Below are 72,089 nucleotides of genomic sequence, written 5' to 3'. Positions count from 1 at the left end.
TTTTTAAAAGCAGTGGAGCTACTGATAGTTCTTACTGAAGGAGGGAGATTATTCCAAAGCTTGGAGACAGTGAAAGAATAACACATTTGACCGGCTGAGAGCTTAGGTTTATCAGTGTTTAATAGCATTTTGTTTTCTGACCTTAGGTGTTGATTAGGATGGTAGATGGTCAAGATGTCAGCGAGGGCTGAGCAGGTTGCTGGGAAGTAAATAAGTTTATGGGCAGTAGTTAGTTGTAGGTATGTGATGTAATGGAGGAATTCCAGCCAATTAAGTTGTTGTAGTTGGAACAGTGGTGAGAGGAGAATTTAGCATTTGTAGCAAATTTTGCAACTTTGTTGTAACATGAATTGAGTTTAGTTTTCAGAGAGGACTAAATATGGTCAGGATGGGGGCGACATATAGGAGAGTAGGAAGCAGGAATGAGGAGGCAAGAGCTTTTTCTGCATAGAAGCTGAGAAAGTAGTTGTGCCCATAGAGCACACCTAGCTTTTGATGGGCTTTTTTGATGTTGTTATGGATATGAAGGTCAAACGTTAAATTATTGTCAGTGATGACACCGAGCAGTTTGGAACTGGGAACAACTTTAATAACAGTATTGTTTTGGGAATGAACTGAAAATTCAGACTTGTCAACTGGGCTAGATTTTTTTGGGGTAAATATCAAGAGTTTAGTTTTATTGGGGTTAAGGGCAAGATGGTTCTGTGACATCCAGGATTCCGTTGAGGTGAATGCCTTTTGGGTAAGCTGCTGCAGTGTAGAGGCAGATTTAATGGTAGAATCATCTGCATATTGGATTACAGTATTGTGGGTAAGAATTGTATGAAAGTCATTGATGAATATACTAAATAAAAGGGGACCCAGTATGGAAACCTGGGGTACTCCTGTATTAGTGTTGGTGAAAGGAGAGGAGCAGCACTGCCATATGGTAGCTTGTTGCCTATAACTGAGATAGTTGGAAAACCACTGAAGGGTGGTGGGAGATGTGCCAAGGTTAGAGAGTTTAGTAAGCAGAAGGGAGTGGGAAACTGTATCGAATGCCTTTGATAGATTGAGAAAGAGTGCGGAGACTATGGATCCATCATCCCTGGCTCTATTAACTGTGTCCAGGGAGGAAATGAGAGCAATATTAGTGCTATGTCCTGGCCTAAAGCCATGTTGAGTGGAGGAAAGGAGGTGGTTTTCAGTCATGTGGCTATGGAGTTGAGTGTGAATGCACTTCTCTGGTATTTTTGAGATGGGAGAGAGAATGGCAATGGACCAGAAGTTAGGAATGTCAGAGTTATTGCAGCCTTTGTGAAGTGGGAGGACATATGCCTTTAACAGGTACACAGGATTCCTGAATGGACCAGTTAAAGATAATGCTGATGGGGTATGCAACAGAGGAGGCAGATAGTTGTAAGAATTCTGCAGGTAGGTCATCTGGGGCATTGGTGCATGGTTTTAGTTTGTGAAGGAGTTTTTGTATGGTGGAGGTAGCTATGGGGGACAGTGAGAATGTGGGTAATGTAGGTGATGTGGTATGTAGTGTAGTGGAGTTTGGTTGGTTAGTGTTGATGGGTGGGAAGGGGGTAGTAAGCTTAGCAATAGTGTCAAATAAGAATTAAAGAGATAGGCTAACTCACTGGGTGTTTTTCTGGATCAGGGCATGGATTATGGATGGTCCCAGGATGGAGTAAGGAGTTGATTGCTTCCCAAAATTTCTTGAGGTTATGATTATATTGATTTTGGAGGCTTTGAAAGTAATCTTTTTGGTTTTTGAGAACTAATCGTTAGGCCTGATTGTGAAGTTGTTTGTATTGGATGAGGGTAGCAGAATTTTTGTTTTTTAGCTAGGCTTTCCAGGCTTTATCCCTAGAGGACATAATTTGCTTTATTGACTTAGTGAGCCAGTTGGCATGTTTTGTCTTGACTCGTTTTAGCCAGAGAGGGGCAAGATTATTTAGGATAGTCAGAAATGTAGTACTGAAAAATTCTACAGCTTCATTAAGAGGGAAAGATTTTAGTGGATTCCAGTTAATAATTTTCAAAGTATCATTAAGAGTATTTGGGGAGAATTGGGACAAGTTCCAGGTGTATCAGTATTGGTGTTTATTAGGTAGAGTGGTGGGATTATGTATTATGAATGCTGGAGAGTGGTCGTTTATACTGTCTGCAAGAGTACCAGAGATGGATATGTTATCAGGGTCAGAAACAATGATCCAATCCAAGACTGAACCTTTCTTATTCTTAATGTCGGGTCTGGTGACATCAGAAATAAGCTGGGTATAGCTGTGGAGGCTGATGTCTAATGAGTGATTGTTACTGGAGATATCTAACCAATTAATATTCACATCACCTAGGATTAGTGTTTAATTTTTTTATGTTATTGGTAGTCAGAGCAAGGATGTCTTCAAGAATGGGAATATTGTTGCCTGGGGGAATGTATATGACTATAATGCATAGGTTTTTATAGTTATTCAGCTTGAAATAGGTGATAAGTAATTCTGTGGTAGAGAAGGAGGGAATGGGCTTAGAATATGGACTTACTGTGAAGGTACTTGGATATAATAAGGCGATGCCTGGTATTAGTTAAAGGCTTTAGCGTCCTCTGCTACCTGTGTTGCCCCACTTAGTGTTTTCTGATAGCAATTGTTTATTCTTTAACTCAGTTCCTTCAATTGCATAGCTGATCTGTGAACTCTTTGACTATTTCTCTCAGTGCACATTTGTTGTCATTAAGTGCTCTTAAGCTATTTTTTCTAATTGGCTTTCTGTGTTGTACTAACTGTGGGGGAGAGCTATGCATAACTTTGGTTCACTCTTCACCAAACCCCCATTCCCGATCACCCACATATCATCACATTTATACTTAACTAACCATTTCTGCAGTCTACATCTCCAATAATCAACAAATCTAATCAACAATAATCAAACAATCTAAACTAAATACATCACTATTGCTAGTTCATTCTTACCAAAAAAGTTTCTCTGTCTCCTTTTGCTTGTATATCACTCTGCTGGTCTTCCACCAATAAGATTATTCCTCTTATCTTCACAAAGCTAATCAAGCAGTCATAACCTATGTTGAGGCATTTAAATACCCAGTCCCATTTCAAACTTACCCTCACAGGAATCTTGACATCTTGTCTCCAGCTAACTTATACTCTTTTCTATCTAAACTTCAATCTTGCAACTGTCACAATTTCTTCTCTGTTAACCAAATAGTATTTAACATTATTATATTCTAGAATCTCTTAGCAATGCATTGCATTATACTAACTAGTTGATACACCACCACTAGCAGCTGTCCTTAATTTACCTAACATTCGGAGAAATTCCAGAATGATTACATTTCCTCTTAATTTATCTAATGTGATCACAGGTCTCGTTTTACATAAGCACTACCCTTTTATTCTTCTAGGCAGCAGTCTAGACAAAAAAAAGTTGTGCAAGTAAAAATTTGCACAAAATCTAGGTAGCATATAAGCTGTATATATTCTATTTTTGCCATGCCATCTTTCCTTATTGTACCGCTTATCTTTGACAAGGCCTAGGTGGTAGATAGGCTGATATCCTTATTCATTGCTTATTAGACCCATTTACTTTTATTGTCTACTTGTAAACAGGCTGCACTTTCTTTTCAACCCCAACTATTTCAGCCTCAATATGCCTACTTTTCCAGTGGTCTAGATCCCAGATAGACTATGTGACTTAACATACGCACACAGCCTAGGTGGCAGATAGGCTGTGTTCCTTCTCTCATCTGGTCATTTTAACTCATTGTTTAGGTGGCAGGCTGTGCATTCAGTTAATTTTAATTCATAGTTTAGGTGGCAGGCTGCCCTTTCAGTTCACTTTCTGACATGGTTATGTTAGTTATTAAAGTATACTATCTTCTTCTGTCTGGAGCTTCTACCTTTTAATGGAGTAGAATACTTTGAATTTACAACAGTGGCAAATTTAGGCTGGGGTGTTTCCTTTATTCACCCTTCCACTTTCTTTAGTTAGGATAAAAAAGACCCTTGCACTACTTAATGACTCCTACCACCCTCACTTTCATTTTACCAACTCTATCACACTCCAGCTACTCTGCTTTATAACCTATCATGTTCTTCATCCACTCTCTCTCTCTCTCTCTCTCTCTCTCTCTGTCATAGTCTTTACAATTATAGCTCTAACAATCTTGCAGACTCATAATGTCAATTTTTCTGCTATCAGCACCTTTATTAGCATGCCATCTTATTATTTTCCATCACTTTAGATTTCAGTCTCATCTTTAAAGATACTTTGCCTCTTTCTCATTGATATCAGAAACCCTCTTACCCTACTCAGGCCCACTAAGGGCAAATAAGAATACACAATCTACTGATAGATTTGAGTAACAAACTCACTTATATTACTTGGACACAATTTTGATTGCAATCCAGACTCCTCCAGAAGTCATCAATCCCCATCCTAAACATTAAGGATCTTCTTTCAAAACTCCACCGTCTCCTACTCAAACATATATGTTTGCGAGATATTCAGTTAAACCAAGAACCACCTAAACTCAGCTCTCAGTTACAGAACCCAATCACCAATCATATCAGAAACAAAAACCTTAAAATTGCTTGTCTTAACATGCGCAGTCTTAATAATAAATGGACCGATCTTGAACCATGGCTGTTAACTCATGTTCTTGCTATATAAGAAACCTGGCTGAAGGATGATTGCTGTTGCTCTCCATTTATACAAATAAACTGCTATATATAAATAAATGTGTATATATATATATATATATATATATATATATATATATGGGTCAACTTTGTTTCACTGAAAACACACTTCACTGAAACTCATTTAATTGAAAACTCATTTCACTGAAAATCAGTTACCTGAGCACAATTCACTGAAAGCTCACTTCACCTGACTGAAACTCATTTTGTTGAAAGGTGTATGCCCTGTTTACCATTGCAGTGCGATCATGGAGTTAGTATATATATATATATATATATATATATATATATATATATATATATATGTATGTATATATATATATATATATATATATATATATATATATATATATATATATATATATATATATATATATATATATATATATATATATATATATATATATATATAGTAAGGGGTACAGCCTCCCCCCCCAACATAGTTTGGGAATATATTATCTTCTGGAAAGAGTTATTCATTCAACTTGTAAGTATCCATGTCTATGGTTTCCAACATTTAAAATAGGTGGGGGGGGGGGCTACACCCGCCACACACTCCAATGTAGGGGGCTGTGTCCATCACTCACCCCCTTACTATATATACTAACTCCAGGATTGCAGTACAGTGGGGAAAGGGCATATACCATTCAACAAAATGAGTTTCAGTCAAATGAGTTTTCAGTGAAGTGAGCTTTCAGTGAATTGTGCTCAGGCAACTGATTTTCAGTGAAATGAGTTTTCAATGAAATGAGTTTCAATGAAGTGTGTTTTCAGTGAAATGAAGTAGACAAATATATATATATATATATATATATATATATATATATATATATATATATATATATATATATATATATATATATACATATATATATGTATAAAAAAACAGACCAGTTCCTATATCTGGTGGTGGCAGTGCTTCAATTATAATCAAAAGGAATACCTCAATTACCATTGTGGATTGCATTAATTCTCATACCTCAGACAGCAAGAGTCCCAGCCAGCTACTCATATTACATCAGGTGGGTATGTATGTGTGGGTCTACTTCAAATGAAGTTTCAGAACTTTGAACATCATATGACCGGCAACCATATGATCAAAGTTTTGAAACTTCAAACGTTTTGAATGGAGATCACTGTACAGCGCGGAATGGGAAATTTACCATTTTCCTCACTGTAGTGCAATCTCGGACATGGTATATTTAATTAGCAGGGGGTGTGGGGGTGCAGGGGGGTTTTCCCCCTGCAAAAATGTGAAAGAAAACTTTTTTTTTGTTTTTATTTTATTTGATGTTTAATGTTTCAAAACTTCAATCATATTGTTGCCGGCCCTATGACATTTGAAGTTCTGAAACTAAAATCATCTGAAATTCACCCGTATATGTATATATATATATATATATATATATATATATATATATATATATATATACATATACATATGGATTCACTTTATATCCTCAAATACTGAAATATCAGAATTCAGTATTTCAAGGCTATAAAGTCGAAACCTGAAAACGAAAACTCAGAAGTGCGAAATTCAAAATCTCGCACACCGGAGATTTTGAATTAGCACTTCTACTCCACACACACACACACACACACACACACACACACACACACACACACACACACACACACACACACACACACACACACACACACACACACACCTTCCTCCCCACACACAGGCACAAGCTCTCTACTACATAAAAGCAGGGGGGCAAGCCCCCCTGCACCCCCCATGTGGGGGGCTGTGCCCTCCACACCCCCCTACTTAAATATTCTAACTCTGAGGTCACACTACATACAAACACACACAGAACATCACCACACAAGCTACATTCTCCTTGTACACACACATCACAGCAACAAAATACACTAACACACACCATAGCCCCTACCTAAAACCCTTACCAAATAAACACTTACCTGAATCCACAACCACAGCGAAATATTGGAAGCACTAATTCAAAATCTCCGGTGTGCAAGGTATTGAATTTTGCGCTTCTGAGGTTTCGTTGTTTTCAGGATTCCACTTTATGGGCTCAAAATACTGAATTTCGATATTTCAGTATTTTGAGCTTCTAAAGTGAATCCATATATATATATATATATATATATATATATATATATATATATATATATATATTTATATATATATATATATATATATGTATATATATATGTATATATATATATATATATATATATGGGTCTACCTGATAACACCGACACGCGAAAACACCAACGAAGTCACAGACACCACAAAACCAAAAGTTCAAAAACACGAAACTTCACATATCTGACAAACCACAATCCTGACAATCAACAAACAAAACAAATCCCCTGTCCAAAAAGTACACACACAACACAAGCACACCAAAAACCTTACAAACCTACACTAAACCTTACATACACAACTATCTATGCACTAACCTTAACCCAAACAGTAACCCTAAAGTCCACCACTATTGCACACTCACCTAACCCGCACTCTAACCCTAACTCACTTAACCCACCCGTAACCCTACAGTCTGTCACTATCGCACACTCATCTGACCCGAGCCCTAACCCTAACTTCACACTTACATTAACATGTCGGTGTTTTCAGCATCGGGATTTTCAACTGTCAATCATCTCCGTTGTCAATCTTCCGGTGTCTATGTTCTCGTCGTTGGCGTTTTGCAGTTTCGACATTATCAGGTAGACATATATATATATATATATATATATATATATATATATATATATATATATATATGTTCATATGGATTGCCGTAGTTTTTATCCTCCCCAACCTTCTCTGTCTCTGTTTTGCATAAAATTATACAATATATTTTTACTAAAAGTGTATATAACAACACTGTTATTCTGGGTGATTATATCAATGCTATTGGGAAGGATTCTCTGCCTCTGAAGAAAACATTGCAGCAATTTAGCCTGGCCCAAATAATACACGCACCCTTGAACCTATACAAGAACTGGCTCTAGCTCCATGCCTGATCTAATAATAAACAAAATACAAAATTGGTGGCTTCATACTGAAATACTTCCAGTGCTCTGAGAGACCACTCATCCATTAAATCCATTTGACCATGCAGAACATTTAAAAAACCTTCTGCAGTAACTGAAGGAAGATCTTTCCCTAATAACAACCTATCAATTCTCAATACTCTACTCAATGCTAAAGAATGGACTTCCCTGTATGCTATGACTGATCCCACCCACCTCTGCTTTAGATTGTTTCAGTTTAGGATACATTGTACCTCCTTAGAAAAACAATATGCTAGCTGTTTTATAGTGCTATTCCTCAGTTGTGATACGTAGTAGCAGCTGTTACAGAACTATTAACCTGCACAGTACTGAAACCTCACTGTCTAACCAATAACCCCTTCTCTAAAATGCTTAATTTGCTTTTTATTTTACAGTCCTATAACACTGCACCATGAATACTGTTTCCCCCTTTCTGTGCTGGTGCTAGAAGCATATGTTCAGGCTACAATCCCACCCACGACATCAACAGAAACAGTGAAAAGAGCCTGCAGTGTATGTCCTATTCTAATCCCTCTCCTAGCTATTTAGTAAAGCTTCAGAAACCATAGTTTTTTATCTAACAGCAATGTGCACACTAGATCAGATGCTGTAACATCACTCCTCCCAAAGCCTGTAACAGTTATTTATCTTTACCAGTAGTGCTTAGTTTAACTTAACTTTCACTGAACTGCATCTAATAGGCACACACTCTATATCATTGTAAAGCACTACCCTGGGGCACGCTTGAGTAATTGAATGACTTGGTTTGCAGATTGTTTTTGTCTGCTTCCTGGACAGCCGCTCTTGTGGTTTCAACCTGCTCTATTCACCCTCACTATGCTCGGGCTCACTCTGCTCCCCTACTCTACCCCCAATTCCCACCCACTCCAGTGCACTTATATTTAAACTTAACAAATCACACCCCTTACATTAATTAACCAACCATTCAGAAACTATTACAACTACAACATTCACCCAATCAATACTTTACTATATCATACTATTACTAATCTGTACACAAATTAATCCTCTAACTGTCCTAAATCAAAACAATAGCAAAGATACAACATAACCAATAGCTACGCCTCCACCAATATGCTAGCCTTATACTCTACTCTCCTGATTTTAGTCACAATCACTGCCCACTACACTTCCTATCATACTTTCCTTAATAACCCAATCACCACCTATACTACCCCATTCCCACTCCCAAAACAAAATGTTCACAGTACCATCCTAATAGCACCAGCAATTTACACCACCACCATCAATTAAACTTCATATCTTATTTTCTCTCTTAAAACTTCTCCACGCTGTTCCATCAAACATGATTAATTAATTACAACATTCCTAAAACTTACCACACACATGGCATCACAACTTATACTTAGTGCAGACATACATCCCAACCCCGGACTCAGTACTAATAAATTTCACTCAGTCTCCCAACCCACAGCTCAACCACAAAGCTTCTTCAACATAAACAGAAAAGGAGCTGACCAACTAATACTTAATACCCAACATTAAAAGTATACTTAATAAATTACATGAATTACATGCAACCATAGCTCTTTACTCCCCAGACATTGCCATAATAATGGAAACCTGGCTAAAACCTCATTACCAATAAAGGGAATATACCACCAGGATATAATATGCTAAGGCTAGACAGGGAAACAAAAAAGGAGGCGGTATAGCTATTCCTTTCAAAAATCAACCCCAACTTAGTACACATTAATCTAAGTACCCCAGACTTTTATGCAGAAATACTGTTTTCAAAACATAAATAGTTCTATAAAACACCTAAATATAGTAGGAACCTACATTAGCCCAGGAACAACCTCAACACAGTTGAACAAATTATCCAGTGGACAGCACACACATTACCATAGGAAAAAAATCATATAAGGGGATTTCAATGCATATTGGAATACATGTGATTCTGTTAGACTAACCAACTGCATAAATCTTCATGGCTTTTCTCAGATAATTAAATCTTCTACCAGAATTGATAAATCATCTAAGAGGCAGTCTATCCTGAACAGGACACTAATAGACCTTCAAACTCTTTACACTGTGGGTGTCTCCCAGACAAGCTTAGTGACCACAATCCAACCTATCTACTCAGACAGTGCATAAACCCGTCTAAACTCAATACTTATCACCAGATTTGCAATAAAAGAAACTTCTGTCCTACCAACTTTATATCCATCCTAAAACACTGTAACTGGTCACCTCTCAAATTCCTATCCATAGAGGAAGCCATACAGTTCTTCAATACAACTTTGCTTAGGATACTGGATAATCATGTCCCTTCCAGGACTATAAGAATAAAAACTACTATGCCCCCAGGTTAAGCAAAGAAACAAGATCACTACTAAAAATAAGAGATGAAGGTTGAGATAAATGGAATGCCAATAACACCTCAATAAACAATCAGGCTTATCTGGAACTATGCAACAAAGCCAAAAAATAAATCAGACAAGACAAAATTAACCAATACACCACCAACCAAACGAAACACGTAAACCAACTAAATATTAAAATGACCTTCAAAAACAAAAAAAAAGATGATGATAGTTCAAACAAACACGTTTATATTGTTAGCGTTTTCATCTGCTACAATCAGTAAACCTCTTCAGACATCAACCATTCATTCACACAAGTTTAAATAGGATGTGTAACCATAACATCATTTCCTGAGATTCTTAAAGCTGCATTCCACATAAAATTCACTTGTCAATGCAAATGTTATGACTGCATCTAAAATATCAAATAAAAAATTTACTGTTAAGTGTGATTATAAAAATATATATACATGACCAAAGTCAATTTCAGGTGCACTCTCCAGTCCAGCTGGTGAATCTGGGTATCCTAAGCCAATGTTATAACTGCCTCATGTACCCAGACAACCCTCTCCTCCTACCACAAAACACTAACATATGCGAGAGATGCAATTATACAGCCAGACTGGAGGCTAAGCTGTCTCCACCCAAGACTGGAACAGACAGTCAAGAGGAGAAGGTTAACACTTGCACCACACCTCCAGCCACACATAGACCTACTAAACTAGTACTGGCAAAAAATACACATAAATACACAAAATCATACTTGGAGGCTCTAAATAAAATCCTGCAAATGCATCAGAGACCTCCAAAGCAGACACCCAAACAACCTGCACCTCCCGTCACAAACCAGACAACACATAAAACACAAAATCAGTGTGCCACACAATCACAACCCTTAAGGTGAAATAACATACCTAACGCACTAGTAATAGGTGACTCTATAGTCAGGCATACTGACGTCCCACTCACTAGGCTGGGCAAGCAGAAGGTTACTGTTAGCTGTCTGTTGGGAGCCAGAATCCGCCACATAACAGAAGCACTCAGGTCACTCCAGAACAAGTGCAAATATAACTCTGTCATTGCTCATGTTGGTGTGAATGACCTGAGATGTACCTCCCTGGATTGCATGAAAAGAGACATGGAAGAGCTCTCTGATCATGTAACCCAGGCTGGTATGACCCTGACCCTGAGAAGCATCCTGCCCTCACCAAGAATGATACCTCAGTATAAAAAAAATGATAAATTTCAACAAATGGCTAAGCTTCTGGTGTCATTCAAAGGAGATCCAGTGGCTGTCAGCCTGGGATGACATGATCGACAAGCCACGTTGCTTTGCAAGAGATGGCTTGCACCTGTCACCCCTAGGCTTTCGAATACTGGCCAAGGCTCTTGCTGCCCCCATAGTGCCTTTTTTAGGCAAGGCTCAAAAGTCAAACCCACCTCCGTAAACAGCACAATTAGCAAAAAACTGAGGGTTATGCTACTCAACGCCAGGAGTTTAAATCTCAAAATGCACATGCTGAAAGCACTCCTCAGTATGGAAAACATCGACATCTATGCAATAACTAAAACCTGGTTCAAGGCTCCAGAGAGCACCCCAGCACTACCAGGCTACAACTCATACCACACATTTTGGCCACAGAACATGGACTGAAACAGAAAAGGAGGGGGTGTATCCATATTCATCAAGGATACCTACACCTCCAGGTTAGTGATGCAGCATGATACCTCTGAGATCATCCATGTGCAACTAACATCGGGCAAATCTGCAATGCAAATTGTGGCCTGATACAGATCACCCTCCATGACCCAGGACCACTACTCCACCTTTCTGGAGACATTGGAAAACATGAAGGTCCTACCGAACACCCTGATATTGGGCAATTTCAATTACCCTACCATTAACTGGGAAAACTACTCGAGTACAAACTCGAAAAAAGCAAATCCCAAGAAGGAAAGACATCCCTGATCAGTATCAGTAAGAAACTCAGGACCCTCATAAAATCATCCAAGGCTAACTTTGAAAGTAAAATAGCCAAGGATTCAAAAAATAACAACAAAGCCTTCTTTAGCTATGTTAAGAATCTAAGTGGCAAATCGCAGATATGCACTGAACTAGTGCAAAATTGCACAAAATATACTGAACCTACTGATTTTGCCAACATCCTGGCATAGATTCAGTGCAAACTTCACCCCCCTCTCACCCCCAAAAGGGCCCACAACAATACCGGAAAAGTGTAGTGTCCCAGAAATCACAGATGCACAGGTGAAAACAGCCCTTTCAAAAGCCAAAAACACAGCATCAATGGGGCCAGATGGTGTCCCTGGCTGCGTCTCTCACGAACTACAGAACGAACTAACCCCCCACCTAAACATGCTGTTCAACCTCAGCCTCTCCACAGGCTACATGCCCATAGAATGGCACGCAGCAACAGTTATTCCACTCCACAAAGGTGGGGTCACAACTGACCCTGGTAACTATTGCCCCATAAGCCTGACTAGCCTGGTCTGCATGACTATGGAGCGCATCATCATGGAACTCATTAACAAAGACATTGAGAACCTCCAAACCCTTGACCTGATCCACTTTGGCTTTGTTAAGGGCAGATCATGCCTACTAAACCTGGTTGATTTCTTTGAGACAGTCACCAAGGCCATAGATGAGGGAAAGGTGGTTCACACAACCTACCTTGACCTTGCCAAGGCTTTCGACGCAATTCCCCACTCAGGCATTAGAAAAACTCACCAGCGTGAACACAAACCCCTGCATCACAAGATGGGTTGCCAACTGGCTTACAGACAGAACTCACACGGTAAGAATAGCAGGCTCCAGGTCTGACTCTAAACCAGTCACAAGTGGTGTCCCGCAAGGCTCGGTCCTGGGACCCCTACTGTTCAGCATATACTTCTCAGAAGTACAGGAAAACACAGGAGGACTATGGCTAACCAAGTCCATCGATGACTGCAAACTGGGAGTTATAATTGACTCTCCGGCTGACATGGACATCCTCCAAAAGGGCCTTACTGAGATGGACACCTGGTGTCAAAGTCATGGCCTCAAGCTAAATGCCAAAAAATGCATAGTCATCCCGTTTGGGAAAAATAAAACATCCACGAATTACCACATAGGTGGCAGCCCCCTTAATACAAAAGAGGTAATAAGAGATCTGGGGACCCAGGTAGATAGCAATCTCTCCTTTCACAATCATATTGCCGAAGTCATTAGGAAATCCTTCTATGTGGCCCATCTAATTACTAAAGGGTTCGCATCTAGAAATAAAGAGGTTATAGTGCCCCTCTACTCGTCACTCATCAGACCCATCATAGAGTACAATGCCCCCTTTGGGATGCACCTCACAAGACACTTCCAACAGCTGGAAATACCACAAAAGTACCTCACCAAGAGGATTACTGGCCTCAAACATATGTCCCATGCAGTCTGACTGAAAAAAAATCCAGCTGTACTCAGTGACATATCGCTTACTCAGAGGTGATCTCTGCCTGACTTCCAAAGCCATGTCCAACTCAGAATTGATGGACATGTTCCACCTAAAGAAATCCAAGTCATTGTGAGGCACGTGCTCTAGAGAGCTAAACCTCACCACAACAATAAATAGAACATGCTGACGGGATAGATTCCTGTCACAGAGACTCCCCATGCTTTGGAACAAAATTCCAAACTACATTAGGCAGAGCCCCTCACTAACACTCTTTAAGAGAAAACTTGACCAAGTGGATGGGTAACAGGAAATACACCCCTGGGATCACTTCGTTGGCTCTGCTTGACAGAGGATCAGCTAATTAATCAATGGGGTGGCGAAAGCCGACACACTCTGGCTAGGCTTATAAATGCCCTCGGGCAGATAGCCTAGTACCTACTTATGAACCTATGAACCTATATATAGACCCACACACAACACAATTATTATCTGTCTAATGATTTTAACTTTAATATGCACTTTAGGGAACTGTATTCATTTAGACCTGGGGAAGCTTGGGCATTTAATCTTAGTTGCCACAATAATTTTCTCTTCTCTAACCTTAATGGCCAAGCTCCCTCCAATGTCTTGTTGCACTTGATCAATAACCATATACTGAAATTCATGATCACAGGACTCTATGACATGTCTAGCCAGGGCATTGTTATGATTGGCTTTGGATATATTGTATTGATGTTCATAGCTACGTTGTTTTACACAACGTTCCATTTTTTCCTATATAGAAACGTGGTCATAATTGATATTTCCCATTGATGTTTTAAAAATCTGGCCACCTATTTTAAATTTTGTAGTAACTTCTATATATTTACAATACTGGCAGTGCTCACATTTTGTCATACCTCTATATGGTATGTAGGATTTCCTTATAGATTCTGGTAGGTTTTTTAAATTCAAGATACGTTTGAAAATAATTCTATGTGTGTCACCCAGTTTCTGATTAATTCCACTATCTTCATTTATTAAAGCCCAATTTTTAATCAAGATATTCCTAAGTGTCCTGGTATCATTTGAAAATGGGGTAATGAAGCTGAAATTATAGTTAGTATTGGACATATTATTCCCTAGTTGGGAGGGTGGCCTAATGGTTAAGGTGTTTGCCTTACAAAGACAAGGTGCAGGGTTTGAGTCTCACAAGGGATAAATGGCTAGGCTTAAAATGGCTCGCAAGGGCAGTTAGCTTAGTACTAACCTATGATCCTATAGTGACATCTTGTACTGACTCACTTGATGTTAGGCACCTAATAGTAACAGTGCCCTGGTTTAATATTGCTGCAAAGTGCCCCACTTCCCTTTTTCTGGTGACTTCCTTAATGACGTCATCCACCAACGTTGTTGAATATGCCCTCTTAATAAACATATGTCTTAAAAGTTCACATTCATCATAATAATCAACATCCAAAGTCACCATTCTAGCAGCTCTAACTATTTGTCCCTTTATCACAGACCTTTTTTGGTGATTGGGGTGGGAGATGCTATAATGTAAGAAGATTTTTGAATATGTTGGCTTTCTATACATTTTGGCAATATAGCTACCATTGATATTATCCTTGGCTAGTCTCACATCAAGATAAGGGATAGAGGACATGTTAAACGAAGATGTAAAGTGTAAAAAGTTTGTTAATGAAGTGATTTCATTGGCGAAATCATTTGCCATCCTCTCATCTCCTTTAATGATGACAAATATCTCATCCAAGTATTGTGTGTACCAATAGACTTTTGCTTTAAACATGTGGTTTGAAAAAGTAGTTTCTGCTCCCAGTGAGCCATAACATAGTTGGCAAAACTGCCTCCACATGGTGACCCCATTGTGACACCTGTTTTCTGAAGGTAGAAAGAATTGTCAAACAAAATAAAGTTGTTGGAAAGAATAATTTCCAACAAACATTCGATCAAATTAATTTCTTCAGAATCTATCCCTTTCTTAAATAAAAATTCTGTAGTCCAAGAAATACCTAATTCCTGCGGTATGACTGCATATAAATCACATACATCAACAGTAAGAAAATTATACATTTCAACAAATTCAAAATTTTTTTAATAGCTATCAAAAAGTTCCATGAATCAGAACATATTTGTGACTCCCTATTCAGATATTTCTTAAGCTTGGAGTCTACAAGCTTAGCACAGGCATAGGTCAATGACTCCCTACCATCCACAATGGGAACATCACTCAGCAGTCATTCCTAGGGGTTAATGCTCAACTTATTCGTAACCCCAATAAGACTAAACTTATGCTTTTTCCACCACACAAGAGCTAATGACCTTCCCTTATCCCTTACTATATCATCAACAAATAACACAACCAATTTCCAAGTATCCCATACCAAGCTTCTTGGGGTAGTCATAGTTAACAAGATGAAATTTGACATACACATAGCTCAGTCAATAAAGAAAGTACATAAAAATGGGATGACTTCCTTACAAATAGCACAAAAGCTATAATTAGTAGAATGCACCTAATCTCTACACTTCACCTATACTCACCAACATCAAGAAATTGGACTTAAGCAAACGTGACACCTGTTACAATGCAATCGCAAAGTTTGCTACAGATTCTGCATTTAGATTTCACTACTGCACAGCTCTTAAACAACTCTCCTGGTTAGAATTGCTCAACCTCCTAGCCTGCAACAAACTTATTATGGCCCTTCAACACAAATTTTTTGGTTCAAGATTTCTGCTACACCCTGCAATGTAACCGATGATCACTGTAAAATATGCTAAAATGTGATATTGTAATAGTTTTGTTTATTTCTCTGCATCTACAGAAAGTATGTGTCCTACTGTATAACAAAAATTCTACTATCAGTGTAAATTTCAGTCTATGTGCAGCTTTTCTCCCTGGGCCTCCGCTGAAAAAGGACACATTGTCCAGTCAGACTTTCCCAGTAGGCAAATGTAAAATAAATAAATAATAAATAAATAAAATGAAACCTTAAATCACACCTGTGGCATTCAGTGGATATGAAAAAGAAAATTAATGTTAGAGATTTAGCCTGAAAAACTGGAAAAGGAAGATGACAATACAGAGATGCACTAAACTTTTCTGAGTTCAAGGAAAGAAATTAGAATTGCAAGAAATATTGTATTGCAAAAGCTCTGTTCTTTAGACAGAAACAGAAGAAAAAGTGGTCTACACCTAATCTGTCCTGGAGAAAAATATTATTCTCTTTCGGCTTTTCCCGTTAGGGGTCGCCACAGCGGATCATCTCTTTCCATTTCTTCCTATCCTCTGCATCTTGCTCTGTCACACCAACCGCCTGCATGTCCTCTCTCACCACATCCATAAACCTTATCTTAGGCCTTCCTCTATTCCTCTTACCTGGCAGCTCCATCCTTAGCATCTTTTTCCCAATATACCCATCATCCCTCCTCAGCACATGTCCAAACCAACGTAATCTCGTCTCTCTTGCTTTGTCTCCAAACTGTCCGAACATTAACTATTAATTATTATTATTAATTAACTATTTATTATTTATTAATTATTTATTTATTATATTTATTCATTATATTTATTATTTATTTATTATTATTTATTAACTATTATTGATATTAACTAACTCTTCAGCTATCAAAAATGAACCAATAACTCTGAATCTCTCCACCTTTGCTAATGATTTTGCTCACTTTTGCAGTCTACTGTAACTAACATAACTAAATCCTTTCCTGCAATTTAACCCACCCCTACTCTCACTGCACCAATGGAGAACAAGAATCCTTATCCTGTGAACTCTACCCTCTATGCTCTCATGCAGCAAATGTTTACTTCTCTGAAATTTCCATCAAACAGACCTAGACCCTACTTCTCAATCCTAACAATTCAACACTTAACTCTAGCAGATTTCACCCTCCTAAGACTTCTAGTTGAAAAAAAATTGTTAAATCCCTTTCTCATATCTTTAACCTCTCTCTCCCCTCAGGCACTGTCTCACCAGTATTCAAGCATGGCATTGTAATCTCTCTATCTAAATCTCTTCTCCTTAAAGGCTAAAGGCTTCTGCTCTATGCCCTATTACCAAAATATTTGAAAATATTTTATACAAACAACTATTGAAGCACATTAACAACTATGGCTTGTTATGTGATATACAGCATGACCTTTGCAATGCCTTTAGTATGTTTACTACCCTGGTAATGACCACTGGTACCATTTATTGTAATCTCAATGAGGGACTTATTACCACAGGTATCTTTGTTGACACAACAGTGGCTTTGGAAACAGTCAACCATTCCATTCTTCTCAACAAACTCAAGAGACTCAACTTTGGAGATAACACTTTTTGTTGGTTTGCCAGCTATTTGAAAGACAGAACTGTCCAAGTCCATATTAATGTCTCATCATCTACTGGAACATGACCATCCTTTTCTTGCTTTTTTCATTAAGTATTCAGCTTATAATACTTACAGAATACAGATGGCTGAGACTAAGATCTGCAGATTCATTCTATTAGAAGACTCCCAGATGTACCACTGTAATTTGCTAAAAAAAAATTAAATTGGCTTTCAGTGCCTCATAGGACCATTTTTCTACTAAGTACTCTAATTGATAAGGTTCTAAAACATGGTTACTGCCCCTTTTAAGAGTATAACTACCTTTAAAAGATAACCCATAGTACTCAGAAGTACAGAGGACAATTTTTCTCTTGTACGGCCTCCAGCCTTCCCTCGACTGTCATCTCTTACTTGGTAACCACCTGCCTACTGGCATCAAAAATCTAGAGACCATTGAAAGCTACAAAGACAAACTTATAGATAATCTATTTACTGAGTCTACCTGCAGCTACCATGTCAATGGTAAGGTAATTTATAATCCCATATCATGAATGATATAATGCATTTAAGAATCTTTCTTTGCCTCTTAATGTAGCATATTATACAAATATATCTCACATGTATATTAGGTGTTTATGTATAATATGCATGTCTGCACTTTATTTTATGCATTTATTGGCTTACATTTTGTAGATATCGCTCTCTTTCTGTGTATATATCTACATTTATTTATATGTATATATAGAGACAGATATAGATACACAAACATAGATACACACACACACACATCTCTCTCGCTCTCACTATATATATATATATATATATATATATATATATATATATATATGTATATATATATTTATGGGTCCACTTTGTAATTTCAAAATACTGAAATCTCAAAATTCAGTATTTTGAAACCACAAAGCCGAAAACCCAACCACAACTCACAACTTTGAAAACACACAACAGAGAAATTCAAAATCCTGTAATTACGCTACACATACAGTACACACATAAACATACACACAAATCCCCCCCACAACCAAACAAACTCATCTAAACTACGTATAAGCAGGGGGGCATGCCCCCATGCACCCCCCCACAACCCCCCTACTTATATATTCTAACTCCGAGATTGCACAAACAGAAACACAACCGGAACTCACACACACACACACACACACACACACACACACACACACACACACACACACACACACACACACACACACACACACACATCTTACAGTCCCTCAAACACACACGTGACAGTCACAACACAGTTACACACACTAAACCCCTAACCAACATACTCACACACACAAACTTACCAAATTTAAACCCAAACATTCACACACCATACCGCTGGAAGCAGAAATTCAAAATATCCGTGGTTCAGTAGTTTGAATTTCGCTCTTCTGCCAGTTTCGAAAATGTGAGTCTGAGGCTTTGTAGGTTCGAAATACTGAATTTCGAGATTTCAATATTTCTAAATTACAAAGTGGACCCATATATATATATATATATATATATATATATATATATATATATATATATATATATCTGTGTGTGTGTGTGCGTGTGTGCGTATGTGTATATGTGTGCGTGTGTGCATGTGTATGTGTGTGTGTGTGTGTGTGTGTGTGTGTGTGTGTGTGTGTGTGTGTGTGTGTGTGTGTGTGTGTGCTTATATATTTCCCTCTGAATGCACCGTGAGTGGATCTTTTAATCTTACACTATTTGCACTGATTCTTACCATTAGGTTCTGGATTTTGCTATGTACTTCCTTCTGTTTATAATGTTGTTGATTAGAAAGGCTGTCATGTATTTTCTGCTCTTTGAGCTCAGGTCATGGCTGAAAAAGTCAATAGACCAAGCCATGTACTGGTGAACAAATAATAAATAAATAATTAAATGCATAAATTAGCAATTTGTTGGTTACCGATGATTTTATACATTTATTGGCTTACATTTTGTAGATATCTCTCTCTTTCTGTGTATATATCTACATTTATTTATCTGTATATATAGAGACAGATATAGATTCACAAACACAGATATACACGCACACATCTCTCTCTCTCACTATATATACATATATATATATATATATATATATATATATATATGGGTCCACTTTGTAATTTCAAAATACTGAAATCTCAAAATTCAGTATTTCGAAACCACAAAGCCGAAAACCCAACAGTACACACATAAACATACACACAAATCCCCCCACAACCAAACTCATCTAAACTACGTATAAACAGGGGGGCAAACCAATCAGTAAAGGACAATACAACACAAATATACATGCGTTTTCACATTTGTACTGGGATCACTTGTATGCAATATTTGGCATTAGACTCACAAAGGAGCAAGTCGGTTTTGTCACAAAGTCACATTTCTGTTTTTTTATAAGGAATGCATGTTGAAAACTGCAAGAGTGAAATAAAATAATCTATATTTTGAAATATTTAGAGCTATTCTGACATAAACTATACACTGTCCTGTTCTTGGATCTTTATTTAGTAGGACACTTTTAATGTTTTTAGTGTTTTTAGTGGACTTTATAGTGCATCATTTAAAGGACATAGTGCTCATCAAGCATTTATAAAACTGCTGACATTAATGACATTTCAGTTACTGCATGTGATAGTGTTTCTCAGATCCAGCTATTCACAGTAACTACAGCAACCACTACTGCCATGCAGAAATAAGAAAAGTTGTTTTCAGACCCAGCGGATTGATCCCCATATCAGAACTTCATGCATTGTTTGTAGATTGAACTCACTATTACAAGGTGACCAATACAGCCTGCAGTATCTGTCACTAAGCCAAATGAGGTATTGGCTGACAAGGAATTATCAATTCTAACTGTCACGCATGGGCAGCTTGTGATACTGGCTGCTAGTCTGCAGACCCCCAGCTAAAAGACAGAAAAAAAATATGCTAACTCAGAAATCAACTATTATTTTGAAATTAATTGATTAATTTAATTTAATTTGCTCTGAGTGTGAAAGTTGGGAGTAAAACCAATCAACCTGCCATATATGAACTAAGGATTGTTACACTCAGTAAAGTTTCACTGACAGGACCCATCCTGGGAGTGGATGATATTATGATAAAGACAAAGCTGGACATTTGAGGTATCCAGGAGACAAGATGGAAATTCAGTGCATCAAATCCACTTAGCTTGAGATACAGAGTCTTCTACTCAGGGGAGGACAGATTAGAAATGGTGTGGGAAATGTGAAGCGAAAGTGTCTTCCGAAGACAGTGTGGTATTTCATCAGAATTAGTGATAGACTTGTGGCAATCAGACTCCAATGCCAAGACAGGACAGTCCTCATAATTTCAGCCTATGCTCTACAGCAGGATTGTGATAGTGAGAGAAAGAGTAAATTCAGGCAGCAGTAGCAGGACCTCAAGACAAAGTAGGATAACATGAGTTGGTGTTGATAATGCTCATATCAGGACAGACAGAACAGGATATGAAGACAGCCTGGTTTCATATGGATAGGCCAAAAGGAATAAAGAAGGAGATGATGTTCTAGACTTCTGCTTAGCAAATGTGTCACATGACTTGATGACATGGTTCATCAAGAGAGGCAACAACAAGATCACATACAAAAATGACCAACATGGAACTCTATAGATAAACCCTCCTAGTAAGAATAGGGTTGTATCTGGCTCTTCTAGCACCTAGTACTGTTCCCTGATCTGGCACCCCTTAAACTACGTTGAAGGGCAAAAAAAAAAGGGACTATGATCTGGCTGGCTAGCTGGCAAAACTCAGGAACCAGCCAGGTCCCATGTCTACATCCTGCTCCCATGCTGCCTTACTGAAGAGAAAAAAACACATACAAAGGACTGAAGTGCTTCATTACTGCTGATGAGCACTGTCAAAGTTGGCATTGAATCGAGAAAGATGGCAATGCTCAGACCTCAAGTAAAAAAAGGGAAAAAGAGTTTTGATGATGATGATGATGATGATTTTGTTAACCAGACTGACAAAATGGGTTAAACCCATTTCCAGTAGAAGACTGGGAGGACTGCTTGGTTAAGTGATTTTCTCAGAATCACATAGTAGACAAATGGAGGCTGAGAGAATCAAACCCAGGACTTTAGAATAATATTGATTAGTACATCTTAGCTTTAATCCCCTGATAAACTGCGAAAGCTATACTTTTTTGGAGGAAAATATATCTAAAATGGCTTGACAGTATAGATATTATACATATTGTTGATTGATGAGAGAAAACTGATCTATTTTCAGTTCCACAACTGGAAATTCTTTATTTTTAAGTGAGGGGGAAATAGGTCGCATTTTGTTAGATTTGTATACAACAGAAAAGGGTATGATTAATTAGAATAGCCAAATCAGAGAATGAGTACAGAAGTGTGGTGGAGCCACTGTTCACCCAAAATGTATACAATTAATTTTGGACAAAAGTACATTAGAACTATGATATACCCATAAAGATGAATGTATTGAAAAATAATAACTTAAGGTCCTGATGGGAAAGAACTACTGCTGATAAAAGATTCATAGGGCAATATAATCTAAACTGAGATAGATTAATTATGTTTTTGTGACTGAAACTTACTGTACAATCAGTAGCCAGACAACTGTTTTCTTAAGCCTAAGAGAAATTATCAGTCTTTGGTGCATAGAGTTTGGAGATGTCCCTTAGTTTACAGTTCTATAGTTTCAAAAATTAAGTTTGGTTAGTTTTGTAGATAACCTTTTAACTAAATGGTGTATGTTTGTAATTTATTTTTGCACTTTAGTTAATACATTTTAGCAGAGACAGGCTAGAGGGCAACTCTTTTAGTATTCTAGAACAGAGAATATGAACAAAGATGACAACTCAAGACAATGACCCAAAGTGCAAGATCGTATACCAGCATTAGACTTCTGGCTGAAAACTGGGGATACCTAATGCCACTAACAATCAATTGGCATATCCAACATGTGAAGGGCTAGCTGCACAATGGCTGTAACTTTGCTAGGAACCATGTAGTTACAGAATGAGTCAGTGAGTGACATTATAGTGGTAATGCTATTACAGCTTAGGGAAAAATCTATGTTACTCATTATAGAGTAAGAAATGCTTGCTTGGCTGACCTAGATTTTGTTTGGAAAGAGGCATTTCAAAAATTAAAGATAAAGGAGGAGACAATATAATAAGAGATGTCCAGCCATTTCAGATAAGCATTACAGTGAACTCTACCCACATGCAAGTGATGACAACAGCTAGCAATGAAAGGCTGATGAGAAAGGTAATCTCAGAAATGAACCAATGTTTAGAGGCCTGGATAAAACTAAGATGAACATAGTCAACATGATCATACCTTTTGATAAATAAGATAAGAGAAGTTTACTTACAGAAAAGGATAATAACCAGTGAACGTAATATTCAAGTTCAAGCACCCTAGTTTGATTTGCTTGTATTTTCCATGGTAGATGGTGCTAGTTACAGATGAGGGCTATGAGAAAAAATTAGCCTTGAATTTTTCTATCAGGCTATCTGAGATTAGGCTCTTGTTAGAATTGAAGCTGTTTGGTATACTAAATTGAATTTTCTGAGAATTCTGAAAACAGACTTTTTTAAATATGTAGGACTGGGTACCTTAAAGTCCTTTACACAATTTTTGTCAAGATTCCTATCACTAATAGGTTCATAAGTTCATAGGTGTTTACTAGGCTAATGACCACTAGGACCTTTTCAAGCCTAGCCATGCATCCCAAATATCTGACAAGCTCTGATACCCTTCATAAGTGTAAGCAAGGGTTTGGGAGATGAACCATTTACAGGTTATCTGTGTCCGTTAGAGACATAGGTGCCAAACCAAGGATGAATTTCCAGTTACCCATCCAATTGTCCAAGTTGCACTTGAATTGGGTTAGGGAGGAACTCTGCTTCACATGGATGGGGAGCCTGTTCCATAGACATGGTAGTCTCTGGGATACATACCTATCTCTCCAGCAGGACCTATTTATATCACAGGCAAGGTTTAAGTCTTTAGAATGGGTAATTCTGGTGCTGTTTGTTTTGTGGATATGCAGGAGGTCTATCAGAGTGGGGTCTGACAATGCCCTGTATGCCGAGCATAGATCCTCCCTAAAAGCCTATAGAAGACAGAATACAGGGATAGGGCCTTGAGGGGGTCTGCATAGGGCATTTTACTTATGCCCTGTATGTAGTCCTATAAGTGCAAATCAAAAAGTACTTAAAGAAATCACAGAAACAAACCATTAAGCCCAAAAGTGCACTGCAAAGTTTGACAATACCACATAATCACTATATTTAAAGATTTATTTAGTCCTTCATTGGACTTCATCAGAATAAATTCATTAAGAAAATGAAGCTATTTAAATTATCAAAAAGTCATATGACTAAACAAATTTCCCTATGGTGATTGCAAACGTCATAAGGTCCTAAATAATGTAAGCATGTTGTATAGCAATCTCACACAATAAATATTAAAATAAAATGTATATATGTTTATACACAATCTTTCTAAACTAGATAGCTGCCATCCTCAGTTAAAATACTGTTGTATGACACCTTATCATTAAGCCCAAGTGGGGCACAAACATTGGATCTCACATGCCAACATAATTCGCATACCTCCACTTTTTCTTCCTAATAACCACCCCAAGGATTTTTGAGTGCTTTCTTAATTACTACAAAGGATTTTTTTAAACCAATAATAAATGTTTTGCTACATAACTCTTCAAACAACACCAGCTGATATTGTAACTACGCTTACTTATGCACTCATGTAAAGTCATAATTGTTTACCCAATGTAAAATACCTCACAAGTAGAACAAAGAGCAGCATATACTATTCGGCTGGTGTTGCAGTTACTAAAGTGCTTAGATTTAACAATGTCTCCATTAATTGTCACTTTGGTACCTTCCTTTGTGTATTTATACCAAGGACAGTTCCCCCACATTAAAAAGTACCCATCTTGAACATCTTTTATTCAAGTCAAGGTTAGTTGTAGTTTCCAACAAATCTTTTAAATTATTTCCCCCTAGTAATAACTAGACCGTTACCACCTTTGGCACTAGCACTTGAATCAATGGACAAGATTGCCAAGCTCCTTTTTAAAACCCCACAGATTTGTTTACAGTCTGTCGAGAAACTTAAAATCATAGATCATTCATGTTTGACCTCCTGGTCAGGATGGTTAACCATTAATGTATTGCCCTTCTCTAACAAGGACACATGAACCTTATTTTTATATTTAGCAGCAACCTCATTATAAATTTCACTTTTTTGTGTGGATAATTCCTTTAAAAAAGCATATTGTTAATTTTATTCATTTCTTGAATAAAAATGTCATCATTATTTACCATTCTCACTAACCTGACCATTTGGCCTTTGACCAGACTCTTTTTCTGGTTTAAAGGATGGTATCTGCTAAAGTTCAGGAACGAATTAGAGTAAGTGGGCTTACAATAAATGTTTGAATCAAAACCATTCTCAATTTTAATAATAGTGATGTCTAGATAATTAATTGTTTCAAAACCGTATTGAAAGGTAAGCCTTAAAAAAATCATTGGGGAGTTCAAAAACTCTATAAAGCAGACAAGGTACTAAAAGTTAACTCTGTAAAAGCCAACAATAAAAATTCCAACACTTTTTGAACCTTGCAGAAAATACATGATTTTCCAAATAATATAAAACAATACTGGAAAAGATTGGGGTGTAAGTAGCACCCATCCCATCCCTACCATTTTGCAAATAGTATTCCCCATTGAAAAAATAAAATCTTTAAATAAAATTAATTCTAAAACTAAAGGTAAAAGTTTAAGACCATTAATATTCAAAATTTTAAAATCAAGAAGTCCTTCTGAAAACCACCCAGTTCCTATTTTTATGGAATAACCATAAATAAATCAATATCTATCTTTACCATAATTAGATCCTTTGAAAATAAATCCAATGTATTTTTTTAAAAGTGCCATAAATCCCTAATTAAATTGAATAAGCATAATGTTTCATAAAACCTTTTAATTTTTATCAACATAAACACATAAACTGTGGGTTTTGGCACCCTCCTGCATCAACAATAGGTCACAGTGGGGAATCATCTATGCTCCTTAGAAATCCCAAAAATACTAGGCACTATAATTTTTTCCACCCTCAAAAAATCATACATCTCATGTGTAATATTATGCTGCATCAGTAGATCATATAATACACAATAAATAGAGCAGTAAGCCATATGAACATCATTCAAGGATGAAGCTTGACATGCATCTGTATTACTCGATAAAATGTCCATTTTGTAAAAGAACTCCACTACATTCATAATGACTAAGCCACCACCCTTGCCCAGTTTGACAAAACAATATTTTCTCTGTTTTTAACAACTCACTTAGAAGCACCCTCTCATCACAGCTTAAATTATAACATAATGCACATAAATTCCCTGAAAGGAGATGACAGATACCCAGTTTGCAGTCTTTCAAACAAATAAGTAAACAGATGTGCAGGAGGTTGAAATAAAATCTTCTGTTTAAAAGTAAACCCTTTACTGTTTGTTGTTCCAACCTGACTATATTACATATTTACATTATTTAGGCTGTTACGATGTTTCCAGTCATAACTGGGGCATTTTAGTCATATGCCTTTTTGATAATTTAAATAGATGTATTGTTTAATGAATTTGTTCTGATGGAGATGAAAGCAGTAAATAAATATTTAAAGATATTTTCACTGGCTTGGTTTGTGTGGTGTTGCCATACTCTGCAGTGAACATTTTAAGTTTATTAGTCATACCAATGTTTCTTGGTCAATAGTTTTATGTTTGAGCCAGATATTTGCCCTATACAACATATTTCCTTTGGGTCACACAAGAATCCCATGCACCATATTTGTTTTTCTTCTTCCAACTGCCTCTAAATTCTGCCTCTAAACTGTTTATGTTGTTTTACAGCAGAGGTCTCAAGAATGACATTATATTCAAAGACTGATCTACAGATTTAATAAACTCAATATAAGAATAGTATAAGTCCTACACTGAGCATACTGCAACTGTGTCTGCAGCTCCCCCTCAGCAGTGTGCTTTGCATATTAATGAAGGCCACTACTAAGAGAGAGAGAGAGAGAGAGAAAGAGAGAGACATGTAACACTGTTACAGAATTGGTGTAGGGGGTTTGTTACAGGGTCCACAGATGAGTAACACACCCCCTGTACTGTTAAAGTGCTGGATGGCACTTAAATAATAAAGTGAAACACGTTTAAATAACGTTTAAATAATTTTTTGCGTGTTTGTGCAGCACTGCACTTAGCAATAGACACATGCCAGACATTTAAAAATAGAAACTAGATGCCTTTAATTATTTAAAAAAGGTCAAGTTTAAACACAGCTAAGCAAGTTTGCACAGCACAGCGCAGTGCTCAGCAGTGTTTAAACATAACTAAGAGCTATATAGTAATGTATAGCTATAATCACCATATCCTCAGTAGCTGAATGGTTAGAGTCATGACCTTATGTGCAGTAGGGGCATGGTTCAAATACACAGGCACACCATTCAGCTTTTACATGAGATAGGAAAATGTTATAAAAATACATTTTTTAATTATGTATGCATTGACATTTGTTAACTGGGTTAGTCTAGCTGGACCAGAATCCCATTTTCATTGGAGACCCAAAGATAAAAGACAAAGTTGCACACAAGTGTCCAATAAATTAAAGTCACACTCCAAGGTGACATAATTAAAATGCATAAGGCTAGGAGATATAAAAGTAAAATAGAGACACATCATAATAATAAAGTATCATTACTGAACAATTACTTTCAATATATTTCTTTGTTATTTTTAAAAAATCTGGTTTGCCTGTAGCTAAGCTCTGCTAAGCATTGCTAAGCCAAGCCAAGCAATGCTTAAACAGGACCTATTTTAGCAGTACTTAGCAAAGCGCAGCTCTATTTAATTGGTTTGGACACTGCTAAGCATTTGCCAGTTTAAGCAGTGCTCAGCTAAACCAAGCAGGTTTGTGTGGTGCTAAGCTTTACTTAACATTTTTAAAAATAGTCCAATCACAGCAAAGGGAGTGAAAACAGCCTTATTTAAACTGAATAGGTGGGAATACAGCCAGAACCTGTTGGAGTTTTATCCATGCAGAAGCTATGGCAGGAATTGGAGAGGATGTGCATTTCCAGGTGCAGCAGTGGAGCATGTTGGAGTCCAGGGTCATGGTTGGGCTGCTCGTAAAAGACCATGACATCTGGCTGCTACAGGGCCAGTACCAGGGGTCTTAATACAAATCTGAGGCCTGGGACTGACAGGCACATGACCTCACCACTGCAACTGGCATCCCCCACACTGGTGAGCAGGTACATCACCACTATAATGACCTGAAGCATTGGAAGGAGGAACTTAGCCCGTGGATCCAAGATGCTCAAGATGACAATATCCCACAAGTCTGTAAGTATGGGAAGCATTGATTTATCAAAGTCTATATGAATATTTGATAGACAAGTGTGCATAATGGAGTGTTTCTCTACCCACAGCTGCAGAGGAAAGAACTCGCAACCTGGAGGCCCATGCAGGGCACCTGGCTAGGTTGTGCCGTGAGTGTGGTGAGTACAGATATATCCTGCAATATATACTAATATAATTAAGAAAGACTATAGTAGTTACTGCCAGTAGGTATATTCTGTTTTGAGTGTACTGCAATGACTGTGTTCATAGACCTGGGCTGATATAAGTAAGTAATGCCAGGTACAGTTCAATATACATGAAAGCATGAAATCTGATAATGTTAAGTAAAGCAATTTACTATTGCATTAATAATGTTAAGGAATAACACGTGTATACTGTATTAATAATGATGTTCTGGTAATAAAGTACAACCAGATTCATAATGTGAAGGGAATAAAGCATCTGCAATCATAAATTTCAGGAAATAAAGTACACCTGGAGTCAGAATTGTTAAGGAAATAAAGTTAGTAATGCATACAATGTGGAATAAAGGCTGTCTTTCAATGCCTGCATTATGTAAAGTGTTCAGCAATAAAAAGACTGTTAACTGTCTCATGTCACCCTCAATAAAGGTCTCTTGTTCCAAATGTGTGTATTTTGGCCTGTTGGTCAAGAAATTGTGTATTACAAGTGCTGTGAAGTAAACATGAGTATAATACCATGAAGTGACTGAAGTCTGGTCGATGAACTGTTTTGCTAAAGTGTAAATGCGAAGCTGTACTACAAGATATACTGCATTGTGATATTTGTTCTGAACTAAAATATCTGAACCTTGAATAGTAATGTGTAAGGTATTATAGTGTGTTTCCCTCAGGATTGCTTTGTGTTAACCTTTGCATTTTAGCTACATGCATTCCTGAACATAGTTATGCTGATGCAGGCAAGTATGAAACTGTAATAGCTGTAGATTGGAAATATACCATCTGCAACTGTATATGGGTCAGGTAGACAACCCAGAACTCCAATATAGTCTGTACAAATCACACATATTCCCATCTACTAGGGGTTAAATGTGTACACCTGCATTCCAAGTAGTAATACACAGTTCACCTACTATCCCTGTCATGCATGCATCTCATGCATGTGTGTTCAAGTGTCACTACAGTCTTGTGTGACTTTCTACCTATGTTACCAGCTCAGAACTTGTTACCAGATGAGCTCTAGGTATATATCAGTCATTCAACACAAAGCAGTGGTTCAGTAGCTCAGTTTGCTAAATGATATGTAGGTTATTACTTTTTCCACACACAGACTGGAGTTCGAATCCAGGGACAAGTACTAATATATATTTATAGAAGCAGACAAGTACTACTGAATATGTAGAGAAACAGTTATGTGTTGTAAACAGATGTTCTCCCCACAGGAATTACAGGTAAATAAATTGTCTGTCCTAGCTGTTCCAAAGCATTGCTCTGCAAGGTGATAAGACTACATTAAATTAAATGTCCGCAAGTACACCACTATTCCAATTTAATAAGACAAATAAAACAGTTTATTGTTGTTAAGGCTGTATGCCTGGTGCATATGTGAATGTCTGCTGATAATCTAACCCCATGCCTGCCAAGGATGGCAAGATACATGTAAACTCTCTGTACTATGCATGATACATGTATCTCATGTGTCACTCTGTCACAGATAGTAATCACTGTTGCCAAAACCCTTGGACACAGATTTAACATCCAGTCAAAGTATGTCAGTAGCACACTCACACAACATCAGTACACCTTGGTAGTCATATATTTCCCCCTGACATGTAATAATCCCCTCTAGTAGTGTACCTGTCCATACTGTCCCATGCAGATAGCTTGAGAAGTATGTAAGTGCTACAGAAGATATAGGGCACTTGCAGATATATCAGTGATGACAGACCTGTAGAATATAGAACAGTACTGTTGCAATAAATATAAGCCTATACTGTTGTTAATGGAGTACGTCTCTCTCCTCCCCATCCCTTATCTGAATCACAGATATTATTATTGCCATAATGTGGGTATGGTTTCCATTTCACATATGTAGTTCTCAAAACCTTATGTTGAGCCTTGTGTTTAATTATTGCTACATATTACAATGGTTGCATACTAACATACCTTGTTGAAATACCAATGTTGTTGGCCTTTTGCCATAGCTGTTACTGGCATGCTGTTACAACACTGACTGTTATCCCATTTATTGTTGTGTTTTGTATGCTATGCAACTTTATTATTCTGTGTTAATTGGAACACCCATCCATGCTGTTATAACTAACATTTAAAAGTTTTGTGCATGACTAACCTATACAATTTGACAAAATCCTCAACACCATAGCATGAGTGGGTAGGCCAGTACCTGTGGACCCACCTACTCCACCTCATCTGTCTGTGCCACTGGCTTCCAGCACATCTGGGACCCAACTTGGAGTTGCCCCCTCTGTTGGTCCTTTGCCACCCATGGGTGGAACCACCCCAGGGGAAAGAGCCTCTCCCAGAGGAAAGGGCCTGTCCCCCCAGGTGTGGGCATGGAGAAGGAGTGGTCACCCCACAATAGCTCTTTGGGATAGCGTGCAAGATTCTCCAGTGTGATATAGACAATCAACTGCTCCAGATTGAGTGCAGACTGGCACACCTGGAGAGCCAGGCCAGCCCTGGCACCAAGCCCCCAGCACAGCCACTTTTGGGGCTATGAAGGAGCAGTGGTGACTGCCCAAGGGTGGGGAGCTCAGTCCCACTGCTGCTATGGGGGCACTTGGTCCTCCAATTCTACAACACCCTCCCCGTCCAAGGTATTTACCCCCTCATGTGTCATACACTGCCCCTGTCTGCTGTCTTGTCTGTCTTGTCTGTTTGCAAATGCTGCCTGTCCTACCCAACATACCTTCCCACATGTACAGTACCTAAATCCTTTCCCCAACATCCCACTGCCTCCTTAAAAAAAGGGCAATTGTCCTGTAAAAAAATACCACCCCATACATAGCTCTCCATTTTTCCCACACCTACCCTGCCATTAATCAATTGTCACAGCAATTAATCAACAATGGTATGTTGCCCCCCCCCCCCCAATCTGGAATGTGAGGCTCCAAATTCCAAATTGCCCACAACATGCACAGCTGTTGCTGTGCAAGAAATGAAGAGCTATGGTCCTTTCCTACACCTGTCCTGCACATCCCTACCTGCCTTTCATATTGTTTTCCCCTGCTTGCTCCCATTTCACCACTTTCTTATCACCCATTTTTTCTTTTCTTTTTTTTGGAAATAGCACGGGTTTAAGCAGGACTAAGTGCCGCTTGGCATTGTGGCGCATCGTGCATACCCAAACAAACCCACTTAAAGCTGCTTTAATTACAGTCTGTCTGTCTGACACTGTTCTGCACATCAGCAAAACTATCACCCTGGCAAGTCTCGAACCCAGGACTCTGCTAATTATGACACAGTACATTAACCAATAAATCCAAATCAAGCCCATAGAAAAGGTGAAGCAATGAAGCTCTGAGAAGACAATAAACAAAAGTTTAATGCACAGACACCATAAACACTCACAATAATACATTTTTGTTTAGCATACACTTCATCAGATGTAGGCTTGAGTAGAACTACTTCATTTAAACCATGTTTCATTTAATTAAATGAAGTAGTTCTTCTCAAGCTTACATCTGATGAAGTGCATGCTAAATGAAAATGTATTATTGTGAGCGTTTATGGTGTCTGTGCATTAAACTTTTGTTTATTGTCCACTCAGAGCTTCATCTTTTCTGTGGGCTTGATTGGTGAACTTTTACCCATTTCATGGTTATTTTTTACTTATAGCACATTAGCCCACTAGGCCACTCAGCTTTGAAGATTGTCAGGTGTTTCCATAAACTTATTCTGTTTATCAGTGATGCACAGCAGAAAAATATTCAGCCTATGCCAAGTTTCAAACCCAGGACCCTGTCAACTACAGCACAGTGCATTAGCCTGCTAAGCCACTTAGTGCTGAAAACTAGTAGCAGCTTTCATAAACTTATCCTGTTAATCAGTGAGGCATAGCAGAAATTTAGCCCCTGTCAAGTTTCAAACCCAGTATCATGCTAACTATAGCACAGAGTATTCGCTCACTAGGCCACGCAGCTATGAGGAGTAACAACTGTTTCTGTAAACATAGCCTTAATGCCAGTGACACACTGTTTGTACATATAATGGGACAAATGACAATGTACTTGAAACTGTGATACAGACACCAAACCAGTACACAGATAAATAAATGTTGATGGATGTACATGAGGCCTAGGATATCAGATAGAGATGACAACTGCAGACTGTTGCAGAATGTCCATGGCTGTGCCACCTACATTTGGCACACTTGTCACACAACCTATGCTCTGTGCTGATGTACTGGCAATTCAGCACACATTGAGATTATGAAACATGACAGATAGTTCAGTGTCACACGTCATACACATCCGATCACACATGTTCATGCCAATCCTGTGTAGCAGACTGTATGCTTGCACATATGTCTTGCAAATACACCTGCCATAGTATTGATTCCTAGCATGCTTAACATTTGTCCACCCACACTCCTGGCTTCCATTTCAGTCAGTTGCCTGTCAAGTAAATGGTTGTCAGAACAATTAAATGACTGAACCATGCAATTTTAAGCAGAGCTTTTTTCTGCTACTGCAGTCACTGCCACCCATATTAGCACCTCAAAGGCCTGTAGGTTGGGACATACTTCACAAATATGTATATGTGTCCTAAATGTCACCAACCACTCTCTGGATGGCACTATTACATAACATATGTACCAGAGGCACATGCCTCACCTGGACTGTTATGGGTACCCTCACCCTGGCTATGCTGTGACAACAGAGCTGACACTGCTCCCTAACTCACATATACAGCTTGCTGTACCACAATGTGTTTGCAATCCCCAGTATGGCTCATGGGCAGAATACAGCATCTGCAGCCTGCAACATATGCATCAGTATGTTCAGCTACCTGCTACAGACCTACCATACCCCTAAACACCTAGAACAGGGAATCCACGCAGTACCCATACATAAAGGGTTGGGGGGGATGGTCAAGTGACAGGGACATGTGTCAAAGTCTTCCCCTACAAACATACACAGCTGATAGACCAGCAGCTACTGCAGTAGCATGCATAATCTGATGCAAATGACGTATGACACTCACATCTGTCTCCTTAGTGACCTCAACACATATTGTTAAACAGTAAACTGTAACATAATCATACAGTCTGTTCACAATGACCAAACATAGCATGCAAAACTGTGGACATAGCACATGAATCCAAACTGTGGACAGCATTTCAACCTACCCATTGTGATGCTGTAGTCCCCACACCTTGATAATGTCCTTCTCACAGGCCAGGAAAACGGTCAAGGCCTACATGAGGGCCTCAAATACAGCACTGCATTGCCATGACTTTGGCTAATTAAAATGCTACCCAGCTGTTCTGAAGGTAGTTAGCAAGTCTGAGCCACAGATTGGTGCACAGGCAATTAGCTGTTCATGAGCACTACCTACAAAAGGAAAGCTGCTGCCTATGGTACACAGGTCTGTGACTGTGCTATCCTAGCATTCTACCACATGATTTCTGCACATAAAGGAGTACAGCACTATATCAAGTATGTAATAGTATTCCCCAAGTAGACACAGTTGGGGGATGCAGGCATGGGAAATAGGGATTATCATAATAGAGGTCTGTGGTAAACATCTTGGAATTACATGTCACTGTTAGCTGTCCATTAGCTAGAGGCTTCCCTTTTGGCTCTGTCTGCTGTGACATAGATCACAGCTCTGGCCCTGAGTCCCTCCAGAAATGGTCAGCTCATGTATGAATGCAATTGAATTGTGTATTAGACAATAGTGACAATCAGTAGTGGTGAATACAGCTGCCATATCACATGATGTACTGTACTCCTCTCACACTGTGAATGTCACACAGGCATAGTTCAAACATTGTCCAGGTGTCTCTGACTGCTCCTGATGTACTCTGGGTAGATCACTGTGTACACAACACCTGTATATCATTGCCTGAGAGCTATAGCTAGCTTACCTATTGACCGACTGCAGCAGGACAGCAGGTTATAGCCAGTAGTAGTGGGGGGACACAGGCTCTCCCTCAGCTACTGAGTGTACATATTGAGCATGCAACATGAGGGAAAGAATGTAGTACCAAATATTAAAGTACCATAACTGTTTTCAGAGGTGCCTGGGCTGTGACAGCCAGATTCACCACAGTCTGGAAATAACCATTACATATTATCCAACTGATTTCCAGACATCCACATTTGTCTGTCAGAGGGTCCACATATATCAGGCACATGTACACATTCTGCAAACATCTGTGTACTGTGGATGTTGAACACCCACAAGGAGGATACCCTACAACATGTTTGCAGTGCTGTCTGTAATTGTGTCACACAGATGTTGCTGGACTGTCCCCATACACCTGTAGTAGCACTTACCTATTTGTCAGATGGTGGATGTATGACATGTGCTGGTATGTCATCATAGGGGGCACACTACAGTAGATGTCAGTGATGGGAGTGGACACTTAACAACACAGTCCATCACAGCACACAGGGCCATAACTGGTATACCTAGGATCATACAAGATTACTAGGCTATTGGCCCTGAGGCCCTTACAAGCCTAGCCATTAGTTTATCCCCAACAGAATCATCAATCAACACCTGTTGCCCCTGTCATTGGGGGACACAGGTGGGACCCCTAGGATAGATTTGTGGTATCCCATCTACTCATTATGGTTACACTTGATGAGGGTCTGCATGGTACTCTGTTTGACATGTCTGGGAAGTGCATTCCTGAGACAGGGCAGCCTCTGGGAGACAAACATGTCTGTCCGTCAGGTTTTGCTGATGTTGCCTATTATATTCAGGCCTGTTGTGCTGCTAATGCATGGGGAAGTACACTCACATGTATGGAGTAGCTGTTGAAGGGCAGGATCCAACATTGGATTGTAGGCATGCCACAGCACACTTCTGGGCAACCTGTCTGATACCGATTGGGAAAAAACTGATTAGAGGCTGTCTGCATGGGACATGTGTTGGAGGGCATGGATTATCTTTGTCAGTATTAACATGGCATTTCCAGTTGTTGTAGATGTCTGCATAGGAACATATCAAATGGGCCATTGTACTAAAGTATTGTTGTACTGGCTGAGGACTATGCAGAGGTAATGTCCCTGTGCCTTTGACTTTCACCACATACAAGGCCTTTCTGACCACTGCCACTACATGATGGTTGAATGCGACATGGTTATCAAACTGAGTACCAAGGTGTGCCAACACAAGTTGTGTGTTTATGGGGTTGCCAGTGATGTGGGAAACAGTGGGGCCATGTCATTGCCTTATAGTATGATGGTACTGTTTTTTGCATTTAGCTTGAGGCCAGGACCTTGGCACCAGTCTGTACCCGATGTAAGATGCTGTTGCAGTGTGTTAACATCATTTGGTGGGTCAATGATAGACAGCATACAACTTACAGTCACCACAGCTTTAGTCAGTACCTCCATATGTGGGTGGTGGCGGTTAGCATTCATGCATAGATGCATGTAGGTTATATACGGGCACCGGCTACCCACAGGGCCTTGACATGTATACATATTGCACACACATAGGCAGCACAGAGTAGTATTGCCACCTTAACGAATGCCCGATGTCTGACACTTCTTGTAGTATTGTGGCAATTGTCAGGACAAACCAATACCCATGGCAAGTGCAAATGGCAGGACTTCTCTTGGTCTGCCAATATTATGCTATGTCTTAGAACTTGAGGTGTATTTGATGTAAAATGACTGGTTTATGCAATTATTACACACATGCAGGAAATGTTTGTTGTTCTACACTCTTGGGACCTATGTATTGTTTTAGTTGTTTTCTCAGGACACACCTGGACAGAATGGACTACCACCTGCATGGTGGGACAGGTGTTGGGCCTAAAACAGTCACACTGCTGCAAGGGGATACACACACATACACACACACACACACACACACACACACACACACACACACACACACACACACACATGAACTTCCCTTGTTGAGGGTAGAACACTTAACTGTCTAGCTGTACATATTATAGAGCTACATACATATCACATGCACCACTTAGCTTAGATGTTTTTGTAGTGTTGGACAGTGCTATTCAGGTGGTTGACATCTGCAGGTGCTGTAAAGGTTGCCACTGGGGGTGTTAACAGATTTACACAAGCCCTTAAAATGGTATAACCTTTGCACACATACACAGGGAAGACAGCCACACTGCTGCAAGGGGAGATGTATATATACACACACACACACACACGCGCACACACACACACACACACACACACACACACACACACACACACACACACACACACACACACACACACACTCACACAGTTGACAGTTTTGAGAGTAGGACCCCTACTTATCTAGTTGTATATATTATAGTGCTACATATTTATTGCATGCACCACGGAACTTACGTACCAGGAGAGTGTCTAACTGTGCATCTAAGGTGGATGACACCAGCAGGCCCTGCAAAGTTATCCAATGGGGGGATTAACAGGCCCTCAAAATAGTATAACCATCGCACATACACACAAGGCAGCCACTCTGCTACAAGAGGATATTCTTCACACACACACACACACACACACACACACACACACACACACACGCTCTTGCAAATTCTGAGATTAGAACCCCTACCTATCTAGTAGTATGCACTATAATACTATGTACTTATCGCATGGGCCATAGAGCTTATATACCTGGAGATTGTCTAAATGTGCATCAAAGGTGGATGGCACCTGCAGGCCCTGTAAAGTAATCCAATTAACAGGCATTCAAATGTATTGGCATTGTACACACATAGGCAAGACATACACACATGCACCAAGTTGCCATTGCTGAGATTAAAACTATTACCTATCTAGCTGTATACACTACAGTGCTACGTACTTATGGCATGTGCCACAGAGCTTATGTGTCTTGAAAGTGTGTAACTGTGCATCTAAGGTGGATGACATCAGCAGGCCCTGTAAAGTAAGCCACTGGGGGGGTTCACAGGTAGGCACAGGCTTTAAAATGAATTGGCATTGAACACACATAGGCAAGAAATAAACACAGCAGCAACAGGATATACTTATGCATGCACTCACTGAGTTGCCATTGCTGGGATTAGAACCACTACCCATCTAGCTGTACACACTACAATGTGATGTAGATATCACATGCACCACAGAGATTATGCATTTAGATAGTGACTACCACTGCTGTTGGGATGGATGACATCAGTAGCTGCTGACAGGGAGGCCACTGCTGTGGAGGACAGTAGTCACAGGGCCATAACATGAGGGACCATTCCACAGACATAGGCCTGTTGGGCATGCATATTCTGCTGTATGTGGAATACATTCAAAAACACACAAGATAGCTGATGTTAGATGAGAACCCCTACCTACCTACTATAACACACTAGAGCTCACCACACTATTTGTGTGCACCACTGGTTACACTTAGTGTACAAATGGCTGCAGCACATGTCTTTCTGGGTCTTTCATTCTCTCTCTCTCTATATATATATATATATATGTGTGTGTGTGTGTGTGTGTGTGTGTATGTATATTACATATATGTGTATACATATGTATATATATATATATATATATATATATATATATATATATATATATATATCTGTCTCTCTCTCTCTCTCTATATATATATATATATATATATATATATATATATATATATATATAAAACTCAACAGAACCAGCTACATCTTATATGTACCACATACAGATAGATAAGGGTAATAATTAATAAGGGTTTTTCACTTGATAAAGCTCAGGATTGCCTGAGCGAAAGCGCTTGTGTGATTTTATCTGTGACTTTTGGAATACTTCAGAAATAAAAATACAGCCTTGTGGACTTTAGCAGAGTTCCGGTTCCTTTCTTCAAGGTCGTGGATTATTCTTTGCTTGTCTAAGGGTAATAATGTCTGATGGGGATAGGGAGAGACAGTTAAGGTATACCTAGCTGTTTGTATGCACAGAGATATATGGGCATCACAGTTCTATAGTCATATGTGGGTTCAGACATGGGCTAAAATTAGCTAAGTGTAGGAGCATGCCCAGTATGACCATCAAGACTTACAATGTGACTCCAGACTAGACCTACCTGTATTCCAGTCCAGGATTTTGTGTGCTACAGCCAATTGTCTGCTGAACCTGATGAAACAGTCCAGCACTTCCCTGATATAATGCCTGAGGGATTTTCTGGCTTTGTGCTGTCCATACTATTTGACCCATGTTTAGGATGCGTACAGAGTGTATTGGACTGAACAGAGTTTTACATAATATGTCTGGTTCATTTTACATAGCACTGTGATTTCTTGGTATGTGAGTGGAAGATCATTATAGCTTGATGTGAAGAACCACTGACAAACATTTGGTTATCTACTCTATGCACTGCAGTAAACCCATGCTACTGCAAGAACTGTTCTATTCTGCACTTTCTACATTTGACTGGGCAGGAATTCCTCTTTCACCTTATATGTGGGCCTTTGTCCGGCTCTGGTCCAGTTCTTGGCTTTGTCCACAGTTGCTGTTCTATGTAGTTGTAGGTATGCTGTGACTGGGATAAGAGATGTAACACCACACACAGGGTTATGGACTTCACACCTCTAACTGTCCCTGTTTTGCATGTTGTCCAGCATTGTGCACCATACATCTGCTCTGATCCTCAGACAGTTTGTGTTGTACTGTTATTATAAGGCTACATGTTGCCCATACCTCTCAAAGTCTTACAGCCATAAATCTGGACACAGGCCCAAACATGGGGATCTTTGCTCCTACAAACATATACATTTGGTAGAATGGTTTTGCATTAGCATGCATTTGCTGATGGGCATGAAGTCTGCATCTGAACAACCTGCCATTATTTTCTCACAGCAACCTTTATTGATTTGCTAATAGTTTGTCAGACAACTGCAATGTTATGACAAACAGAACAGATATTTGAGGCATAATTTATTTATTCATTTATTTATTTATGTATTACATTTGTTTACCGGGATAGACCACTGGGCCAGAGTGAGCCCATTTTCAGTGGAGGTCTGGGGAGAAAAGCTCCACATAGCTTAGACAGTATATTCATAAAAGACTACACATTACATACTATGTACAGTCACCATAAAAATCATAGAGTAGTTTTGGTCAAACTGTGCATATTTACATGACATGTTTGCATTGGAAAATAGGTTATCTAAGTTAAATGGAATATACATGAAATGACACACATCAAATAGTATATACAATCTTAATGGAATGAGAGTGTGGGAAAGAGAGAACAGATTATTTACATACACAGTATCTATTTATAATTAAACCTTCTATTAATACAGATAATTGGGTTACATGAGTAGAGTGCCAGTTGAATGTTAATTAACAGATGTAGGTATATAGGCATTAGCAAGACAGAGAAGTGCTTAGGCAGTCTGCAGAGGTATAGAGGAGAGTGGAAGTGAGGAGATGGAGTAAGGTAAGGGGGTTATAGTGGAAGGAGATCAGTTGTTGGAGAGTGTAGGTTTGGGACAAGTACAAAGCCAATGAGAAGAGAGGTGTTGCTTGTGGGATTTCCTAAAGAGAGCAGGATTGCTGGTGGCTCTGATTGAAGGTGGGAGGGAATTCCAGAGTTTGAAGACAGTAAAAGAATTGAGCATTTGACCAGCAGAGAGATTTGGCTTTTTGACTTTGAGGAGCATTTTGATGTCTGATCTAAGAAGTCTGTTTGGATGACACACAGGTAGTAATGAAAAAAGAGAAGGGCAGACTGAAGGTTTATATATAAACTTATGTGCTGTAGTAAGTTGTAGATATGTGAGATGGCATGGAACTTTGAGCCAGTTTAATTGATGAAGTGATGCACAGTGGTGGGCTGCAAATTTAGCATTTGTAGCAAATTTAGTAACGTTACTGTAGCATTGGTCTAGTTTAGTGCTCAATGTGGACTGAATTATTGGTAAGGATTGGGGCACCATATAAGAGAGAAGGTAACAGGACAGATGAGGCTAGAGCCTTTTTTTGCAGTGAGATTAAGGAAGTAGTTGTGTCTATAGAGCGTACCAGGTTTTTGGTGTGTCTTTTTAATGTTGCTGTGGATATGAAAGTCAAATGTTAAGTTTTCATCTATAATAACAATAAGCAGTTTAGTACTAGGAACAACTTCAATGATAGTATTATTTTGGAAGTGGACTGAGAGTTCATTCTTGTTGAGAGGGGTGTTTTTAAGGGTAAATATTAGGCGTTTAGTTTAATTAGGGTTTAGAGCAAGATGTTTATTGGACATCAAAGTTTCGGTTGATGTAAAGGCTTTTTAGTTCCGATGTGAACTTGGCAGTGCAGATGTTTGTAGAATTATCTGCATATTGGATAATAGTGCTTTAAGTAAGAGTGGAATTAAAGTTGTCACTGAAAATGCTAAATAGGAGGGGGCCCAGTATGGATCCTTGGGGTAAACTTGTGGTAGTGCTTAGGAATGATGAGATGTGGACATTCTGCAAAACCCTGTACATTTGTGGGGTATGGATGGTGCCCATTGACATGTTGTAAGTACTGACACATTTACATGACAGCCTTTATATCTTGGTGCTACAGTGACTTTATATAACCTGTTGTTCTACTAGCCACCATCTAGGTTACTCAGAGCTGTGTACTGTTCATATCTGTGGCCCCCTGTTCCTTCATTGTCTGCAGCTTTGTCCAGCTTTCTTGCAGTAACAAATACTGACATATGGATATTCTGTAGCACTCCTACAATAGGTATGAATCACATGCAAAAGAGTAGGCACAGCCAGTCTCAAACCATGTACCCTATCAACCACAGTAATGTACTCATCCCACTAAGCCACAACAGCCACCAGACAGTGCAGTTTACTTCCTAACGCTAATCAAACGCAGACATACATAGCACATTAACCTTTGCATATTGGGGAACAAGTACATGTCAGCAGGTTGATTGGGACAGCCCAGGGATCATGTGGTCTGCTGGTATTACCTTGCAAACATACTGTTACTGCAGTTGTATAGGAACATGGGTGTGTTGGCGATTGGGGACTCTAGCACTGCCACTCAAGCATCACTCCTGTAACTCCAGTGTTTGCAATTCCCTCGCATAGTGCAGTGGGTTTTGCTGGCTTGGGGCCTACTGCATATTATGGGACAGGCTATTATTGGGCAGAGGGTTCCTGTTGTCCCACATAGCTGTCAGTTGTCTGCGGCTATCCTGGTAGCCCACTCCATTCATTTGCATACATACGGCAGGTCCATACATATGCCACCACAGTCTACTACCCCATTCATTAGTTGTAAAGACGAGTGACTTACCATGTTCCTGCAGCAGTTGAGAGAACAGTGCTTCAGGGCTGACACTGTGGTATGCACACAGTACACAGCCTTGACATGGTAAGGTACAGATTGTGTGTTGTGGCTGGCATCCTTTTTACTTTGTGTGTTTTTTTCTCTGAAGAAGTTGCCACATTACAAGCAATGAAAAGCACTTCAATAAATTGTTTTATTTCACATTTTTTGGATTCCTGATACTTCCTGTGGTGGGTCTTGGTGCTGCTGACTTGGGTTTTGTGTTTCAGTACTTTGTGTGTGAGTCAGAGTGAGGTGTCAGTCCCTAGGTCCCTAGGTTGTCAGTGCATGTGCTATGCATTGTCCCTTTGCCAAGGCCAAGGCACACTTGGTACATCTATATCTGCCTACAGGGATAGACTCAGGGGGTTCTTCCTCCCAGTTCCCCTGTAGCTGTGGGGACCTTGGCACTGCTGGAGGGCTGTGTGTCCCTTCCCTGTGATGTTCCTGCTGCAGCTGTTTCTGCAAGATCATATTGTGTAGCATGGCACATACTGTGAACATGTGTGCACATGTGGCTGGAGAGTATTGTAAGGCTCCAGGAGATATATCGAGGTAGCGGAACCGTGATTTGAGCAGCCCAAACACACTTTCTATAATGTTCCTAGTTTGTGCATGTGCCTCATTATAGCATTCTTCAGTAGTTGTGCATTTCTGATGGGTGTCATCATCCATGGTTCCCACATGTAGCCAGCATCCCCCTGGCAAATGTCTGGTACAGCTGTGAGTAATGCCAGATGTGGGCATCATGGTAGCTGCCAGGGCTTCCAGCACACACATTCATGATAATGCCATGGGCATTGCACACAACCTGGCAGTTGATGGAGTGATACCCCTTGAGGTTAACGTAGACCCTAACCTCTTCAACGGTGGTGGTTTGATGTGCACATGTGTGCAGTCTATGGCACCCAGTACCTCAGGGTAGTGTGCTACATGGTGGAAGAGATGAATATTGCTGACCCTCTTCTCATAGGTGCATGGTAAATAAATGTGCTCACTTGCATGTGCTTGCATGGAATCCAGGAACTGGTGGAGTACCCTGGATGCAGATGCCTGTGAGATCCCCATTATACCTCAAATTGGTCTTTGAAAAGTACCCGTAATATTCTAAGGGCTACACATACCTTTGTTTCCACTGGGATGGGTTCCTCTCTGTTGGCTCTGGGGCTGAGTTGAGGGTGGCAGAGCTTGATGAGTTCTTGCAATATGTCCCTGTCCACCCTGTAGCGCTCTGCAATCTCCAGCTCATGTAGACCCTGGAAGGTCACTCTGGGCCTGAACACTCTTCTCCTTCTCAGTCTGGCCTATTAGTTTCATAGGTTCATAGGTAGGTACTAGGCTATCTGCCCGAAGGCATTTATAAGCCTAGCCAGAATGTGTTGGCTTTCACCACCTCCTTAAATTAGTTCCCTGTGCCTCTGCCCAGCAGAGCCACTGAAGTGATCCCCGGGGTAAACTTTCTGTTTCCCATCCACTCGTCAAGGTTTCTCTCGAAGAGTGTTAGCGAGGAGCTCTGCCTAATGTAGATTGGAATCTTGTTCCAAAGCATGGGAAGTCTCCTTGATAGGAATCTATCCCTTCATCACTTCCTATTTATTGTTGTGGTGAGGTTTAGATCCCTGGAGCATGTGGCTCGAGGGGATATGGTTTTCTTTAGGTGGAGCATGTCCATCAATTCTGAGTTGGACATGGAATTGTATGTCAATCAGAGATCACCTCTGAGTAGGCGGTATGCAACCAAGTACAGCTGGAGTTTCTTCAGTTGAGCTGCATAGAGCATCTGTTTGAGGCCAGTGATCCTCTTGGAGAGGTACTTCTGCGGTCTTTCAAGCTGTTGCAGGTGTCTTGTAAGGTATATCCCAAATAGGGCGTTGTACTCTATGATGGGTCTGAAGAGTGATGAGTAGAGGGGCACAATGACCTCTTTTGATCTGGATGCAAACTCTTTTGTGATTAGGTGGGCCACATAGAAGTATTTTCTAACCACTTTGGCAATGTGATTATCAAAGGAGAGATTACTATCTACTTGGGTCCCCAGATCCCTTATTACATCTTCCATATTTAGGGGACTACCACCTATGTGGTAGTTTGTGGGTACTTTGTTTTTTCCAAAGGGGATGACTATGCACTTTTTGGCATTTAGCATGAGGCCATGATTCTGACACCAGGTATCCATCTCAGTGAGACCCTTTTGGAGGATGTCTGTGTCAGCTGGAGAGTCAATTATAGCCCCTAGTTTGCAGTTGTCTGTAAACTTGGTCAGTCATAGTCCTCCTGTGCTTGCCTGTACCTCTGAGAAGTATATGCCAGACAGGAGGGGTCCTAGGACTGAGCCCTGGGGAACGCCACTTGTAATTGGTTAAGAGTCGGACCTAGCTCCTGCAACTCTCACCATGTGAGTTCTGTTCATGATAGAACAAAAATGAACTGAGTAGCGTAGTCGTTTAATCATAAGAACAAAGCTTTCAGGTTAAACACCCTTTATCAGTATTAACTCAATACACCTACTAAAAACCATTTATATATACCTTAATTAAGTCACAGCCAATAAAATTCATCACATATTATTAAAGAAACACCACATTTTTTTAAATACATATTAAAATATTGCATAAATCCTGCTATATAATGAATAAATACATGAAAAATTTATGTAAACAGCTTTGTCTTTGTTTTAAAACAGGTTTCAGTGATACCATTTGATTTAAGCCAGGTAATTTATCTGCAGATAGAAGGAGTATCCATTTATATTCACTCAATTCTAGTTTAATATTTATTTTCTATAGACTACTCTTCAAATAATATTAACTTTTTGGATGTGACATTGTATTTTGATGGTATTGATATACATACTACCGTGTACAAAAAAACTATACATGTTAATAAATATCTACATAAAAAATTATGCATGCTCCCCACGTTTTTAGGGGAATAATAAAGTCCTAGATGAAACGCTTAAGTTGATTGAATACTGACATCGACCTTTTTCGACAACAAGCAGATGATTACCAAACTATTAATAGAGAGGGGTTATGATACCAGTATGATTACATCTTACTATAATGAAATAGCTGGACTATGAGATGGTGATGCTAGTTCATACTTCAGGGACAGAAGAAATATTACTGATGTAACATCCGCTGCCCCTGATACTCGCACACAACTTCGATATGTAACAACATATAATAGAACTATCTTAGAAATACAGAAGATTATTTCTGACAATTGGCCTATACAACAGGCTTTACCAGATTTAAGGAGATTTATTGATTCTACACCTAGGTTTGCATATAGAAATAGTACCAACTTGAAACAACAACTATGTTATAAAGATATAAAGGGGAACATGAATTTGACTAAGATAAAAAAAATATATATATGGTACTTTTCCGTGCTATAATTGTTGTTGCTGCACTTATATTGATAAAGATGTGAACCATTTTGACACATCAAGTAAAAGATTTGAATTCAGATGTGCTGCAACCTGTAATGGTATTAATATTGTATACTTGGCTACGTGTAAAAAATGAAAATGTTTCTATGTAGATAAATCAACCAGAAGACTTGAAGATAGAATAATTGAACATAACTCTGATATTAGATGGAAGATTCTGACAAATGCCTTAGCAAAGCATATAAATTAGACTAATTTAGAGCATGGTTTCATGTTTAAAGTAATTGGAAATGTAACTAAAAATAACAGATGGGGCAATATAAATATTAAACTAGAACTGAGTGAATATAAATGGATACTCCTTCTATCTGCAGATAAATTACCTGGCTTAAATCAAATGGTATCACTGAAACCTGTTTTAAAACAAAGACAAAACTGTTTACATTAATTTTTCATGTATTTATTCATTATATATCAGGATTTATGCAATATTTTAATATGTATTTCTAAAAAAATGTGGTGTTTCTTTAATAATATGTGATGAATGTTATTGGCTGTGACTTAAGGTGTATATAAATTCTTTTTAGTAGGTGTATTGAGTTAATACTGATGAAGGTTGTTTAACCTAAAAGCTGTGTTCTTATGATTAAACTACTACGCTACTCAGTTTATTTTTGTTCTATTGCTCTTTTTGTTTGAGCTGTGTTTTACTTAAATCTGTGATTGTCTTGTTTGGTTCTGTCCGTGAGCCAGTTGGCAACCCATCTTGTGATGTAGGGGTTTATGTTCAGGCTGGTGAGCTTGTCTATAATACCAGAATGAGGAATGGTGTTGAAGGCCTTTGCGAGGTCTAGGTAGGCTGTGTGTACCACCTTTCCCTCATCTATAGTCTTGGTAACTGTGTCAAAGAAGTCCAACAGGTTCAGGAGGCATGATCTGCCCTTAACAAAGCCGAACTAGGTAGGGTCCAGTGTTTTGAGGTTTCCAGTGTCTCTGTTAATGAGTTCCATGATGATGCGCTCCATAGCCTTGAAGACCAAGCTAGTCAGGCTTATAAGGCAATAGTTCCCGGGGTCTCTTGTGGCTCCACCTTTGTAGAGCAGAATAACCATTGCTGTGCACCACTCTATGGGTATGTAGCCTGTGGAGAGGCTGACTTTGAACAGTGTGTTTAAGTGAGGGGTTAGGTCATCTGAGCTCGTGTTGAACACAGCCTGGGACACTGTCTGGTCCCATCGATGCTGTGTTTTTGGCTTTGGAGGGGGCTGTTTTAACCTGCGTGTCTGTGATTTCAGGGGCTCTACATTCTTCTGGTATAGTTATGGGCCCTTTTGGGGGTGAGAGGGGGTGAAGTTTGCACTGAACATGTCTGCCAGGATGTTGGCGATATTGGTCAGTTCGGCGTATTTTGTGCCATTCTGCACTAACATTGTCAGCATCATCATCTTCACTGACCTCAGCCTCAAGCACATACAGATGTAGCAGAGCAGCAGCAGCCCCTAGCATTTTGTCAGTTAAAATTCCCAAGTGTGTACTCCAATGGTGCAGGGTATGTAGGAAAATCAGATTATAGGGTGTATGCATACTTTATAGTGGTGGGGTGCAGTTGCAGCCTGTGTGAGTGGCTCATTATGCTGCATTCCACATGATAGGTATATCATTGGAGCTTGAATGGGCCAGTGTCTGTTGAACAGGGCTTATCAGTCATTTCTACCTGATTGGCTTTCCTAGGCTGTTTTTGCTTTTTTAATTTTTTTCCCTATTTCTTTCACTGCTATGCAAAGCGGTGCACCACGCAAACCCACAGCGCTAGTATAAATAATACTCAGCAGTTTTCATACTCCCTCAAACATGGGCATGCTCAGATTTTCTTAAACTAGCTAAAACATGTTCAGCAGCATCAGACACATACCCCTGCTTAGATGTGCTTAGCTGAGGGCAAACAGGTGCCTCTGAGCTCCAATCCGCTTTAACATACTGTGGCACAACCCCTTTTGATGTCAGCAACCTGTTCTACCACTACCTGCATGGTTCTAGCCCTACCATGTGTTGTATCTGCAGACACCATAACTTTTTTTCTATTCAGTAACCCCAGCTCATTTACATACATCTAATTGAATATACCTTGGATACTTCAGTACTCCAGGGCCTGCCTCCATAGCAACCACTGACACCTGCCATTGTAATACTCTGCATGCTGGGCATTATAATACAATATATTTGCAAATGTCTACTTTACACTTTTTTACACTTTTAACATTTTTTTTTTCATAACGGCATGTTTGCGCGGCATGCAATAGTTCTGGCCATTTGCATGCCTACCATATCCACCCTTTTCTTAGGCTTCTACAGCTCCTGTTTAAAATTTACACTCAGGTAAGCGGTTTCTATCCACGTACATTCCTTACACCAACACAGCACCTACAAGGCTGCCTATCTGCTTGATGAATCGCAAATCAACCTCAGTTGCATGGTTTTCATCAGCTTATGAGGTGATTTGCATTCTGCAGACACCTCCATGTCCGCACACTCATGCACGCCCCTCCACCCTGTTTCCTGGATTGCTTAGTGGCCATGTTCCATGTTTGGGCCATAACACTGTGCCTACATGGAGAATCGCTCCATGTAGGCTTTACTGAATTCCAGCCTGAGTCTTCCAAATGATTTGTAAAGTGGAATAACAGCTTCTTTTTTTCTATTAGTGATATAATTCCTCTGCATCTAAATATCCCAGCAGTCCTCTGTGATGCTTTGTCTCTGTGCATACCTAAAGTGAAGTTTTCTGATGTGACTCACTTAGGTACATTTCAGTCTTTGTTTTTGATGTTTTAATTCTGACTGTGTACTCTTTCTTAGTTTAAGAATTTCCAAGATGCTTTATTTACTTATTTATTCATTTTTTTCATGTACATTGCATTTACTTTACTTCGCAGTAAAACATTTCCTCCAGTCTTATCTTGTTCCTTTTCTTATATTCAATATCTTCCTATATATTTTCCCTGATTTCCCTTAGGAAGAGTTGCTGTAAGAGTAAATCATAACAGTACTAACTGGTACACTTCTCATTTCTGTAGAATCGTCTTCTACTTTTTTGATAAGCCCAAACATTCCCAGAGGTAGTTGTCTCTAAATGCCCTATATAACTGAATAAAGTCTCCTCTTAAATATCTATATGAGACACTTTACAAGTTCAGATATTTTAGTCTTTTATAATAACTTACATTTTCACATCCATGGATGTTCTTGGTATATTTCCATTATACTTTTTTCAGCTAACTCATGCATTTTATTTCTTATAAGTTTCCATATTGTTATTTTGTACTCACATTTGGGTCTGCTGTAACTAACAAACAATAATTTCATCATTTTTGATTTCCTAAGTTTTATAAATCTTTTTATAAAACCTATAGTTATATAACTATCATTAACCTACTGATTGATATAATTAGAAAAACTGAAAGCTGGATTTACCCATATACCCAGGTCCTTAAATAAATCTACAGTTTCAATAACCATGAGTTGTATTATTCACCTTTCAATTTGTCTCCCAAATTTCATTTGCTTATTTTTTGATCTATTTATCAGTATATTATTCTCCTGTGCACAAATTGTCAGTTTAGCCAAGTTCCGTAACACATGTAATCAGTTTACCCATAAGTCATCTGCATATAGACTGTAGAACATCTCAAATGAAAAACATAGGTCAGAAAGATACAATATAAGCAAGTATGGGCCTAGGATAGAGCCCTGTAGAATACCCTCACTATGGACCCTTTTCCTAACTCAAAGTAAAAGTTCATGAAATTAAGATTGTTACAATCTTGGTTGTTAGCCAAAAGTGCTCTTCGCAGTACCCACAATGTGCCCAGAACTGATGTTTTCTGCAATTCATATGGAATTGCATGTAAAGGTAGCATATCTACATAAGACTGCAAATTCTTTTTTATGAGACCCATTGCTCCTACTGCTATTAAAACTGTCTGGGTATCCTTCTTCCAATTTGCCTATGTTTCTGCCTGCAAATCCTGGTATTTTATGACTTTGTGCCTCTTTGTATGTAGGCCACTATAATCATTGGGTGTAGCAATTTCAATGATAAATGCTACTTTTGTTTTCTTTCATTTACTAGTATAGCTGGTTTTCTCGCATCTATTTTTTGAACTGTTGATAATGTGTGATCCCATGTGATGTAAACTTCATCATTCTCTATAATGCTTTTTGGCTCATTTTTCCAATGCTTCTCAGTAATTTCAGTATTGTAATGTTTGCTTCTTCTTCTTCTTTTGTCCCTAGCTGGCAGCCAGTGGAGGTGGTCAACCCTGTAGTTGATACATTGCTGTGAGTGCTGCTGGATTCCACACTTCCTTTATGAGCCCTTTCCAAGCTGTTCAGTCCATGGCAATGTTTCTGGCTTCATATAGGTCAAGTCACTGGCTTCCCAGGCCCTCTTCAACCTGTTTAGTCCATGTCTTCTTTGGCACAGATTTATGAACTCTCTAGTTCACAGGGTGCTCTCTCTCCATAAGAGGCTGTATGGCAAGAGGCAGGTTTCCATCCTGCTCGCATGTCCAAACCAGTGCAGCCTCCTGTTCTGGATCAGTTCACTGATTGTTGACTGCTGATCATATCTGGTCCAGATGCTGTCATTTCTAATGCTGTTACAAAGTGAGATTCCCATGGTTTGGCACAGGCATTACATTTGGAAAACCTTATGCTTGTTCAGGTCTGGCTTGAGGAAGATCCACATTAGCAATCTATAAAGGAGAACTGGCAAGATCAGTGCCCTGTAAAGGTGAATCTTCATGGTGATAGTGGTCCTCTTCCATAGACACCATGTGAATGAGGCAAATGCTGATGTGGCTTGTCCAATCCTGCTATGGACCTTAGCGGTTGAGTCTACCTTTTTCTCCTGGACCGAACCCAGGTACTTGAATTGTTGCTTTTGCTTTATCTGAACTCCCTCAAGGTGGATGATGGCTTGGGACCTGTCAGTTGCCATCACTGTGCTCTTGCCCACATTTATCCATAGACCATACAGTTGGATGACGTGGGTGATGTCATAGAGGATATCTGTGGTCTCAGCATCATTGTATGCAAAAATGGCACTGTCATTGGTGAACATCAAGTCAGTCACAGCATGGCTTCATCTTACTGGACTCCACAATTGCCATCAAATCCCAAGTGCAACAATCTTGCCACATTATTATGCCTTTCAGTATACAAGCCCTCTGCCATTAGTGTATTACACCCAGCAACAAGATGTGCAACTGTTTCCAGTTCTGTTTTTACAGAATCTGCATTTGTTTCCTTCTACCACACGTTCAAAGGGTTTTGCAAATGAACGTGTACGTAGTCCACTATACTGGGCTACTAATATTAACTTTTCATCTTTTGGTTTAAATTCATCTCTCTCCATAACCATTTCTGCATCAGAACCTGATCAACACAAGGTTGTTCCAGGAGCTTTCTGTATCTGAATTATATTTATGCCTCTCCACATTTCTTGCCTTCTCATCTAATCCTTTATTTTTTGGCACATTCAGTTGCTGCCTGATTTCTGTCTATTTGTGGTTTGGTTTCCATTCCCACTTGACACAGATATGCTTATGCTAAACTAAGCAGTGAAATCATCTTAGATTTATCAAATCATGTTTCAAAACTTTCACTATACTTGATGAGGTTAGCAGATATGTATACAGTCCTACGACTGCAGAGCTATATATGTAATCATTTTCGAGGAGACCCATGCCTTCTTCAGGATGAGGGATATATAATCATGCTATGCACTGAATTTTATATATCACAAGATAAGTATGAACCATTTTTCTTCTTTTCCTATCTAACTGATCCAATACCTGTTGGGGCCAGTCAATCACCCCAAAACTGTAAGTTAGAACAGGAAGAGCAAATTAGATTATACCTTGGACTTTGTTCCTAGATATCAGGGCTGTTTTCAGTCATAATGTTAGACTTCTAAAATGTTGTTTACTGAGTTTTATTTGCATTTGTACATGTTTTATTGTCAGTCCTTCATCAGTTCCCAAATATTTATACACTCCCTCCTGCTGAAGTTCCTTTATGTCACATTCCTGTCACAAACTGACATTTTCTTGGAGATGCAGCTTTCCTATTTTAAATGTTGCTTTTGCACATTTATCAAGACCAAATGTCATTCTTATATCATCTTAGAAAGTTTTGACCACTTCCTATTGTACTTTCATCTCCTCATCTGATGAACTACACAGTTTTAAATTATACAGAAAAAGAACATGAGAAGTCTTTACACTTTGTTATCTGGGAGCCAAATTGTAATCATGACCTAATCTGTTAAGTAGGCAGTTAAATGGGTAAAGGGCAAAACCAAACAGCAGTAGGACTGGTAATATCTTCAACAGAGATAGCACACTTACTTAATAACCACAAAAACCTGTAATGCCCGACAAACAACCACCACCAGCTCCAGTAGAAAAACAACTTTAATAATTCAAAATATAAAACCACTTAAAATTAGCTTATAGCTGCAGAACTGAAATCAATCCATTCCAGCACAATATACATAATTAACTGCATCATATGATCAATTAATTTGTGTAATCATATGATCAATTATTTAGAATGTTGTAACAATTCCTAAACATGCTTACTAGTGCAAACACTTTAAAATTCTTTAGGAGAATCACAATAGAAATGAAATAAAGATAAAAATGTTGTTAAACATGTGGAAAATTTTAAGAAAATGTTAAATCCAAGTAATGGTATCACTGAGAAAACGTGTTTAAAACAAGAACATCATTAAACCAGCTTATTAAACCACACACTTATTTAAGCATAATAATGTTTGAGTTTTAATATTAAATTAATTGAACAAGTTTCATTAAGACATGGGGTGCTTAAGGGATTTAATTGTAACTGCCATTTCAACTCTCTTCTATCCAAGTGCTCTTTCATAAACACCCCACCTAGGGTCTTTTATGACTTGTTCAGTAACAACACATGTGAACTTATGTCCTTTATTACTAAGTATGTGTTTACTCAGAGCATTCTTAATATCAAGCAAGTGCTCATACACTCTTTCTTTCAACTTTTTTAATGTTTTCCCAATGTAAAACACTTGGCAAGGTTCACAACTTGCCAAATAAACCACTTGGTTTGAATCACATGAAAAATGCCCATTGACTGGATAATTTATTCTTTTGACAGTAAAATATTCTGTTCTCCTAAATATTGGGACATTGTGCACAATTCCACATTTAAACATACCTGGTTTGTTATAACCTAATAAACTAGTAGTCAGTTGCCATGTTTTTACACAACTCTTGTTGGATTCTAACAGTTTTTTGAATGACCTATCCTTTTTGTATACAAAGTGAGGTCTATAACCCACTTTGTTTAAGATACCTTCGTCAAGCCTAAATAAATTCCAGTTTTTACACACACTGTTTACCATGGCTCTGCTATCCAAATTATACATAGTTATAAATAATTTATTATTATCTAAATGTATTAAAGAGCTCCGAGTGTTAGACAGACAGGCATCACTATTTCCTGTTGCTAGAAGTGGAGCATTTTCCCTCATATTTCTCTCATTCTATATGTCATCTTTAATTTGTAAGGCAAAATCTTTAGGATACCCACTTTGCCTAAACATTTTTACTAGATGTTACATTCATTAGTGAAGATATTCATATCAGAAATCATTCTAGCCAGCCATTCAAGTTGACCCTTTAATATGGCCTTTTTCTTGTGAATGGATGCCAACTAGAAAAATATAAGTTAGAATTTGAAGAGGTAGGTTTCTTATGAATATTAGAAACATACCTTTTCTTTCCTATATCCTTCGTTAATTCTGTATCCAGGTATACAATCCTATCTAAACTTGCTGTGTGAGTAAACTTTAAAAAGGCAGCTGTGCGGTTAATATAATCAATAAATTCATTCAGTTCATTCATAGTATCCCTATACACAATGAATATATCGACCAAAATGCGTATAGTATACACATGAATCTTTGTAACTACTGTTGAATACATATTTACTCTCCTGATTAGCCAGAACCAGGTTAGCAAAAGCTGGAGCACAGGCAGCCCTAGTGATTTGCTTAAAATACTGTCCATCAAAATAAATGTAATTATGTTTTAAAACAGTCTCCATTAGTAAGGAAGCCATATTCACCTTTTCTACCTCTAACATACCTAATGCCATTAATGATACTACAAACCACAAAAGGCCAATTTCATGAGGAATAACAGAATAAAGATTCTGCACATCAGTTGTAACAAAAAATATACTGTTCATTCAAAGGTAACCAACTAATCTTCTTCAAAAATTGCCACAAGTCCTTACACACATGTAAGTTTACTCAAAATATTTTTTAAAATATTATCTAAAAATTTTGCAATAAAAATGTTTTAGATCTTGTGGCATCAAGAACAGACCTTAACGGTGGATTGGACAAACATTTGTGTATTTTAGGGAAACTGAAAATACTCGCTACTGCAGGTTGGTCATTATATATAAAGTTAAAAATCATTGACATTTATCTGACTTTGCATCAACATGTCATTTAATAAATAATCAACTTTACTGTAACCGATATTAGCTTTGTTCTTGGACACTTCCATATAAGCTTCATCCATCACTAGAACATTCATTCTATTACTATAAGCAGTACTTCCCATAAGTACCAGCCCACCCCCCTTCTCAGGTTTCATCACCCAAATGGATTTATCAAAAATCAATTCATTTAATAGTTCTGATTAATTTTTAGACATATTAGTGAACTTAAAAACTTTATCACGTTCTAAAATATTTCTAAAATCAAGTTCACATTCGTTCAAATGTTTGGACATAATGGTTGAGTGGAGTGTTACAACAGCTGGGGTAAATTTTCTTGTATAGAGTTTCAAATCTATCAAAACATCAACTAAATTTGCTCTCCGTGTAGGAATAAAATGCAACCTAATGTGTCAGCATCCTCAATGCTCAATTCTTTAACCAAATAATTGTAAAGTGTAAAGTCATTGCTTTTGTTTTTTTGCCAGTCTTACGGTACCTTCTTCCTTGCTGGAACGGTTCGCCAATTCACTGTTCAATTTTTCCAGCCCCCCCCACTTCTTTAACATTTTCTTAACATTTTTAACAACATTTGTTATTTTTATTGTGATTCTCATAAATAATTTTAAATCATTTGTACTTGTAAGCATTTTACTTAATAAAGGAGTTTTGACTGGAAGCAGACTGCCTGCCTTGCTTGGATTACTTTCGAATACTTAGCAATGCTGTACAATTATATATTTTCTGTTATTACTTTTTGTTTTGTTTTGACTTAAGACGAGTTTACGTTCGCTACTTTTACTACTATTGTCTGATCTGATTAATATACAGTGATTAACTAGAAATATATGGACTGAAAATCTTCCACACAGAGAAGTTTCTTACACTGTTTCATTTTACAGAATTGTTACAACATTCTAAGTAATTGATCATATGACTACACAAATTGATCATATGATAGAGTCAATTATATATATTGTGTTAGAATGGTTAGGACTCAGTTCTAATGAAGTTCCACAGCTATAAGCTAATTTTATTTGGAATGAAAGTGCTTAACTTATTGTTTTATATTTTTAATTATTAAAGTTTTTTTTTTCTACCAGAGCTGGTGTTGACATTTAAAGGAGAAGCAGTGACAAGAATTCACTGTAGAATATGAACAGCCAAAGCATATGTTTGGGGGAAATGAGTATGTGACAGTTTGCATGTGTTAAAATGTACTGTGTACTGTGAACTCTGAATGAACTCTGAGCAACGAGAAAGTACTGAAAAACAAGAGTCTGCCTGAAAGCAGGAAATGTGCCTTTTATGGAAGTGCATCCGATTTTCTCTCTTTGCCCAGAGATATGATGATGTGAATTGTCTTATGTTTACGGGTAAACTTTGATTGGTTAATTGCCCTTTATAATGATCTAATTGGTTCATTTTTATATTTTTGTACTGTCAGCAATATTACCAGTATATAAGCTTGTTTATTCCTTTGTTCTGAGAGTCTTCCTGGTACTTTCCATGAGGCTCCCACACATGTGTACTGTAGATAATAAAAACCACTGACAGAGAGAAAGAACTATTTGTCTTCATTTTCAAAGTATTGTGTAACATAACATCAGTCTGAAATATCCCCCTTTGATTTTTTTTTTATGGGATAACAATTTGTCCTTAATCATGACTTAGCTGAAAAGTGGCTTCCTGTTGTTTCATGGTCAAGGTAATGTAATTGATCAATGTAGGATGTAAATTATGCATCTATATGCACTCCTTTATCCATGAATGAGGGATGCTCTCAGAATCCTTTTTTGTAATATATCCATGCCATACTTAGAGTCTTCCATGTTTTACAATTCTCCATTATGCTTTTATTTAGCAACAAATGATCCTTTGTTCCATATGACTTTTTTTGTTATCCTTTGTTCTATTGCCATGATTGAGTTTTCTTCTAAATAGCTACAAACTCAGATGGCATCAATTCTACTATGTAGTTTATACATCATCAGAAGGCAAGTTATTAGTCTATAGTTTTTAGAATGGTTTGCATGTTCACTCTTAAGGAGGACTGTCAGGTTGGTGTCTGTTTGGGCTGCACATATAAGTAGTTCTTAATCATGGCTAAATCTTCATGCACCTACTGTATGACACTTGCCATGTCATTTTTGTAAGCCATGCAGCTATCCATCTTAAAACAATACCTAGTTGTTCTAATTTGTTGATCAGTGTTTTGTGTATGACCCTGTCAAATGCTGAAGTTAAATCTATATAAATTACGTCACAGCACAATTTTTCATTCATAGCTGTTATTATATTGTTATAGAACATCATGTTCCAAGTTTATTTTCAACATATACATGCTGATATATGGTTTCAAGTCCCAACTTTTCCAGTACTGACAATAATTTATCCAATATGACCTTTTCCATTATTTTTTTTACACAACATAAAAGTAAACATATAAGTCTTTATGACTCCAGGTTTGTCCTGCTTCCCTTTCTCGTAAAGACAGGTTTAACAAAGTTTATGTCTCCAGTCAGGATGAATCTCTCTATATTTATAGGACCTAATAAATAATAGATACAATGGTACTGTATGTTCATGCCAAAGTTTTCTCACGTAATTATTACTAATTCTGTCTCCTCCTAGTGCTTTGTTTGGATCCAGTTTGCATAGTTCTTTTTCAATAGAATATAATTTGATTTTAGTATCTGAGGTTACCTGGATGTCACTAGGACAATTTATCACCACCTTTGTGGAGCCAGATTGCTTTGCATATGATTTCGTAAATCTATCTATAATCTGTTGTATCTGAGAATAAATTTTAGAATCTACAGACAGTTTATCAGTTTGTATGTCTTTACTCCTACCACATCTTATCTGTCTATAAAATAGTTTCCTATTATACTCTATCCCTGGGATTCATCAAGTCGTTTTTTTTTTTCTGTGCAAGAACAGTGTAGCAATTCCTGCACAGAAAATGGCCACAGAGCGATCCGGCAAACAGCTGATCTGATGTGCACAAGCGTGCCTACACTTTTCCTGCACACATACAGCTACAGAATGCTAATTACCTCATTTGCTGGTGAAAACCATGTAAATGATGTGAATTAGTGATTCACCAAGCAGCCAGATATCCATGCAGAAACAGTGTTATTTGCAGAGATGTATTCAGTTACTAACCAAATACATTTCTGCAAATAACAAAACAGAGGCATGACAGCTCTCAAAAAAGCATGTATTACAGTGTTTAGGCATGTCAGTGGCCAATATATATGGCCATTGACATGGAAAATCATTTGTTCTTTATAAAAATCAAACTTTTTTTTTTGGTCGATCTTGGCCATTTAATCATAGGGCAGTGGTGGACAAATGGGACTGGGTGGAAAAAAAAAGGTGAAAACTCAATTTTTAGGGAAATCTGCATTTTGCCATTATAGTCTATGGCATGCAGAATGAAAACAATACCAGGGAACAGTGGTTGTCAAGGGGAAAGGCTCTGTGTAAGTGCAGTAACTATGGACTAAGGCTGTGGGGTATGCAAATGAGGGGAAATTTACTGACTCACAGAAATCTTCTAAGTCCCAAACTGCACCTAACCATGTAGGAGCTCTAGCATGATGGTGCAACTAGGAGGAGCAACAGACATGAAAAGGGGGTATGTAAGGCATGTTGTAAGCACAGTGGCACCCTATGGTGCAGAGATAAGCTTAACTAAGCACAGCTAAGCAAGGGTGTGTGTCTGAGGCTGTATTGTCTTATTCCATGAACTGAGGAGCATGTTCATGCCCAGGGGAGGGCCATTTCTTACTGTTTACATTAGCTAAACAGGTTTGCATGGCATGCACCCAGTCAAAAAAAAAAAAAAAACAGAAATGGCAGGACTATTTACATTTAGGCACTGGGTTTGCATGGCGTGCCTCAGGGCTTAAAAGGGGAGGAAATGGGAAGGGGAAAAAGAAAAAAAAGGAAAAATTGCAGAATTAAAACAATCAAGTACAAATATCATAGCTGGCAGGTGGAATGCATCATAGTCAGCCCATCATACAAGCAGCATCTGCAGCACAACAGTATGGATTTTTCCCACAAACTCTGCACCATTGGTGTACACATGTGAGGGAATTTTAAGTGGAAAAATGTTAGGGGCTGCCATCGCTTTGAACCATAAGTATGTCCTAGAGGCTGAGGGAGGAAAGGAGGATAATGCTGACAACCACCACAGACCAACAAGGAGAAGAGTGTTCAGATCCAGGGTAATTTACCAGGACCTACATGATCTGGAGACAGTAGAGCACTACAGGGTGGACAGAGACATACTTCAGCAAATCACTGAGCTGTGCCGGCCTCAACTCTGAGCTAGAATCAACAGAGGTGAGAGGGGAACCCATCCCAGTGGATACCAAGGTATGTGTAGCCTTAAGAATTCTAGCTACAGGTACTTTCCAAAGACCTACTGGGGACATCATGCAGGTCTCACAGGCATCTGCATCCAGGGTACTCCACCAGTTCCTGGGCCATGCTACCACATGCTGGGTGCCAAAGACTGCATGCACATCCATACCAAAGCACCACCCAGTGAACAGGGTAAGGTCTACATAAACCGCAAGGGATTCATCTCCATCTACTGCCAGGTCATGTGCAATACCCAGGACATTATCATGAATGTGTGTGTGTGCTGGCAGCTGTGGAACCTATCACGACTCCCACATCTGGCATTAGTCACAGCTGTACCAGGCATTTTCCAGTGGGTGCATCCCATATGGTCATCTGGTGGGGGATGCTGGCTATGCACTGGAGCCATGGATGATGACACCCATCAGAAATGCACACACACCCAGACAAAAATGTCATAATAAGGCACATGCAAAAACTAGGATCTTTATAGATCATGTTCTTGGGATGCTCAAGTCATGGTTCTGCTGCCTTGACATATCTGGTGGAGCCTTGCAGTACTCTCCAGTCACATGTGCACATATGTTTATAGTATGTGCCATACTACACAATATGATCCTGCGGAAACAGCTGCAGCAGGAACAGCAGGGAGAAAGGCCACACAACACTCCACCATTACCAAGGTCCCCACAGGCACAGAGGGACTCACAGGAGGAGACCCCTGAGCCTGCTCCTGTAGGCAGATGAAGGTGTGCCCAGTGTGCTCAGACCTTGGCCAAGAGGCAATGCATAGCACACACACTGATACTGTAGGGACCCCAGGGACTGACACCTCTCTCTGACACACACACAGTAAAATGGATGACACACACATCACATTATCTGTAACTTGCCATGTATAGGCAGTGTACTGTGTGCATCTAACATAGGCAGCTCTCAAGCACTGTCCTCCCAACTGCTGCAAGCACAAGGTAAGTCAGTCTTCTTAACAATAAATTAATGGATTAGTATGTTTTGCTAGCATATCTATGGCAATGCTGCATACATGCAAAGGAATAGGGTGGCCTACTAGGATAGCAGCACACAACTGACAGCTATGTGGGACACCAGGAAATGTCTGGCCAATACTGGCCTCCACACACTATGCAGTACTGCCCAAGGTGGCAAATCCCACTGCAGTATATTTGTGGGGACAACTAACTGGGGGGGTGTCATAGGTCACAGGCTTGGATGTCAGTGTGGGGGGTCCCATGTCCACCCCTCACACCCACACACCAGGTCAGCTATAGAAAACCACAGACAAATGTCTGTTAAAGGTGCACAAATGTTGACAATGTTGAATTACCCCCTACGGACTCACACAGTGATAGCATAGCAGGATGTACAGTTGCAGTAAGGCTATGAAGGGTAAGAAGTCTGAAACTCAAATGCCAGTGCAATCTGACCTGCCCTCTTTACTGATATGCCTCTAGACCCCAAGACAGGGCATAATAGTATGGTAAATGGAACCAAAATGTAAAGCAAATATCAGTGCAGTCTGTGCAAATTTGTACATTTGACAGGTGTGCCCCCCCCATATACCCACACAAATGCAGTAACATGTATGTTTACAGGAAAATAGCAGCACAGCACATGTTGTCAGGGCTGTACAAATACACATGAAAATATATTTGCCTGTCCACAATATGCAGGGGTCAATGAGCTATGTGAATGGGTGGTTAATACTGTCAGGATATGGCCAGCACATTCTCCTGGCAGTCATCTTGTAGTGCCCTAGATACAGTGCTGTCTTTTATAGGGCCATGTGCAGATAACTACAGTGTAAACTGTTATGCATGTCAGTGACACCCACTGCTCTGTCACTGGCATAACTGGAAGTTACAGTGCTATGTGGAATATACTACACATATAAGTGACATGCTGAAGGATGTGTAGCTGAGGTGCCAAGGCTATGGTGAATATAAGTACTTTTTGGTACTGTTGCCAGTGGTTATTCTCAATAATCCTTTTGTTTTATGTTTGCTTTTACATGTAATGGACATGCCTGCACAGTAGAATGCACTCTGTACCCACACACACAACTCTCAACCTCTGACAGCAAGATGGCTAGACAAGGGCAGAAATAAAAATGGAACAAAGGCACAATGATAGGCATGTGTTGTAAATATTGCCCTTACATACTGAGAAAGCTGGTAGGGTGAGGGGTTTGCAGTAGTGGGAATTGTCTAAAGATTACGTAGTCTGAAACAGTAATGTCTGTCATTATTTTGTAACATCACTCTTCAATTATATGTAACTAACTTACCAAAAAAAAGTTTATGTAGAAAGGATGAAACCTCTAGCCAAACACCTGGACAACCTGCCAAAAATGTACAGTTGAGAGGTATACCCACACAAGGATATGACATCTCAGGTTAGAAAGATACCATACAAGCAGGAGATCCCCAACCAGTATATCACCAGGTTGCTGGACTGTTTACACAGCCATGCCATTACTAAACTGGCTGTAGCCAGACCTCACAAATGGCCTTGTTAGACAAAAATTTACTTAGCTGCCCTCATAATATTGGTCTATGCATCATACAACTAGTATTCCTCTGGTAAAGCATTGTGATGATCTGAGAATATCTGGCATTAGGTAATGACACAATACATTGCAGTTTCAGACTACACATATGTCAGACAATATCTGCTAAACAAAAGAAGTGCCCTGAGGAAAGTCCTGTGTACTCTTGAGAGGTATGGCTGTAGTACACAAAATCCTGGACTGGACTAAACCTATCTCTGGAATGGAGTCCCACTCTAACTATAGAAGGTCACACTGGGTATGTGCCTACACTTAGAGAGTCACAGGACATGTAGGAACCCACATCAGAATATATAATTGTATTGTGTATATATGTGTGTGCATATGGACAGCTATGTACACCTCAACTGTTCCCACACACACACACACACACACACACACACACACACACACACACACACACACACACACACACCCACACACACACACACACACACACACACACACACACACACACACACACACACACACACACACACACATCAGACGAGATTATCCTCAGCTAGCTGTAGGTGGCCCATATATGATATATCTGCATCCATTGCATGAGATAAACTCACACACACACACATACATCTATATCGACAACAGATAACATATATCAAGCATACACATACACAGATGTGGGGAACTGAGAGACAGACAGTGATAAAGAGAGAGAGAGACAGAGACAGAGAGAGAGAGAGAGTTACACAAGGGGACACAGAATGAGTCACACACATGGATACCCTGAATGGCATACAGTGATGTCCTGTTGTAGACAATGGCATAACAGTTGTAAACAGTTGCACATGCCATTATAAAAGGTGAGCCCCATTGTGTAACAGTATGACATTCGGTTTATATCACATCACCTGCATGTGTGTGTGTGTGTGTGTGTGTGTGTGTGTGTGTGTGTGTGTGTGTGTGTGTGTGTGTGTGTGTGTGTGTGTGTGTGTGTGTGTGTGTGTGTGTGTGTGTGTGTGTATCTGTAGGTCTAAGTATTAGGAGACTCTTCCCACTCGGTACACTTCACATTGCCCTACTTCACAAGATCTGCTGTTGTCATTCACGTTAGAAGTACCATTGGATACCAATCACCTCTATAAGCTTTGTAGCATGAGTGATAACTGTGTAACACTATAGTACAAATAAATAGATAGGAAGAGGTTCTAATCTCAGTACTGGCAAGTGTGCGTGGGACAGTTGTGTATTTGAGAGTGAGGGAGTGTGTGTTTGTTTCTTTGTAGGTTAAACAGTTTTAGGCCATTCCCAACCACAATACTTCCCAGTGCCCCACTTTATCAGTGCTGCTGATGTCATTCCCCTTATTGGCACCTTTGGCCAGTTGTCAGCCCAGTAAGTTCTGTAGTGCATTTGATAACTGCGTAACACTATACAACAAATCACTAGCTAGACAGGGGTTCTAATTTCAGATCTTGCAAATGATTGTGTGCGTATGTTTTTAAGAAGAAGTATTTTGATAAGTCTCCCACCCACTGCCCTACTTTATCAGTCCTGCTGATGTCATTCCCCTTATCAGCACCTTTGGCCAGTTGTCAGCCTAGTAAGTTCCATAGCGCATGTGATAACTGAGTAACACTATATTACAAATCACTAGCTAGACAGTGGTTCTAATCTCAGATCTGGAAAAAGAGTGTGTGTGCATGTTTGTAAGAAGAAGTATTTTAAGGCTCCCACCCACTGCTCTACTTTATCAGTCCTGCTGATGTCATTCCCCTTATCAGCACCTTTGGCCAGCTGTCAGCTCAGTAAGCTCTGTAGCATGTGTGCTAACTGCATAACACTGTAGTACAAATAACTAGATAGGCAGCGGTTCTATTCTCAGATCTGGAAAACGGGTGTGTGGGTGTGTAAGTGTGTATGCTTGTAAGAACAAGTACCTTAATAAGTTTCCCACCCACAGCCTTACTTTATCAGTCATGCTGATGTCACTCCCCTTAAAGGTTCATAGGTGTGTACTAGGCTAATGGCCCTGGAGCCTTTACAAGCCCAACCCATAGAAGTGCCCTTGTAGTTCTCAGTGCCTCCATCAAATAGAGCTACTAGGGTGAACTTTCTATTACCCATCCACTCATCAAGATTTCACTGGAACAGGGTCATCTAGGTGCTTTGCTTGACATGTATGGGAAGTCTATTCCAGGGCATGTGCAGTCTCTGGGTGAGGAACTTGTCTCTCCAGCATATTGTGTTGATTGTGGTAATAAGGTTGAGGTCCCTGTAGTGTGTGGTCCAGAGGGATTGGTATGTCTTTAGATGGAGCATTTCTAAAAGAGCTAAGTCAGACATGGCTTTGCAAGTCAAGCAGAGATCTCTTGTAAGTAGGTGATATGAGACAGAGACGAGCTGGAGTCTTTTGAGTCTGTCTGTGTAGGACATGTGTTTAATGCCTAGGATCCTCTTTGTGAGGTACTTCTGTGGCCTGTCCAGCTGTTGCAGGTGTCTAGTGAGGTACATGCCAAATGGGCCATTATACCTGATGACTGGTCTAATGAGTACACAAATGCAATCTTTCTTCCTGGATGCAAAACGCTTGGTAATGAGATGTGCCATATAGATGGATTTTCTGACCACAGTGGCAATGTGGTGGTTAAATGAGGTTGCTGTCAACCTGTGTCCCCAGATCGCTTACAATGCCTACAGTGTTCAGTGGGCTCCCATCAATGTGGTACTTAGTGGGAACTGAGTTTTTACCAAAGGGGCTGATAATGCATTTGTGATGTTAAGCTTCAGGCCATAGTTTCCACACCAGTCAATGGTCTCAGTGAGGTCTGTCTGTTGGATGTCTGCATCACTTGTGGAGTTAATGATGGCTTCCAGCTTGCAGTTGTCCGTGAACTTGGTCAGACAGAGTTCCTTTGTGTTGGCCTGGACTCCTGAGAAGTAAATGCCGAACAGGAGACTACCCATGAGTGATCCCTGTGGGATTCCACTCATGACTGGTTGGCAGGCTGACATGGAGCTTGCTACTTTCACACTGTGTGTTCTATCTGTGAGCCAATTTTCACCCCCCTAATGAAATAGGTGTTGATGGATAGTTTGGGGGGGGGGTTCATCAATAATACCTGACCAAGGCATGGTATCAACAGCCTTGGCCAGATTGATATAGGTTGTATGCAGTGCTTTACTGTCATCGACAGCTCTGGTGACTGACTCAAAGAAGTCAACCAGGTTGAGCAGGCATGATCTCCCTTTCACAAAGCCAAACTGTGTGGGGTCCAGAGTTAGGAGATTACCTATATGTTTGTCAATCGGGTCCCTGATGATGTGCTCCATAGCTGTACATATCAGACTCGTCAGGTTAATGGGCTGATAATTCCCAGGGTCTATACTCGCTACCCCTTTATGGAGGGGGATGACTGTAGCAGTGCGCCATTTGGAAGGGACAAAGCCTGAGGTGAGGCTGTGACAGAGCTGGGCACACAGATGTGGTGCCAGGTATCTTTGTAGTTCATGGCGAACACAGCCACAGATAATTTTGGGTCCCATGGAAGCAGTATTCTTGCCCATGGACAATGCAGGTTTAACTTGGGAGGCAGTAATCCTGGGTGTCTGGCATTCTTCTGGCATTCTGATTGTTCCCCTTGGGGGGGAGGGGTAAAGTTGGCACTGAATGTGTTGTCAAGAATGCTGGCAATATCTGTTGGCTCAGTATAGGAGGTAGCATTGTACAGTAACTCAGAGCACTTCTGGGTGTTGCTATGTAGGTTCTGGATATAACTATCAAAGGCTTTGTGATTGTTGTCAGTGTCTGCTGCAATTCTGCCATCATAGCTGGCTTTAGATGATTTCATGAGGGGTCTCAACTTGTTGTTGAGGCTAATAAGGGAGTTTTACCACCCTTGGGACTCCACCTTTGTCAGCAAAAGTTTCTTCCTTCTGTTGTACAGGTTATTAATGGCAGGGGAACACCAGATTGTCCTCCAGTGTTTGGAGGAGAGTGTCATGGTTTTGCTGGGTATGGCTAGTTCCATGTAGTGATGTACGTGTATGTAGAGTGCATTTGTGTATGATTCGGCAATCCTGCATGTATTTTCCATTGGCATGGGTGCTGCAAAGTTAGCCACCTCTATTTTTAGGAGTCCAAAGGTGGCTTTGAAGTAGTTTTTCAAGGTGGTTACCTTTGTGTGTGGGGGGGTGTGTGGGTAAGATGTGGATTTCCATGGTGATTACTCTATGTTGGATCTGACCAGGTGGAGATTGACTATTGTTGTCAAGCAATGGTCCCCTATGTTAGTAATTGATACAGGTCACAGACATGGCTTCCTCTACTGGGTGTCAGAATAAGCTGGTCCAGGGCATTGGAATTGATGAATTCAGGACGCGTTGGGCCAGTGTATTGGTGCTTGAGCATATTTTCCAGTTGATGGAGGGGTAGTTAAAGTCTCCTAGTATGAGAGTGTTGGGTTTGACCTTGATAGATTTCAGGGTGTTGAGGAATGTGGATTGAGAGTCTAAGGACATGGATGGGGACCTATGGCAGGCTATGACCTGGATTGAACTATTACCCAATGTCAATTGTACCTGAAGTATCTCAAATGCATTATGCTGGGATACTAGTCTGGAGGCGTGCATATCCTGTATGAATATGGAGACATCACCGCATTTGGAGCTGTAGTCTATGTTTTGGAGCTGACAGGTGTGGAATGAGTTATAGCCTGGTAGTGCAGGGATGCTGTCTGCTGCTGTAAACCAGGTCTCCATTACAGCACAGATGTCAATGTTCTACATTTTGAGGAGTGCTTCGAGTGACTGCATCTCAAGATGTAGATGTCTAGTGTTGAGCAGCATGACCCTCAGATTGCATTTCAGTATAGCAGTTATGATGTTAATTTGAGTTGGAACACTGCCTAAAAGCATTATAGGGGTGGCAAGGCACTTAGCCAATACCTGGAAAACCAGGGGTGACAGATGCAGGGCATTTATGGGAAGCCATCGCAGTTTGTCAATCATGTCATCCCAAGCAGACAGATACTGGATCCCCTGAGAATGACTCCAGACACTTAAGCCAATGGTTGAAGTCAATAATTTGTTGTTTGTACTGTGGTATCATTCTGGGTGACAGTAGTATATTGCTGAGGGCTGCTGTCATACCTGCCTGGCCCACATAATCTACACTGTGTATGTGAGATATGTGTCCTGTGGTTTGTGCTGTGTTGTGGTGGTCAAGTGGGTGTCTGTCTTGGTGGTCTCTGCTGTTTGGGTAAATGTCTATTGAGTGCCCCTGTGAAGGTGTGTGTGTGTGTGTTTTTTGCATGTCAGAGCTGTTATAGTGGGTGTTCTGGAGGGAAATGTGTTCCATGTGGTATGGTGCAGATGTTGTCCCTTCTCCTCTTGATCAGCTAGTCCAGTCTTTGCTGGAGAGTGCATATCTTCCAATTTGGTGATATTGGGGTATCTCTCACAAGTCTGAGTGTTAGGAGTTTAGAGGAGAGGGTTGTCTGTGTACATGAGGCAGTTGCAACAGTGCCTCAGAATGCCCAAGTGCACCAGGTTAATGGGCAAAAGCACAAACAACTGCAATTTAATCATGCCAGGAGGGGTGGTCATAATTACTAAGTACTGGAGCTAATTCCATGAGGAATGACTACTGCTGATGGCTCTCAAGGATGCTAGAATAATTGAGACAAAAACCTGTTGAAGTGCAAAGTTAGTAGGTTATTTGAAGTGCAATAGAGAAAGAACTAGCAACATCCAAGGGAAAAACTGAAGGCAGACTTTCTGGCAGCTGTAATAGTTTATCTCCACTGTGCAGTTATCACCACATTTGGCCAACTGTCAGCCTAGTAAGCTCTGCAGCATGTGTGATAACTGTGTAACACTATTGTACAAATGACTAGATAGGCAGAGGTTCTAATCTCAATACTGGCAAGTAAGTGTTTGTGTGGGAATCAAATACTGTGTGGGTTATGCCATTTTGATATATGTACCACCCTGTAAACTTCCCATCACCCTACTTTACTAGACCTGCTGATGTCATTCACCTTAGAAGTACCTTGGGAGTAGGTGAAATCATATAAGCTCTGTGGTGCATCTAATAACTGTGTAACACTATAGTAGAAATAATTATGTAGGTAGGAGTTCTAATCTCAATACTGGCAACTGTTTTTGTGCGAATCATATACTGTGTGGGTTATACCATTTTGAGTTGTGTACCACCCTGTACACTTCCCATCACCCTACTTTACTAGGCCTGCTGATGTCATTCACCTTAGAAGTACCTTGGGATTAGGTGAACTCATGCAAGCTCCGTGACGTGTCTAATAACTCCATAACACTATAGTAGAAATAACTAGATAGGTAGGGGTTCTAATCTCAATAATGGCAATTGTTTGTGTGTGTGTTTGTGTGATAATCATGTACTGCATGGATTATACCATTTTGAGTTGTGTACCACCCTGTAAACTTCCCATCACCCTACTTTAATAGGCTTGCTGATGTCATTCATCTTAGAAGTACCTTGGGACTAGGTGCAATCATGTAAGTTCTGTGGCGTGTCTGATAACTGCATATTGTTGCCAAGTCAACCACAGTGAATGCAGTGACACACATGCCAGTATAAGGTATCATACCTGACTGAAACATCATGCTGATACAACGTCTGTTGCCCTATCACTTGTCTAGGCTTGTAGGAGCAATACATGACTCCACATGCTATTTCTGGTGGGTTATCTCACCATCCATGAAGGCATTCAGAACATTACATGTTATATGAGGTAGTGTGTTATGTACCATGCGTATAATCTATATGGGGCATGTTATGTGTATGTAGTACTACAGTACATCAAAGTTGAAATGTAGGCTTACTAATTTGTCTATTGCCAACTGTGTTTGTGTTACTGTATGCACATCCCGTGTGTATACAATGGATATACCATTTTGTCTCCCTGTTCCACCTGGTGAACTCAGGAATACATACCACAAACCTGCCATACACAATATCATGCATGCCCTCATCAACTGCATCAGGGTTGAGTGTATGGGAAAGAAATGGCAGGGGCAACAGGTGTTGACACATGAATGTGTTGCAGTTAATGTAATGGCTATGCTTGTAAGAGACCTGCTGACAGTACTGCAGTAACCTGTTCTGCATGTATGAGCCTGTGATATTACACAACACTGAGGTGACATGTCTGAAGGCTACCTGTCTGTGACAAGGGGTAATAATGCAAGGTCACACTGTCTGGCAACAGTGTCCCTCACACACTGTTGCATGCATACACACCTTGTACATGTACATATAAAGCTGTACCTTGCCTATGGCATGCCCCCCCTCTTGGGAATGTCTGCATGGCCACAGCCTGCAGATACACAGACACCTGGAACAAAAACAGAATACAGCATGTCAGACTGCATTCAGTCAGTGGTACTAACAGCAATAATGCACCCTGGCTAATAAGGTACATGTGCCTTTATGTGTACCAATAACAAATGCAAGCAGACAGCAACTTACATAGTATTACACAGCTACACTGTACTATATTCACCCAGTGCATCAGACCATATTAGCATACCCCTGCATCAATGTTATGGATGACAGGGATGTGGCACATGTATCATCATATGCACAGGGTGTGGTGTGAATTTTCCAGAGGCCTAGGCTGGGCCGTTGACATCATGTGTGTGGGAGTTGGAGGGGTATTCAATAGGTTGGCTGTGCAGAGGTGCTGGGTGTGTCTGGAGGTGACCTGCCTGTGATACAGATGTGTGTGTGTATGTATGCACACAATCATGCCATGTGGCTGCCCTACACAGGAGTATGTTGGACAGCTATGGACCTTACATGACAGGGTGTCCAGTTCACCACCTCTGGCCATAGAAACGGGAAATGGTCCTGCCAAGGGTATCACTGGCACTGGCCCAAGGCCAGATGCAGTACTGCATTCTGATGGTGACTGCTGTCTGCTGGATCTGTGCCCCTGACAGAACTGGCTAGGACCACGTGCCCATGGCCTGCTCCGGTGTGATGTGGACAGCAACCCCCCGTTGGTAGTGCTGGTGTCACTGCCACTTCAGGAGTGTGTAGATGCATGACCCTGTAGACTCTCAGCTGCTAGTGCTGATCTACATCCACATGATCGATGCCCATCTCCCACCACACGCTCTAGTACAGACATGCCATGATTGAGGATTGCCAAGGTTTCACCTCACCGTCTATTCATGAGCTCAGTATTTTGATGTATGGCCTCAACAAGGTCATGTAGGTCACCACGTAAATCAGGAAGAGTTGCATCCACCACCCTGAGTATTTGTCTTGTGTGGCATTCACTACGTGCCTGTGCATTCATGACAGCCTGAAACATGCATCTGGTGACACCTGCTGTGGCACTTGTGACAGTGGCTTGACTAGCAGCAGCCCTCCTGCAAGCACCCCGTTCATCCACCTGTGTGGTACCTCGACTGCACTATGGCTATGACCAGTGTCTACACTCACACCTGGCATAGTCTCTACACTAGCTTGTTCCATGCCACCACCTGCCAAACTATCCATCATCTGTGGCCATTGGTGATGGAGTCTGTGTGGGCATTGTCACCATGTGCAGAGATGGTGTGGACAAGAGCGGACAAGAGTGGGATGCCAACCAATGGCACAGACTCAGCCCCTGACAACCCCACCTGTACCTCACTATTCCTATCATCATTGTCAGAGTCTGCAGAGACAATAACATCAATTTCCAAGCAGGAGGGACCCAGAACTCTATTGCCAGCTGTGAGTGGAAGACAACAAATGTACATTAATACCTGAACTTTGAGGTTGACTGGTACATACACACACACACACACACACACACACACACACACACACACACACACACACACACACACACACACACACACACACACACACACACACACACACACGCACACAGAAACTTACAGATGAGGTGTCACAAATTTGGTATACAGACCTCATATTACCCAAATGGTGGCATGCATGACACACGGCCCTCAACATCATACCTTGAAGCCAGTTTTAATGCATGTAACTCACAATATAGAGTTGTGGGGTATGTGAGTAGTGTTAGCAGGTGATGGCCCTTCCCCAGCACAGACTGCACCCGTGTACACATCATTGCTGTTCACCTGTATAGCACACTGGCAAGTACTACAGAACATACCTCACAACTATACAGATCCTTGCAGGATGTGTAGATGTCCAGATAATATGTTTGCTCTGTTTCTCATAACCCCTGTGTTTGTCTGATACATAACTGGGATGACCTGAGGAATGACGTCACTGATTAATGACATACATTTGAGTTTCAAACCTCCAAACCAGCAGTAAATGTGTGGTCACACAATTCCTGTTATACGACCAACCTTCTAAGCTTACAGTGGATATGATAAGGGTACACAGCCCTTTTAACATGCCATGTTCTTGTGATATATAAGATGAGACCACAATAATGCATTCCAATATATTACCCACTTTCTTGTGACATATGACCTGTGCAATCCAATTGATAAACAAATGTGTTATGTGCAAAATATAATGAATGAAATATGTGCAATATTGTTGTTGCATAAGTGTGCACACCCTTAAAATGATACTTTGTTGAAGCACCTTGTAAGTGACTTACAGCATTCACTCTACTGAGGAAAGTGTCTATCAGCATGGCACATCTTAACTTGGTATTATTTGGCCACTTTTCCTTGCAAGGGTTCCCCAACTCTGTCAGATTGCAAGGGCAGCTCACGTGCACAGGCCTCACCAGGTCACACTGGGGTTTTGCTATCGGGTCTAGGTCTAGGCTCTGGATGGGCCAATCAATAACCATGAGTGTGTTCAGGTGGAGCAATTCTTTGGTATATTTCCTTTGGGTCTTTGTCATGTTGAAGGTTGACACCCATCCCCATCCTCAGCATTCTTGCAGATGCCTGATGGATGTGGGCCAGACGTGAGTGTTATTTTGAGCTGTTCAGAATTCCCATCACCATGACTACAGGCCCAGGTCTGGCTTTAAAACAGCATCCCCACAGCAGGCCAATGCCACCAGCGTGATTCACCATGGGGATGGTGGTCTTCAGGTGAAGAGAGGTGTTGCTTGTGCATCACATGTACCTTTGGTATTGTGGCTGTGAGGTCAATCCATAGTCTCATTGCACCATAACACATTTTCACACATGCCTTTAGGAGACTTGATGTGCTGTATTGGAAGTTGTATCCACCCTGGATGTTTTTTTGGTGTGGGGAAATGCTTCCATCTTTTGACCCTACCCCATAGGCTAGACTTATGCAGAATATGGCAGAGTTTTCTCACTTGTAGTACACAACACCAGTACTTGCAAGAGATTCCTGCAATACCCTCAGTGTTGCTGCATGTTTCCTAACAGCCTCCCTGACCAGGTTTGGACATGTCTTTTCATCAGTTTTGGAGGGACATCAGGTCCTTTTCAACAGCACTGTTGTTCCATGGTGTATGCAATGCTGTGGTAATGTTGTTGTGTCCTACTCCTGAGTGATACCTTTCATATATGAGATCCCTTTGCTGCTTTGTAAGCTGTCTGCAAGTCATGGCTGTTGCAGTTGCAGGCAACTGAGCAAATGTCATGAATATCCTACTTGTACAGCAGACTGTTGTTGGTGCTACTCAGAGTGCCTTTACTTAATGGCAGGTGTGTACCCAAGCAGACTGAATGCTGTCAGTAAATCATAAGCTGCTGCAATAAAATATATTATCTGAAGGGTGTGCACACATATGCATCCAGCTTATTATAAGGTTTGCATACTCCATATTTGGTGCCCAACAGATTGGTTGGTTTTGCAAGTGAATTGTTCATGTTATGGGTCACATTAAAGGTTGGAAAAGGTGTGGACTGACATTGTGGTAAACAAATGTAAATAAATAAATAATAACAAGGGTGTGTACACTGTTTATATCTACTGTATAAGAGTAAAGTTTTACACGTGTCCCTACCTTAGGCAATTTGTCCCCCCATTTTGCTGGTCTCTGTCCAGACATCTTGCACTGACAGGTCATGAGGTATGCTACAGGAATGTTACATTCTCTTCAGATAGACCCCTGTGTTGACCACTGTGATCCAATGCAGTTAACCCCACCATAAGTGAACATGCACATAAAGCAATACTGCTATGACTGACAGTTGTGTGCATGGTAAATTGCATGCCTTTCACATGCTTGGGGTATTGGCAATCCACAACAGAACAATTCCATACTCACCAGCTTCAGGCTGCTGTCCCACATGCAGACCAGAGGGACCAAGGTAATTGTGGGAGAGAGGTATTGTCAGCAGACTCACATGTGGCATTGGTACAGGATGGATGCAGCATGTCTGCACATTTACAGTACAACCCCCAATACTACACAATTTGCTGTCCTTCACCATAGATATGTACTTCTGTGCATTAGAAAACCCCCATCCACAACTGCAA

The sequence above is a fragment of the Protopterus annectens genome, chromosome 11.part0 (genome assembly GCF_019279795.1).
Source record: "Protopterus annectens isolate FY-2018-M chromosome 11.part0, PAN1.0, whole genome shotgun sequence".
Classification (NCBI taxonomy): domain Eukaryota; kingdom Metazoa; phylum Chordata; order Ceratodontiformes; family Protopteridae; genus Protopterus; species Protopterus annectens.
The sequence above is the reverse complement of the archived record's forward strand: the minus strand, read 5'-3'. Positions refer to the sequence as shown.